Source organism: Mauremys mutica, chromosome 2 (genome assembly GCF_020497125.1).
Source record: "Mauremys mutica isolate MM-2020 ecotype Southern chromosome 2, ASM2049712v1, whole genome shotgun sequence".
NCBI lineage: Eukaryota > Metazoa > Chordata > Testudines > Geoemydidae > Mauremys > Mauremys mutica.
The window spans coordinates 80647510-80719598 of NC_059073.1; positions in this window are offsets into that span (position 1 = coordinate 80647510).

Sequence of the window (72089 nt, forward strand, 5' to 3'; positions counted from 1 at the left end):
AGTCTAAAATTCTTTTCCCTCCTCACAAGAACTGCTGGAATGATATTCTAGAAACTAAGGCTGGGTTTTTTAGAATAACTCATTTTTCACTTAACTCTGTTCCTTTCAAAATCAATGAGAGTTTTGTCATTGACTTCAGTGGCAGGAAAGTTTTTGAAAATTCCATCCCAACCCCCTTTGTTTATTCACAGAGGAAGAAATTCCATAAAGTCAGTCCAAAATTTAAGTTCCACTTAAGTGCAGTTTTGAAGGCTTCACTGGGACATTAGTGTTTCTTTGGCTTTGTGCTAGGCCTTTGTATAGGGATAACTTTTGCTCAGGCTGGGAAGACAGAAGAAATGTTAAATTTCCTATAGTAATCCTCCCTAATATTCCTCAATTCTGATCTGGAGTGACCATCTCTAGTGGTGAAAAATTAATTCACTCTCCTTGCCTCCTTAGTCCATGAGCTCTATTGAGACTGTCATAAAGAATGCCAGTTAGTGACAACTATGGTGAAAAAATGTAGGGAGAGAGGGAGAAACAACCCAAACCCCATATTTGCATCTAGCAAATTGTGTATAGTTATATTGTAGAAAGGATTCCTTACTGAACCCTACAGGAGATCACATTATCCTCTGAAATAAAGATATTTGATCACCCATTATTTATTATTATGTCTGCATATTTACAGATGTTAATTTATCTAACCTCTTTAAGATCCACCCACTTATATCAATTACTTCCAGCTGTAGTGAACAGAGCTGACTGGGAATATTTCAGCTAAACCATTTTTTGTCAGAAAACGCCGATTTGTTAGGAAGGTTTCTCAGGTCAAGAAAGGAATCTGTGGTCAACACGAGAGCAAGCAATAGCAAGCTAGAGCTAATAGCCTGTGGTTAGGGCCCTCCCCTGGGATATGGGAGACTGAAGTTCCAGTCTGTGGTAGGTGTGTGTGTGTGCATCTCTCTGGCTTTTCTGCAAGATCTCAATATCATCTAAATGCAGAACAGAAAAAGATCAGATACACTGGCATAGGGTGCTCTAAGCATTGTGAGGGCCAGAGCAGGCCCTCAGGATCAGAGAGCTATAATTGGTTCCTACGGCCTGCCCCATCCCAACCCTCTCCTTTTCCTGCACTGATCAGAGCTCTGTCCCATTGTATGTCGGGAGGAGGGGGAGTGTCTGGAATATGCCTTTCTTATGGAATGTTTCATTATAAGTTCAATGATTTTTCAGCAAAAAGAGTCTTATTTAATATGTTATAATTTTTAAATCTAAAGCATTTAACGGATTCCTGCCAAATGAAATTACTTTAGCGTCAGAGTGCAGATGACATTGGTAGATGCCTTTAAAGCTGGTCTCGAAATGGTAGTGAAATCAGTACCGTTTCCAGTTTCCAGTGCACATTGATTTTCAGGCCACTTTTATTAATGATAAATACAAATGTTTTATATTGATTACTAGGTTTGTCCATGTATGGCTCAGACTGAGTAGCATTATCTGTCTCAAAGCTGCATACCAGAAATGGCCCACCAGTGCTTTGGGAAAGCAGGGGCCTCAAGGAAACTACTGACTGTATGACTGAGTTGTATCACTTAGCTGCTGAAAACCCAGCTTTCATAAGAGAAGAAGGGTTATTACTTCAGTACATCAAACAATCAACATGAAGAAGAAAGAAAGAGAAAGAAAGGAAGGAAGAAAGAAAAATTTAAACTCATAAAAGGAAACGTTCACGAAATGACAGTTTCTAGATGCAGTTCATCCCTGTTTACACCTTTGCATCATGGAGTGCAGGTCATTTTCTTGGATTATCTCTGTATGTCTCAATCAATTACCTGCCATTGCAGTGGATGCAGCGGGGATTTGTGCTCTTGTTGGCTTTCCTGCAGCTCCAACAGATGCTTCATCATGTCCGTTTGCTCCCCCAACAGACACTTCATCATGTCTGTTTGCTCCCCCATTAGCCTCAGCATCGCATCCTGCCTCCGCTCTTCGCACTCACTTAATTCTTTCCTGGTCTCTGCCACTGAATGCCTCCATGCATTATGCTGTGCCCTATCAGTGCGGGAGGACTGCATGAGCTCGGAAAACATGTCATTGCGAGTGCGGGTTTTTTTGCCTTCTAATCTGCAGTAACCTTAGGGACAGATGATATGGGGAGCGTAGAAACATTTGCGCCTGGGGGGAGATAAAAAGGGAGAGTAAAATTTAAGATGATACATTTCTGAGAACAAAAGGGAGACTCTTTCACAGTGAATCAAGCAATTCACAGCAGACAGCATATGTGCTTTAGGTACAAGGTCGCATTTTGCCTTTTATATTGAGTGCCTGCCAATAGGGTGACACATCAAACACGGCTGGGCAACAGAATTCAGTTTCCAGGCAGCCATGGTAAGCCTTTTGGAACATGGGGTTGGCTTCTTACGCCTTCATAACAAGTGGGAATGTTTTCAAACTGCAGCGCTCTCCTTTCCCAGAGCAAGCAATGGGTTGGGTTTCACAATCAAAAGGAGGGGCTGCGGTTTTTGGGTGGATGTGCAGCACACACCTACCTCCACCCCACCATGTGGCTAGTCTCTGGGATGATCCCTTCTCCCCTCCCCCACGCCACGTGGCTATTCTCCAAGATGATCCTTTCACCCCTTCCCTCTGCTGCATGGCTATTCTCTGGGATGATCCCTTTTAGCCAAGCACAAACAGCCCAGCATGAACAGAGTCCTTTTAATGTTCCCTTACAAAAACTCTCCTATGTCAACCAGGTGACCATGAATGATATCATTCTACTGAGGCTAACACAGAAAGATATAGACCGAATGTTGCATGAATGCGACCAAAACCCAGGACCATTTGCTGCCATGCTAGTGCTACAATGATTCCAGACTACTTGCTACTGGCTTGGCGTGGTAAAGTGTCCTACTGTGGAGGACGAAATAAGGCAGCCCTCCCCAGAAACCTTCTGCAGAGGCTTTCAGAGTACCTCCAGGAGAGCTTAATGGAGATGTCCCTGGAAGATTCTGGCTCCATCCCCAGACATGTGAACAGACCTTTCCAGTACCTGTACTGGCTGTGAATGCATCCCAGTTTTTCAGGGCAAATCAAACATTAAACACTATTGCTTTTAAACCCTGTACTGTAGTTACAAATGTGCACTCACCAGAGGTGCCTTCTCCAGCTTCAGCGTTGGGGATCCCACCTTGGAAGGGTATTGGCTCCAGAGTGATAAAAAGGTTCTGGCTGCTGGAGAACGGATTCACCACTTGCCTGCTGTGCATTCTCCTCCTTCTCCTCCTCCTCTTCCTCGTCCACAAAATCCTCCTCCCTGTTGCGTGAGACTCCCCCCTTGCAGGTGTCCACGGACAGTGGTGGGATAGTGGTAGGGTCTCCACCTAGAATGCCATGCAGTTCATCATAGAAGTGGCATGTATGGGGCTCTGACCTGGAGCAACCGTTTGCCTCCTTTTGTCTTTTGGTAGGCTTGCCTGAGCTCCTTAACTTTCATGCAGCACTGCTATGTGTCCCTGTCGTAGCCTATGTCCAACAGGCCCTGTGAGATTTTGGCAAATATATTTGCATTTCTTCTTTTTGATTGGAGTTTGGCCTACACAGATGCTTCTCCCCATACAGCAATCAGATCCAGTGTCTCCCTTTCAGTCCATGCTGGAGCTTGTTTGTGATTCTGGGGGGACTGCATGGTCACCAGTGCTGCTGAGTTCACCACGCTGACCAAACAGGAAAAGAAATTCAAAAGTTCCTGGGGCTTTTCCTGTGTGCCTGGCTAATGCATCGGAGTTCAAAGTGCTGTCCAGAGCAGTAACAACGGAGCCTTCTGGGATAGCATCTGGAGGCCAATACCATCGATTTGCGTCTACACTACCCCAAATTCGACCCAGCAAAGTCAATTTTAGCACTACTCCCCTGGCCAGGGAGGAGTACAGAAGTCGATTTTAAGTGCCCTTTAGGTCGACAGAACAGGGTTGTTGTGTGGAGGCAGTCATTTTTAAATCAACCTAATGCGGTTAAATTTGACCTAACCCCGTAGTGTAGACAAGGCTTAAGGAATGAATCCAGGGCTCAGATATGCAAAGCCATGATATCAGTGTCTGCACTTTCATGCATGTTCCCCATCCCCCCTTTTGCAGACAATATGTAGAGATCCTATTATGAATATAGGAGGAAGGTCACAGTTTAAGAATGACATTCTTCTTCCCCAGGGCAGATTTTAACTCAGGTATTCTGCTCTCCCCACGTGTGCAGAAGTCCCTTGTGGTTAGTGGAATTTCTGTACACACAGAAGAGAAAAATATAGAAGTAAAGATCCTTCATGAGGACATGAAAGAAACTTTTTGCCATAAGGGGCTAAAATTCTGCCTGGCTTTTATGCTGGCTATGCAAAGAAGGAGAGGAGAAGACTCCTGACTTCTGCCCACTGCTGCACACATCTCAGTAGGCCAAGCAAAAATCTGGGCCACGTTCACTTTATACATACTAATGGTATGTACTGTAAATGGAACAGGACAATAAATAAAAGTCAATGGGACAGAGTGTCAGCTGTTGTGAGTTACCATAGTTCCATGACTAGATGATCTGGTGGTCCCTTCTGGCCTTAAACTCTAAAACTCTTAAACTCTATGACTGCAGTGTAGTGATGCTGATTTACACTAGCTGAGGATCTAGCCCATTATTTTATTCCACAGACTGGATGTTTTAATAATGAATTAATGTATAGTTGAGTCTTTTGTGCTGTTGCAATGTAGCAGAATCAAAATGTCTAAAATGCTTAGTTGTTACGTGCAACCTGGACTGAAACAAACCAAAGAACAAACTGTAATTCCATCATTTGACATTTCTGATTGTGAGAAATAGGGAGTAAAGTTCATTAAAAATCTTTTCTGTTTCTTCTTTTTTTATAAACAAGTGATTCCCACTCTTTTTTGTGATTCTTTCAGCAACCTCCAGCAGGGCAAATGGGGTATTTGATTTGGAAATATCTGAAGGATTCTACCATGATCTGGGAAATCTAAATAGTTTACAGTTTTGTACTGGGTTTTTAATGTAAATTTGACCAGTGAACAATACAAACAGAAACTCTCACATAAGAAACCCCTCTCCCTTTACTCTTGCCCACACCAAAAGCCTAGCTATTCTCCTGGGGAATCCTCTGTGAGAACTAACTAAAAGAAAAAGGGAAATGATTCCATTGATTTGGAATAAAAAAGACTTGGATGGACTTTACCCTTGATTCACAAACAACATCCATTGCACCTATGCATCACATTCCATCCAAAGAAATATACAATCCAAAGTAACAACTATTTCAGATAAAGTGAGGCCACTTGGAAAAATCCTATTGCTATCAACTCATAATTGCCAAGTAATTATGTTGCATATTAAGTATTGATCAAACCTAAAAATTATTGTCTTGGTTTGTTTTTTTAATACTATCATTCACTAACTGTATCCAGCATTTTTTGTTTGTTTATATGGTGGGTTGGTTTTTGTTTTCTTATATGTTTTAGCTTTTGCAGACTTCTGAGGCTTAGAGATGGGTGAAATCAGTTTTCTCTAATTCTAAATCCCCTCAAACATGGTAGACTTAAACTTGAATATTATTGGGTTTGTGTTTTGCTTAGGAGAGACTGAAAAATGAAGAAGGGAGAGATATTTTCAAAATCACCTAAGTGACTTAGAAGCCTAGATCTCATTTTCACAAGCATCTTAACTGTGTAGGAGCCTTAGTCCCATTTACTTTCAAAGGACTTAGGTTCGTAAGTGATTTAGGTGCTTTTGACATTTTAATCCAGGGTGAAAAAATGGATCAGAGAGTGAGCAGAGTGAAAAACAAATGCTGAGAACTGTGAGAGAGGGATAAGAAGCTGAATGGGACAGAGACAATACCAATTAAATATAGATAACATATAGTGTACTGAATATAGTGCCCTCACATAGCACAGGATTCCCTCTATCTAGCTAGAAATACTTTTGCTTTAGCTGAATCATTGCCCGGAAGGAGAAATGGACTTAAATTACAGGAAAAAATGTTTGTGATCTTAGACTGGTGGTGTGACCCCGTACAAAACAGTTTGTGGGGTCTGCCAAACTTCAGTCCACAGAAAGTTCTCCAGTCCCTACCATAAGCAACAGTATGTCCCAGAAAAAAACATGCATTCCAGAATGCCTCTTTACAAGGCTTCCCACTTCCCTTTGCTATCTTGCTTCAGGATTTGTATTCCCTGATGATAATGTATGATACATAACACATCTACTACTAGGACCAAAGAACAAATTCAGGAATGTTACAAGGTGAAATGGAAGTCATAGAAGCTGTCTGAGACAGTCACAGAGAGTCATAGAAGACTTATTAAAAGTCTTGCTTTAAAATGTAATGCACTTGTTTAAAGAGTGAAAAGACAGGAAATGGATGGCTCAGGAGACTGGTAGTAGGTTATGCAGTCTCTCAATTCTGGATCATCAGCAGTGAAAAACATCTTTTCCATCCAATAACTTGGTTTAGGGCTGTGTGAAATATCACAATTTCATTTTGCAGAGAGCCAAGTGAACATATTTCAGTTTTTGTGTGGGTGACCCCACAGTTTTGACTTTGTGAACCCCAACTGAAAAAATAAAGCTCAGTCAAAACCACTAAGATTCACTTCTTCCTTGTCAAAACTATTGTTAGGCAACATATATGTTGTATGTTTTGGATAATATATTAATATGCATTACACATCACATTAATGGGTTATAGACATTACATCATATATGAATGTTAGCACAGATCTATGCTAAATTGTATTAAGTTCACTCTTGTTCACTTATATCAAGAGATATATATCCCACAATACCTTACAAGGCTATCACAATATCCTACAAGGCTATATGTTGCACTTGGCACTACAAGTATAAACCCTGTCAGAATCAAGATATATGAGTATTCTACCGTGGTACAAGGTAGGGTCTTCATGGCCCAACTGGTTTGGAAAGCTGTGTTCAAAAACACGAGATAAGGAGTACACCCTGGTTCCAGAAAAACAAGGAAAAGAGTTGATTGGTGAATATCAATCTTGGATGATGCATAGTGTGCTTTAAACTTTATAAACAGGTATATTATAAATATAGCTAATTTTTGGGGAGGGAAGGGGGTGTTTGGGGGAAGACCACCTTCTGAGTAAGGTGAAGTGATCAGCACTGTGAGAAACTGCTTCCCAGAGGGATTAGTTCATATTAACTCTTTATTTACTGTACTGATAGTGATAAATAAATTGCTATCAAATTGATTATTTGGTCTCATAAATAGTTTTCATAATGAACCACCAGTCCCAAATGCAGTAGATCTAATCTACCTTGATTTGATACCATTCCATACTGGAAATTACTAGTTAAATTGGAGAAGATAGGGATTAATATGAGAATTGGAAGTAGGTAAGGAATTGGTTAAAGGGTAGACTACAATGACTACTGTCAGCTGGAGGGAAGTTACAAGTGGAATTCCTCAAGGATTACTGAAATTGGCACAAAAAAGTGAGAGTGTGGTAATAAAATATGCAGATGATTGAAAGCTGGGATTTTTGTCAATAAAGAGGAGGAATGGAATATCATACAAGAAGATATGGATGAGCTTGAAAACTGAAGTTATAGAAACGGGAAAAAGTTTAATCCTGAAAAATATAAGGTCATGCACTTTGGGACTAACAACAAGAGTTTTTGCTATAAACTGGGGACATATCAGTTTGAAGCAACAAAGCAGGATAAAGGTTATATTGGTCAATCACAGGAGGACTATTAGCTGCCAATGTGATGCAGCCATGAACAAGGCTAATGCAATCCTAGGATGCATCAAACGAGATATTTCCAATAGAGATGGAAGTGTTATTACCATTATACAAGGCACTGGTGAGACCTCATTTGGAATACTGTGTGCAGTTCTGGTCTCCCACTTTTAAGAAAGATGAATTCATATAGTAACAGTTGCAGAGAAGCGCTACTAGGATGATCAAAGCAAACCTAAGGAGCTTGGCTTGTTTAGTCTAACAAAACGAAGGATGCAGGGAGATATGATTGCTCTCCATAAATACATCAGAGGGATAAACACCAGGGAGGGAGAGAAGATATTTCAGTTTAGGGCCAATGTTGGCACAAGAACAAATAGATATAAACTTGTCATCAGTAGGTTTAGGCTTGAAATTAGTTAAAGGTTTCTGACCATCAGAGGAATGAAGACCTGGAAGAACCTTTTAAGGGAAGCAGTGGGGGCAAAAAACCTAACTTGTTTTAAGACTGAGCTTGATATGTTAATGGGCGGATGGGATGATGAGATTGCCTACAATGGCATATGGCCCATCTGCAATAGCTATTGGCAAATGTCTCCAACAGCAGGAGACAGGACACTAGAAGGGGAGGGCTCTGAGTTACTACAAAGAATTATTTCCCAGGTGTCTGGTGGGTTGGTCTTGCCCATATGTTCAAAGTCTAACAGATTGACATGTTTGGGGTCAGGAAGGAATTTTCCCTCAGGTCAAATGTGCAGAGACTGAGGAACAGAGGGTTGCCTTCTTATGCAGTGTGGGCCACAGGTCATTTTCTGGTTTGAACTTGAGCAAATGTAACTTGAAGTCTTTACATGAAGATTTAAGGATTTAAGTAACTCAGCCAGAAGTTATGGAGCTACTACTACAGGAATGGGTGAGTGAGGTTCTGTGACCTGTGTTGTACAGGAGGTCAGACTAGATGATCATGATGGTCCCTTCTTACCTTAAGGTCTATGAGTCTAAATATAGTCAATCAGCTGCCTAATCTATTAATCAACAGTATGCAAAGTTTGATCAGTTAGTGAATGTTAATAAGCCTTTCAATGAAAATGATCTGAGAGTCAAGTTTGTAATGAAACCCAAAATGAGGCTCTTTTTACATTGGCAAACTATGTCAGGGTTGGATGGGATTGTATTTGTGTTAGTTCAGTTTCTTGCTTTCAGAAATTTCCCCAAGGTGGTTGTTTGGCAATTGCTTATCCAAACAGATCCTGTCACTCATTTTTAACTTGTATAGAAGAACAATGGATGAGTTAGTCAGGTAATTTGAAGTGTGGTGCCATCAATACACTGATGATGATGCAGCTCTGTATTTCTTTTTTATCAGAGCTGGACAGCATAGTATCTTTGTTTTCCTAGTATGTGGCTGAGAGGGCAACTTGGATGAGAGTAAAACTGGCTGAGACATGATCCATATAAAATAAAAGTGAAGCTAGTTTCCTGGAGAAAGAATCTAGAGTTTATGGCAGGGATAATGTCTGTCCCATCATTGAGGAGAACTGCCTGCTCTTTATCAGTGACATTTGCAATATAGGGACATAACCAGACCCTTGGTTGCTCCTGGAGTTCAAAGTGACTGTGGTGGCCAGAAGTGCCGTTTTTCATCTATGATCAGTACTACTGCTGTAATGATTTTTCTCAGATGTGGATCTTGCCACAGTTATCCATGCCATTGTGACCTACAGGATAGACCATTATAATCTGCTCTATTTAAATTGATCACTGACACATCTGATTTGCCTAGCGCAGAATGTGATGATCAAGTTGATTAGCAGAATTTGTTATACTAATGATCCAGAAGTCACTGGCTTTCTGTTTAAAGCTCTGCGTGAACTGGGTCCTGCGTATCTGAGAAGCCAACTCCCTCCCCATTCAGCACCATGGCAGCTAAATTCTTGCTAACTGTTCCCAGTTGAAATGTTTGGGGACTGATACCAGATCATTTTCAGTGGAGGGTCTTCAACTCTTTCCCATTTTCTCTGGTAAAGCCTGAGTGTGTTAACCCTCAAGGAATGGACTAATGCATCCATTTACTTAGGTTTTGGCAAAGGAAGGTGTATTTATGTTAACAAGGGTCTGTCTTTTTTGAGCTGACTTATTCCATATTATGTTAATATGTGATCAAGATCCCAAAAACAGCTGTGATAAGTATTTTAAAAATTAGGGAATAAATAAAATAAAATAACAAACTCCCCACAACTCTTCTGTTCAGGGGTATATAAGACTTCCCATGATTATGTGATCTAAATCCATTACCTACTGGATAAGTGTCCCATTCACAAATAAACAAACAAAAAACACAGCACCATTATCTCTGGCCCCAGTTATAATCTTGATATTCCTTGAGGTAATGCCACAGGTGAGAGCATTGGCTTGCACTTCTGTTGGTCATGTTGTATATGTGCTCTGGATAAAGAGTGGCCTTCATTTCCTAGAACTCTCAGTCCAGCACATTGTGTGAACAGCAATGTCACAAGATGTGTATTAAAATAATGAAAATAAAATGGAGAAGCTGAATGTGAGAGGCACACTGGCTGTCTTCTGGTAACATTAAATTACAAATAAAATAGGTTTCTGGGTTTTGTCAGTTGGGGGTAGCAGTTCCAGCTGGGTCCTGATTCACAGGTACAAAGGTTAATTCCAGCTGTGTGAATAAACTAAACAATATGGGCAGATGCCAATCCACCCTTCCAAATGAAGATCAAGTTTCACTATTAACCCCTCGTGTGCTATAATCCATACATCCTCAAGGACTAAGAAGTTGTCCGCTGTCCCTATTGACTTGTGCTTTAATTTGCACTATGATTTCACTGCCTCCTCCTGTTTTCCACCCAGCAAAAACCACTCCTGCACAGCCTGGTTGTTGTTGTTGTTCATTTTCATTATGGTAGAGCCTGAGAACCTAATAAATGATCCATTATACTATGCCCTGTACAGACATATAACAAAGAAAACAGTCCCTGCCCCAAGGAGTCACAGTCCATGTGACAAGCAGTGAACAAAACTGGTGAATAATATGGGGGTGAGTTGGGAGGATGAGGGAACAAACAGAGTTTAGCACAAAAGCAGAAGTCCCAGTTAGCAACCTGCCTAAGCTAGTGTTTGTGTTTTTCCTGCATATGCTTTTACATGCCTATAGGCCTAACTCAGTTCTTGAGCTTTTCATTGTTGTGTTTGTAAGTTACTCCTTGCTTTATTACATGTTTGCAAGATGCCGTGCCTACCTAAGGCATTAGGTAATAAATATGCAATAAACATTTCAAATATAAATTAAATCCATATATAGATTCAACACAATATTCATTAACTAATAAGAAAGATTGTTACCAAATCATGATGTTTTGTATTTTTATATGGCACATATCTAGTCATATGCATGCAAATCAGTAGTTTTGCACCTGTATCTCAGGTAGTATATGTATGTATCTATTAACATACTTAAAAATCAGGACTTAATTAGTTAAGTCATTGTGTACTAAGCATCCTTATCAAATTTTACACATAAAGAGACTGGAGCACAGAATAGATAAATGGGTCGCCTAGGTTAACACAGAGAGATTAGAATAGAATAAAATGAAATCAATGGGCGTTTAGGCTCCTAAATACCTTTAAAATCTGGCCCTTAGCCTTAACCCCTGTGTAGGGAGACAAGTATAAGTTTGAAATTCGGAGGAACTTGTCTTCCAAAGCCAAATAGTTGTTTTGGAGAATTTTACCCTACATGTATACAAAAGAGGATTTTTAAAAGGTCCTAAGGTCAATGTAATGGAGTGAAACCCATCATGGTCTGGAAATGGGTTAATAGTTAAATAGTTATGTCACAGGTGCAATAGAGGTGCCTAATTAATTGCTTCACAGCCACAGGGGCGGCATTGGCTGATAACTGAATGGACACCTAAGGCCTATAAAAGAGGAAAGTTCAGTCTAAAAGAAGAAGGAGTGATTGATACCAGAGATGGGGAGAGGAAGTGGAACCCCAAGAAAGGGATTGTGCATCAGATCCAGAAGAGACATTGATTCTTTGCAACTTTAGACTCTACCTGTATATCTGTTACCCCAGGAGGGGTTTGGACTAGCTGGAGAGCTGAGTGGCATGCAAAGACAAATGGCCTGCAGGGAGTGCCAGAGATGAAAATCCCTGCAGCATCACATGCTAACACAAGGGGGGCTGTTGGCAAAGAGTACAGTACATAAATCAGACATATACAAATGTTCTGATGGAAAATCATGACTGATAGCTTCAGCTTCTAGAGATTTTAAACCTTTTCATCAAAACTTTTCAAATTAAAACTTGAAATGTAAGCAAGGTCACTGACCACGTATTACAATTCACATTATCATCATCAGAGTCTATATTACTGGTTTATTCCTGTTCATGACACCAGAAAAAAACAACACATTAATATTATCTATCTATCTTATCTATGTCCCTCACAGACTAAATGATAGTTAAGCAGACTTGAAAATGCTTTCTGAAAAAAAAATGAGCATTTCGTGCTGGTTAATTGGAAGAGTAGATGTCTGACTAATTTTAATGCAGTTATTCAATAAGAAATTAGATTATTAGGAGATGTAAATATGAATCTTCCCTAGTTGGTCTATTTTATGGGTTTTTTAGGTATTTTTCTTGCAGGCTTGTTGCTTTGTTTACAAAAGAGAAATAAAGTACTTGTTATGGGCAACTCCGTGTACTTTTTGGTCTGCACCTTAGAGGTTCTTGAAGAACTTAATCAAAAGACTTTTTACAGGGTTGAAAACAGGGGTGGGAAAGGAGAAAGCAAAGTACTGATAGTAAATTACTTTGAAAAGGGCATGAATCACTTTTATCTGTCTGTCTATATTTAATTGCTCACATTTTAACAAGAAGGGCATGCACATCTTTGTAGAACAGGGCCTGTAACTGGAATTCTAAGCAGTAGGTGAGGATTTTCCGGGGGGGGGGGGAAACGTGTCTTCTCTTTCTTGTTTAGCAGAAGAGCGATCACTATCTTTAGTTAAATCTGAATGTCAGTGATCATAACAGAACCTTCCTGGATTGTCTGTCACGCTGGCTAATTGGAAATAACAAGGTTAGTATTTGACACACGATTTAGAAAATGTGACCAGCAATACTTAGGGCAGATGTCAGACATTCTTTAGCAGACTGTTGTTGCTGCTTTATAAGAACTGGCGAGAAGGGAGCTAAATGGGAGAATAGGGAGTTCCAGTAGTATGGCAATCCAAATTCCAGTCACAAGTTTCATAACATGCCAATTTTTTCCCCCCATGACTACATTGGCTGCTTTTTTTTTTTAAAGAACTATAGATATTCTTTGCTTGTTCTTCTAAATACCCAAGGCACATCTTTGTCTACCATTCCAAGGGAAGAGCTCTTTTGCACTGTATTCATCTCCAAGCTGGGACTGCCAATTATAGCTCCACCTGGGCTCAGGAATAAAAGATGTCAGGCTGCAGCCTTTGTCCTTTTTTGACTGCTTTCTACGGCTATTACATTGATTGCTGTTTGTCTCCCTGTAAATGGGGCCCTACAATTGCAATCCACCTCCTTCCTTCCCTCCAACCAAAATCCTTACTCCCTGCTTTTTTTCCCTATTCATTATCAGAAAATGCAGAATTTCAATGAGACTGGCTAACTCAGCTCTAAACCAGATCTTTATTAGATTTCAAAGCACACTTACAGGCAACTAAAGGTAATTCAGCAATGAGATCGTTGCTGGCAGCGGCTTTATCAGCGAGTAGTTCACCACCTTTGTTGTAATTTACACCCCTGTCTTTACAAATCCATTCAATATCATTTTCTGCTCAGTTGAGAGACCCAATGTGGATTCTGCTGAATTAGAACTGAATCCCTGCCCCTTTGTGGTCTGTTCCCAACTGCCCTGAGAGCAGAGAAGGAAAGCCACGGCCAGCAATGTCAATAGAACCCTATAAAGATTAATGGGATACCTGAAAAGCAACAAGGACTTTGAGTGATTTCAAGGATTCCAAAGGCTCAAGAAATCGATTTCACTGAAAATGTCCTTGCTAATTTAGTACCTGATAGTATTTGACATCCCTCTGCTCTAGTGTGAACAGCAAATGGTAAGAGGATGAGTGGGTTTTTTTGTGCATCGTTCAATGAAGATTTCTAATGAAAATTAATACTAGCTAAATCAGATAGGACAAACACTTCTAAAATGCATACATTCTAAAAAATATTAATGTTTCTTCTATCATTACCTTCATAGCTACTGATAAAAATAAAATCAACACTAATGGAAATTAAATTATTGAGAGTGAATGTCTAAGCGTGGAATATTGCTTTACATAGTAAACCCTGTATATTGCATCAGATCTGCTACTACACTTCCTTAACGCTGAAGAACTATCTGAAGCTGCTGAAAAGGCTGATATAAAACAACTTTCGATGCCTAGACGTGATTGTGTCATTCTTTCATTTTACATTAACAAAGATACCAGCTCATGCTTGAGGCTCAAAATAGGATAAAAGCAATCCATAAAATAAAATCTCTCTTATGATGATGTCTGTGGTATTAAAATTCTGTTTATAGTGAAGATTTTTACATATCCTAATTACATCTTGGAAATAACTATTGTCACTTCTGCCACACTGAAAGGCCCTTAATGATGACATTATTGTTTGAATAGAATTTTTAAGCAGACCTAATGTAAAAAGAGATGCAATTAAGAGAATTTTAAGTTTACTTGATCTAGGCCCAGAGGTTTAATATTTCTTTCCCTAATATTTATGGAAATTTTGTGATGTGAACAAAGTCTGGAGTTGTGATATTTTAAAACCAAAATAGCAAAATGAAAACATCTGGAAGTCTTGTATTTAATAGCACCTAGAGATCTTGACTGGGTCATAGATCCACTGTGCTAGCCATCGTAGAAGCATATAGTAAAATTAACAGTCCCTAACCAAAGAGCTGCAATCTGAACCACAAGATATAACAGTAGATGAAGCAAATAAGTAGGCGAAGGGGGAAAGTAGGATGGGGTAACATAATGAGGTGCTTTAGCACAGACTAATTGTTTGCAGAATTCTTCATCACTCAGTGGCAGCCACCACCATGCTTTTCATTGCACGGAGAAAAAAATATGCCATATTGATCTTCTCTTTCCCCTCCACCCCCAGCGTTAGTACAAAAGCGTGATGTGCTTGTCCTTGTATTTCAGTGCAATTTGTTACAGAAAAAAAGTATATCTAGATAAATATATGGACATTTGTGTACACACATTGTACAGGGGTACATTTATATACACACATGTGCATAAACAGCCACATATGCACACACACACATATATTCATCAATCAACACACATTTTCTTATGTATGAAATTACATTGTTGCACAGTGAAAAGCAGATCATACTTATGAACATCAAAGAATTTTGCTCAGCTGTAGCCCTAACTAAATGTTCCCTGTTTTGAGGTTAGCTATGCATAGAACAAGTGAACACGCTGGGGCTTAAATGTTTGAATCTCACATACTGTATAACCCCCTGTGTTAATAATGCAGCTAATCAGCAACACATGTATGAGGATAGTACTGACAGAACACCAGACAAACTCCAAGCCTCTCCTCTCATCATTGGTAGCTATGATGCTCACTTGCATTGAATCTCCTGGCTTCACATCACAGCAGTCTGCACCCTATTTAGGTAAAATGTAATGAGCAAGCTCACAAATTTCTTTGAAACTTGCCAGGTTCACAGGCCTTGGCTGTGCTGATGAAAGCCAATGAAAAAAATTGTTAAAGGAAAAAGAAAACAGAAAAACAGGGCAGCCAGAATTAATAGCTGCTGTGCTGCTGAAAAGGATGTCAGCAGCTGTACTTAAAATAAAATTTAAAACTAAAACACAAAGACAAATCTCTCAAATAAATAAAACAGAAGCAAGGGGAAATCAAGTGGCTCCCACTCACTCATGTGTGCTGTTAAAATAATCTCAATATTAAAATGTTGCAATTGTCAGCAAGAGGTAGTTTAGGCAAAAACATCTGGTACCTGAGACTTCTGAGCATTATCTGTTTAATGTACTGAGGAAACATGACTGAAGAACAAGTATGAGTATGAGGATTTCTGGGCTGCATTGCTGGCTCTGCCATAAACTTCATGTGTGACCTTGGGCAAGTCACTTAACATCAGTTTCCCCATCAGCAAAAAAAAAAAAAAGAGGTGGGGAATACAGTGGGATTTATATAGAGTCTTCTGAAGTTAATGGAAGTCTTTCCATTGACTCCAGTAGATCAGACCTAATAATATCTAACAACCTGGCAGAACTGTAGGCATTAATTTTTGTGAAGTGATGTGCAATTGTCTGGATTGCTAGATATGGAGAAAGAATCATTGCTGCCAGGTCATTACACCCGTTGAAGAGCAGGTTGCATATTATTCTGCTTCTTGAATCCTCAACAAAATTATCATACAATGATCGAGATAACTAGTAAAGATAAAAAGATAGTAAAGATAACTAGTAAAGATGCGTATTACACCAAGATGTCATTTCCATAATCCCTGTTATGACTCTGACCCCACTTCAAATGCAAATAAGCAAGCCAACTGATATCTGACATTTGATCTGTTCTGATTGTTACAAGCTGCAGGGATTCCCCTGCCTGAAAATATACATATATTGTTTTAAAGCCAATCAGAATTAGATTTCTGAAGTGGGTAATGAATTATAGTTAGCCAAACTGAACTATATAGCCTGCCTGTGATCCTGTACTCCTTACTCCCATTGAGCTCAGTGAAAGTTTGGGCCAAAAATTAAACATCTCATGGAGATGCCACAATTACGGGGCCCACTGCACCTCTGTCCCTGTTCTGGTCTCTGAGCACACTCTCTCAGGCATCGAGCATCAGGGGGTGGAGTTTCACAATTTTATCACTCCAAGACTAGTCCCAGGGCTACAGCACAGTATTGACCTTGCTTACCCTACAGGTCCAAGTGAGTTCAGACACCAGCAGTTTTTCCTTTCAGGAGTCTGTGACCAGTGGCGTATATAATGCCCAGTCAGCCCTCTTAAAACCAAAGTATTGTTTATTTTAGCAGTAGGAATGAAGCATAAGAGAAAAAAAGATTTTAATAGAAAAGTCTACACATGTCCATTTTAGCTAGTCTTCTCATCCCCTGAAGGTAATCTAATCAGGCCTAACTTCTTCAGGCACCCCCAGTGAGGCGCTGTGTCTCATTTTGGTTCCCATGAACAACTTCTGGTGCTCTTATCAAGGATAGTCCCTTTTAATCCTCCCAGAGTTCTTTTCTTCTTCCATGTTCCAAGATTTCAACCCCTTTTTGTCAAAACTAGTTCTTTAGGCTCAGCAGGAGTTCAAGCCAGAGTCTTCAGAGCCACTGGATCTGGCACTATCCCTTAACAACTCTGAAGTATTTGCTCAGGGGTGGCCAGTCTTGAACCATTCTTTTCCACACTGCCTATTTTCCCAGACAGCAATCACACCAATAACCAGGCCAAGACACAGTATTCATACAACACACAGTGTTCATAAATTATTACAGAACAGTCCCAAATCCATTACAGAGGGTAATAACAAGGGTTTTTAAAGGTTTCAGAGTACAGCCGTGTTAGTCTGTATCCGCAAAAAGAACAGGAGTACTTGTGGCACCTTAGAGACTAACAAATTTATTTCAGCATAAGCTTTTGTGAGCTACAGCTCACTTCTTCGGATGCATAGAATGGAACACACAGACAGGAGATATTTATACATACAGAGAACATGAAAAGGTGGAAGTATGCATACCAACTGGAAGAATCCAATCAATTGAGATGAGCTATCATCAGCAGGAGAAAAAATACCTTTGAAATGATAATTGAGATGACCCATAGAAGGTGTGAGGAGAACTTAACATAGGGAAATAGATTCAATTAGTGTAATGACCCAACCATTCCCAGTCTCTGTTTAAACCTAAGTTAATTGTATCTAATTTGCATATTAATTCAAGTTCAGCAGTCTCTCTTTGGAGTCTGTTTTTGAAGTTTTTTTTATTGCAAAATTGCCACCTTCAAGTCTGTCACTGAGTGGTTAAAGAGGTTGAAGTGTTCTCCCACTGGTTTTTGAATGTTATGATTCCTGATGTCAGATTTGTGTCCATTTATTCTTTTCTGTAGAGACTGTCCGGTTTGGCCAATGTAAAATTATTTTTCATTGATTTACATGACCCCCTCATCAAGTCAGTGAAAAATAAAAAACATCAGAAAATAACTTTCTCAGCATCAACATTACTTATTTTTAAATTGAACAGAAGTGGCACATTTATCTTATTTCTGTGCATTGCTGACTTTATTCCCTGCTTTCTCAGCTTACAGCACTCCTCAAGGCAGAAAGCAGTTAGCTAACAGAAGGGATGAGTAGAAAGCAAACACAATGCAGATGGCCCTCTAGGGAAATGAGATAATAGACACCATGACTGGACAAGAGGGACATATGTTAAAGAGGGAAGGGAAACTGCCCTTTCTGCAGCCTCTTACCTGCCCTTGTGCAAACCAATTCCTTATGAAGGCTTTGTTTTTCAGAAGAATAATTGCTTTTCTCTTCATTCTTCTCGCTCCTGCTCACTTGAATTGTGGATCCAATTGTAGGAACTAATATTTTTAGTAGTATTTTAACTAGTATTTTTAGGCTGACTTTCATTTTCCTGTCCAGTCACATGGTTGGAGACTCTTTTCTGAGGGGGACAGAAGAACCCAACTGTCACCCTGACATGGCATCCCGGGAGGTATGCTACCTGCCAAGGGCCCATATCCGAGACATTACGGAGGGATTGTCGAGGATTATCCAGCCCTCTGACTACTACCCCATGCTACTCATCCATGTAGGCACTAATGATACTGTGTGGTATGACCTTCAGCAGATGAGAAGTGATTACAGAGTTCTGGGAGTAAGGACAAAGGAGTTGGGAACACAGGTGGTGTTCTTTTCAATCCTTCTGGTCAAGGGTAGGGGCCCAGGCAGAGAAAGATGCATCCTGGCGGTGAATCCCTGCCATGAAGATGGTGTCACCAGGAAGGCTGGATGCTGTTCTGTTCTTGGAAGGACAGCTAAGCAGAGATGGGGTCCACCTATCGAGGAAGGGGAAGAGCATATTTGGATACAGACCGGCTAACCTAGTGAGGAGGGCTTTAAACTAGGTTCGAAGGGGGAAGGTGACCAAAACTCACAGGTAAGTCAAAAACATGGAGACCTGGGAGAAGGTTTGGAATTTGGGGGGAGCATGGGCTGTTATACCAGGAATCATAGATCATAGATTATTAGGGTTGGAAGGGACCTCAAGAGATCATCTAGTCCAACCCCCTCCTCAAAGCAGGACCAATCCCCAAATGGCCCCCTCAAGGATTGAAATCAAGTTGAGACAAGACAGAACTGGGGTCAGGGGAAACCAACTCAGTATCTTAGATGTCGGTATACTAATGTGAGAAGTATGGGGAATAAGCAAGTAGAACTCTAAATGCTAGTAAATAAACACAACTATAACATAGTTGGCATCACAGAGACTTGGTGGAATAATACATGTGACTGGAATATTGGTATAGAAGAATACAGCTTGCTCAGGAAGGACAGGCAAGGGAAAATGGAGGAGGTGTGGCCTTGTATATTAAAAAGGTATATACTTGGACTGAGGTTGAGAAGGAAATAGGAAACAGACTTGTTGAAAATATCTGGGTCAGGATAAAAGGGGTAAAAAACAAGGGGTGATCTCATGGTAGGGGTCTACTACAGACCACCTAACCAGGAAGAAGAGGTGGATGAGGCTTTTTTAAAACAACTAACAAAATCATCCAAAGTACAGGACTTGGTGGTGATGGGGGACTTCAATTACTAAAACATCTGTTGGGAAAATAACACAGCAAGGCCCAGATTATCCAACAAGTTATTGGAATTGGAGACAATTTTTTATTACAGAAGCTGAAGAAAGCTATTAGGGGAGAGGCTGTTCTAGATTTGATTTTGACAAACAGGGAGGAACTGCTTGAGAATTTGAAAGTGGAAGGCAGCTTGGGTGATGATCATGAAATGATAGAGTTCATGATTCTAAGGAATTGTAGGAGGAAGAACAGCAAAATAAAGACAATGGATTTCAAGAAGGCAGACTTCAGCAAACTGAAGAAGTTGGTAGGTAAGATCCCATGGGAAGCAAGTCTAAGGGGAAAAACAATTGAAGACAGTTGGCAGTTTTTCAAAGACACATTATTAAGGGCACAAGAGCAAACTATCCCACTGAGTAGAAAAGACAGGAAATATGGCAAGAGACCACGCTGGCTTAATCAGGAGATCTACAATGATCTAAAAATAAAAAAAAGAGACCTACAAAAAGTGGAAACTAGGTCAAATTATAAAGGATAAATATAAACAAATAACACAAGTATGTAGGAAAAAAATTAGAAAGGCCAAGGCACCAAATGAGATCAAACTAGATAGAGACATAAAGGATAAAAAGAAAACATTCTATAAATAACTTAGAAGCAAGGGGAAGACCAAGGACAGGGTAGGACCATTACTCAATGAGGGGTAGGGAAATAATAACAGAAAATGTGGAAATGGCAGAGGTGCTTAATGACTTCTTTGTTACTATAGTGCTGTAGCAGCGTGGACCTCTGCTCCTGCCCTGAAGGGGTTAAAAACAGCCCTGGGAAGGGGCTGTGGCTGGAGAAAGCTGCCTTTAGGCTGGGACAAGAAGCCTGGGCTGATTGGGGAAAGTAGGCTCAGCTGTGGCCATGCTCCAATCAGGCCCAGCAGGCCCCTATAAGAGGCAGTAAGCCAGAAGCCCAAAATAGTCTATCTCTAGCTGTAGAGGGAGATGGGCCTGGCTGCAAGGAACTGGACGTAAGGTACCTGAGTGAAGCAGGGCTGGGGAAAGGCAGAGGAGCTGGGGAGCTCCAGCCTGGAAAGCCCCAGGCTGCGGCCTAGCATTGGGCTAACAGGTACTGGGGTTGCAGAGGGCAGCCCAGGGATAGGCCAAGGCAGCAGGCCCAAACCCAACCTTGCCAGTGATGAGTAGGCTGATACTGCAGTCTGCCCCAGGGTGTGAGGCTAGACAATGACTGGCAGTAGCCATATACTGAGGCAAGGTGGGGATAGAGGGTGGGGGTTCCCTGGGGAGGGGAGACCCAGAGAGAAAGGGGTTACTGCCAGGGGGCAGCACCCCATGTAAAAGGGCACCAGGTCCAGAGAGGGACACGGGGGCCAGAGGACAGGCAGATCACCAGCCTGCAGAGGGCGCTCCGTGCTGGAACGGAGCTAATTCCCAGGAGTCACCAGCAGGAGGCGCCGCAGGGGTGAGTCAGCCCGTTTACAAGTGCCCATCTATAAAAAGGGAAATAAGGACAACCTGGGGAATTACAGACCAATCAGCTTAACTTCTATACCTGGAAAGATAATGGAGCAAATAATTAAGCAATCTATTTGCAAACATCTAGAAGATAATAAGGTGATAAGTAACAGTCAGCATGGATTTGTCAAGAACAAATCGTGTCAAACCAACCTGATAGCTTTCTTTGACAGGGTAAAAAACCTTCTGGATGGGGGGAAGCGGTAGATGTGGTATATCTTAACTTTAGTAAAGTTTTTTATACTGTCTCGCATGACCGTCTCATAAACAAACAAGAGAAATACAACCTAGATGGAGCTACTATAAGGTGGGTGCAAAATTGGTTGGAAAACCGCTCCCAGAGAGTAGTTATCAGTGGTTCATAGTAATGCTGCAAGGGCAGAACGAATGGGGTCCTGCAGGGATCAGTTCTGGGTCTGGTTCTGTTCAGTATCTTCATCAATGATTTAGATAATGCCACAGAGAGTACACTTATAAAGCTTGCAGATGATACCAAGCTGGGTCAGATTGCAAGTGCTTTGGGGGATAGGATTAAAATTCAAAATGATCTGGACAAACTGGAGATATGGTCTGAAGTAAATAGGATGAAATTCAATAAGGACAAATGCAAAGTACTCCATTTAGGAAGGAACAATCAGTTACACACGTACAAAATGGGAAATGACTGCCTAGGAAGGAGTACTGCAGAAAGGGATTTGGAGATCATAGAGGACCACAAGCTAAATATGAGTCAATGGTATAACACTGATGAAAAAAAAACCCAAAGATCATTCTGGGATGTATTAGCAAGAGTATTGTAAGCGAGACACAAGAAGCAATTCTTCCACTCTACTCCACCCTTATTAGGTCCCAACTAGAGTATTCTGTCCAGTTCTGGGCACCACATTTCAGGAAAGATGTGGACAGAGAAGAGCAACAAAAATGATTAAAGGTCTAGAAAACATGATCTATGAGGGGAGATTGAAAAAAAAATGAGTTTGTTTAGTCTGCAAAAGAGAGGACTGAGAGGGGATGTGATAACCATTTTCAAGTACATAAAAGATTGTTACAGGGTGGAGGGAGAAGAATTGTTCTTCTTAACCTCTGAGGATAAGACAAGAAGCAATGAGCTTAAATTACAGCCAGGGAGGTTTACTTTGGACATCAGGAAAAAAATCCTAACTGTCAGGGTGGTTAAGCACAGGAATAAATTGCCTAGGGAGTTTGTGGAATCTCCATCGTTGCAGATTTTTAAGAGCAGGTTAGACAAACAACTGTCAGGGACGGTCAAGATAATACTTAGTCCTGCCATGAGTGCAGGGGACTGGACTAGATGACCTCTCGAGGTCCCTTCCAGTTTTATCATTCTATGATTCTATGACCTGGCTCAGGGTTCCAAAGGTTAGATAACAGAGGTGAATAGCCACTGATTTACTAGCCCATAATCTGTCAGCATTAGACACTGAAAAATATTTAGAACCATTTGGTAGTGTTCCATAAGAGGCAAAGAATTAATGAGGCTGTCCTCTTCCTTGGTACCACACCCAAATCTATATCTCATAATATATCCCTTTCATGAACTGAAACCAAAGTGGGTCATTTGGCTTGCAAGAGGAGTCATTATTTTGAGCTACTTGCTAATTAATTCTCTTCTACTGATTATCATTAATACTCATGGCTGTATGTCTAGCACAGGCCAATAATGTGCACATAAAACTGAAGGAACGCAGATAAAAAACTTAGAGTGACTTTAAAAAGATTAAAAACAAGCTCCAAATATGGAAACATGAGAGACCTGAAATTATAAAACCACACATTAAACATCAAATTTAAATCTGCTTTACTGAAGGATTAAATGCTCACTGTGGACTATAAGGAAACACATTTCTAATGGTGAATTTATAACAGTCCACAGGGAACCCTGTCAAGGCCCAGCTGACTAATGACTATCATTTTCAGTTGATTTCATTAGTATTTAAGTTATAGTATGAAGTACATTCCCTTTGGTGCACTGAAAGTTAGTGATTTACATACATTCACTGTGAAGATTTTACTTTGGCTAATATAAAAGTGATTTGTTAGCTAAGACCAGATTTTTTCTTATGCCTACTTAAGTCCACCTATTCAAAAATAAATACTAACTTTTTATATAAGATGTTCTAGCACAATATAGTTGCACATTAAAATAAAATAAAAACAATATTGTCAGTACCCAGGTTATTTTCTCTGTATAATACCGTTCTCTTTGTTAGGCAGGTCTCAGGGTAGCTTGCAATTTTGTATTTAATACAGAATGTGTACATGCAATATATCTTTTTAATATGGTGTCCTTAATGCACAATATCACAAAACACTACACACAGAGTTTTCTGGATATAGATGAGCCAATAGGGTACTGTGTGATTTATCAACTAGTTTTCTACAAGTAGTTTTGTGTGTTCAGTCAATGCAGTTTCATTTTTAAAAAGCCCAAGTAGAACATGCATTACACTAAAAATAAACTGTTGCTTGTGTGTTACCTGCTATCATCTCTTCCCTGAATCTCCACCCCATTAAAACTCTTCATTCTCACTTCCAAGGTTCTGCCCCATTCTCATGTCGCCAAACACCACTCCACTCAGATCCTATAATATGTTAATTCTGTAGCTCTTTGTAGATTTATCCATAAATGAGTGCTGTTTATTCCCTGTTGCCCTACTCCTCCATTCCAACAGAACTATGAAGAACTGAATTTTTCACAGGGGTCTTTCACAATTTCAAAATGTCTTCCATTCCAGAGTAGAACGCAAACATAAACATTTCAACGTTTCCCACAAATCAAAAGTAAAAAAAGAATCCCTTTGGTCACTCTGAATGTTTCACTTCAACACAGTTGAAAAATTTTGTTCTGATTTTGATTTTTTCTTTTATACGATATAATATAAAATTTAAAATTTGAAATGAAAATCATTTTGAAATGGAATATTGAAATGCTCTCTTCTGAAAAGGTCAAAGTGGAATGTTTCAATCTCATCCAAATGTGTTTTCAGTTTTTCCTTCAAAATGAGTTTTCAGGAAAGGTGACATGTTTCCTCCATACATTTCACTGTCAACAAACAGCATCTTCCAAAGTAGAAATGTTCAATCAGAAAATTCCTAATCTCCAGTTCCACTCTCCACCTTCAGATTCTTGCACAAAACCCTTGGTGCCCACACAACCCAACAGCCTTATTTTGTGTAAACTTCTCTTTCTCCCTCTTCCTCATTGCCCAGTGTCATCTGTCCTTGCATTATATGTCATTTCTCCTCACTGCAAGGATCTGTACTGAATCTCTTCATACTGCACCATACACATGTAGAATATTAGAGATATGATGCAAAATAAATAATACTAGTTAATAATTATCATAATACACATGCAGTGATTTGATGGCACAATGTGATTTAGAGAAAACTCTATCATTTTTAAATGGGTACTAACCCAAGGTTTGCAATGTATGCAGCTTGTATCTGTTATGATTTATTTTCCATATGCTGCTCATTTAAATGGACAGAAGTACTCTTCTTTACAGTTGGGTGAAGTTTTTTGTCTGGGAAAACATTTTTCCAGGCCAGCAAAATGAGAGCATGTGTATGTGTCTTTATATTCTTTAGCCTAGTAGTTAGAGCACTTCCATGGGATATGGGAGACCCAGGTTTAAAACCTCACTCAGGAGTAGGGATTTGAACTGGGCTTTCTACCTTTCTAGGTAAGCTCTAACCAGCAGGCTATTTGGGAATTGGATGAGCTCAGTACTTTGCATAAATACTTACATATTCATTGAGGCAAATCACTAGAGAGAATGATTCTATAGGATGGTGATTAAAGCAGTCACCTCAGAGATAAGAGCTATGAATTAAAACCTTCTCTCTTCCTGATTCAGAGGCAGGATTTGAATCAGTGATTCATCCAGCTTTTCTCCACTTTGCTGCAAAAGCAAAATCACTATTTTGAGTTTAGAAGCGGACAGCTACAGATTAGGTGCCCACTGTAATCTCGTATAAAGACTGTACTGAGTATTAGGGTCTGTGCCTTTAAAGGCTGAGCTTCCCAGACAGAGTCCTGGTGGAGCACTATGAAGCCTGTGTTGTTATGCACAGCCAATTGGAACCATACACAGAGTAAAGCAGAGCTCTTGCAAGGACTTAAGCACTGAGTGATCACTGAACTCCACACTTATGACTTGTTCTATTACTGTAAAATGAAGCTCATCCTTCAGAGAGTACAACATAGTGTGTGGAAAATCATGAACAGTGTCAAATCCTCAAGTTAAAGTAGCCACTGAACTGCACTGAAATCAGTGGTGCTACCCCAGTGTAAAATCACTGAAAGTGAGAGAAGGCCCCAAGTCACTAGGCTCACACAACAATAGGAGATTGAATGGATGTACTGGGACCATATCATTTATAGACACAGCCAAGTAGAGCTGACTGGGAAATGTTCAAGATTTCAAAAAATGTTCCTATCTTGACTTGGGATGAAACATCAGTCTCTAAAAAGTGTTCATGAACAGAAAGCCAAAAATTGGTGCAGGTCTATCAAAATCTTTATTTTCATTTTTTTTTAAATTATAGCTAACTTAGATTTCAAAACAAAAAGTCATTTCACACTGAGAAACTGGCATTTTCATTTTAAAAATATTGCAAAAATGGGATATTTTAACAATCTCAAAACTTTTTTCCCCAAAAACAGTTTGGAGTCAAGAAATTTGTGGGAACCAACCCTTTCCCACAAGAAGTTTTGAGAAAGAGGCATATTTTAATGAAAAAAATGTTTTGTTGCAAAATTTCCAACCAGCTGTTTAAAAATATGCAAAGATGCTAACAAATTACACTGAATGCCAGTCATTACACAAGAGGCAAGACTGTGGAGGATCAGGCCCTCCATGCATACAGATGTTGGTCCAATCCCACATTTACAGTTATACACAAAACTACAAGTGGACCAAATCAAAAGTCTAACCTAAAAGGAGACTTTTTGTAGCATATTAAGAATCAGCAAACCAGCTGAACTTGGCCTCATTAGAAGTTTTATATAAAGGAAGTTCTGTAGAAAGGAGGGATTCAAAGACTAGGTTCCTGAATCCATTTAGAATAGATCACCTATCTCTATTGTAAATCCAGAGCATGAAATGAAAGATCCATAAAGAGCATCTCTTATTTATTATTTATTTGTAGCACTCAGAGGCCCCAATCAAAATCAGGATCCCATCTTGCTGAGTGCTGTATATAGAGGTAGTAAAGGGTAAATCCTTGCCTCAGAGAGCTTGCCTCGTAGACGAGACAGACAACGGGAGGGAGAAATGAAGCAATACTGTCTCTATTTTACAGAGCAGAATCAAGGCCCAGAGTCCCATCCCATTGCCTCAACCAAAAGATTGCTCTTTCTCTTCCCTATCCTTGGTGTTACCAAAATGTCAAGTCCGCCTAGCTGAGAGCCAATGACAGCCAGACAGGGACAAGGAAAGGTTGCTTTATTCTGCAGAACAAAGGAGAGTTCTGTACCTTGGTACAAAAACTCTACTCCATACAAGAACCAAGAATCTTTTATACACACTCACACACAGGCTTCGGTCGTGTTAGCATTTGATTGGTGGTTAGCAGACCCTGCACTTCTGCAATCTGCTCAGCAAAAACCGGCTTCGGACCAGCTTCAACTGCCTCAAGACCGATAAGGGAAGACAGTTCAAAAGTTCAGGCTACTGTGTCCGTGAGGTGTCCAATTTCCCCTAATGGTTGCCAGCTATTATAAGGCTACTAGCTGTTAGGGGGTCGCTGCTGACTGTCACAGTCCCCCCTTCGGGCCTGATAATCCAAATTGTCAGGCCCGTTACGCAATTTGCAATCAAGCTGGAGGGAGAGATATTCTCCTACGGACAGTAGAGCCCTTAGTAACAGCACTACACAAACATTTTGCATATTGCAACATTACCCAAACGACACATAGAAAGAAAAGAAAGAAAATAATCCATCTGACAATTTTACGGAAAAGGCCAGTAAACCATGACCCAAGGTCTGGGAGGAGGTCCTCAAAATTAAGGGTATGATTAAGAGATATAGTGTGGAAAACAACAGCTGCATCCTTGATGGCCTGCAAATCCTCCTCAATTAAACCAGAGCGATTAATATAAAAACAGCATCTTTCCCCAATGCGAGCACAGGCCCCCCCTACTTCAGCATTCATGGCATCTAGCACACGCCTATTTTGCAGTGTTACTTCTGCTATGTCATCGATTTCTTATTGTAACTTTTGGAAAGCATCCAAGGAGGCATTAGCTGCCTTTTCAAGTTCTGCAGAAATGTTTACCACTGCCCTTTCCAGCTCCGCTACCCCCAGTCCAGGAATAAGTCCACGTATAAAGGAATGAAATCCCGTTTGCCTGATTACTAGGGGGTTTTCGGCACGTTTAACCTGAGCCCCTTTCAAGGGTGTGAAGAGCTTGTGAGAATTAGTCCCCAGGTTGAGGATTTGGCGTGAGTCCAGTGTGGAGTTTACTTGAACGTCTGGTAATACTCTGGCCACACCACACCGGCCATGCCAACCCGGCGGGAGGGCTTTATACGCATTATGGCCACAAATAAAATACAGACCGGGGCTCTGTAAATAAAGGGTGAGGGAGCTTCCTGCTACTCGGTGACGCCAATCTACCCTAAAATCTCAATGTTTGGAGTTGCCAAATACCTGGCACCGGCACTGCAAATGGGATGCATTCAAATGTCCCATGGCGTGGGTGTTGTTTAAGATACCCCCACAGTATGTAACAGCAAACAAGTGTGATGTAAAGGTTACTAGCGCCCCCTGGCATTCAGAGATTTTTACAAGGGATGAGTGAGGTGATAAAATGCCAGAGGAGATGTCCATATAATGTGCATGGGTCTCATTTATGGGACCCAAGGGAAGGAATGAAGGAAACCACTCCCCTTGATAACATTCACCTGTCAATTTTGCAATATAGGCCTTTTGAAACTGGCAGGGAGGTCTCTGGGTGTCTACACCAATCTTTAAGAGGTAAAAGGTTCCATTTCTAACACTAAACCTAAGGGTTTAATCGCAGGCTTCTAAGGGGATGTAACCCAGTTCCCTCCCGGTCCCGTCAACAGCCTCAAAACATAGGGCCAGCTTATACCCGAACCCAAGGATATTGAAGAGAGGGACCCCTTGGGCCTCCCAACGATGATGCCAAACCTCAGACGTTTTCCCATACTTATCGGACTGGTATTCTCCTTTCCACCACCACTCAGCTTTCCACACCACTTGTAGGGAGAGAGTTTCAGAGAGGTTTAAAGGCACAGCCCACAGTCCTATTCCTTCCTCAGAACGAGTTCGGTGACACAACCAACAGTCAGACAAGTGTCCCAACGTGGCCAGTCGCTGAAGAGGTTTAGCTGCTGGGTGCGGATTAGCTTGTACAAGGGGCAGGCTCAGAAATAATAGCCACCACAGCACCGTCTGAGAACCCATAGTCACAAAGTCTCAGGATTTTGTTCGTCAGAACAAAAGCTTTAGTCCCTCGAGAGGTTCAGCTTTCCAGGCCAGGTATCGTCTGCTTCTGGCTCTTCCGGGTCACGTTGGGAAGAGGTGGCGGTGCTCCCTCGAAGTCCGATGTCGTCTGCTTCTGGCCCCGGCCTAGGGGCTAGCTTGATTCGGGTGTGGTGGATCCAGGTATCCCGTTCCCTTACTCGAATTGCAGTGTGGGAGGTAAAAAGGACTTGAAAAGGGCCAGCCCACCGGGGGTGGAGAGGCTCAATTTTCCACTCTTTTACATAGGCCCAATCCCCTGGCTGGATCCGGTGAGCAGGTACATCAGTGGGTAAGGACTAAAATTGGGCTGCATACCTGCTGCCAGCTCACATGCTCGGGTGAGGGCTACCAATTCTGCCGCCTGGGCTGAGGTGGAGGGTCCCAGGGGTGCAGACTGTAATACCTCAAACTGGGTAAATACTGCAAATCCAGATATTCATTGGCCCTCCACGACCCGTGCCGAGCCATCTGTATACAGTTCCAGGTCAGCATTTGGAATGGGCACATCTGAAAGATCTGGTCGAGGTTTTTCCTGATATGCACTGATCAGGAGAACAAAACAGGACGTCATCCACATACAAGAGATAAGTGGACCCACCAGGTAGCTTAATATCAGCTAAGTCGCGTGTCAGGATAGAGGAGAAAATGGTTGGCGATTCAACATATCCTTGTGGTAGCCGAGTCCAGGTCAGCTGTTCTGCCCTCCCGGTCTCTGGATCCATCCATGTAAATGCAAAGATATCCCAGCTGTCTTGATCTAGGGGAATACTGAAAAAGACATTACACAAGTCTATTACCGAATAGCAAGCAGTACCTGCTGGAATGGCAGTCAGGATAGTGTGAAGGTTAGGTACCACGTTGTGTCTATCCTGAACGACTTTATTCACTGCACGCAAGTCCTGGACAAGTCGGTATACCGGTTTTCCCTCTGGATCCGTGTCAGGTTTTCTGACTGGCAGAATGGGGGTGCTGAAAGGAGACTTGGTGCGAACCAGCACTCCCAAGAGCAGGAATGGGGTGATAAGGTTCCGGAGGCCTAGCAGAGCTTCTTGAGGGATGGGGTACTGATGAATTTGAGGAATTACAATGCCTGGCTTCAAGGTTATATGCACTGGTTCTGTCCGGAGAGTGCCCAAGTCTGTTTTTAAAGTGCCCCATAGGGAGGCTTTTACCTCCTGTCTGAGTCGCTCGGGTAGGATCGGGACCGCAGGCAGGATCGAGTCCTCTGAAGCCTGGGTCAAAACAGCACACAGCTGGGGAAGTTGGTTTTGAGGTAACCAGAGGACGATCCTGTCATCTGAAAAAAAGATCTGAGCATGCAATTTACACAACAGGTCTCTGCCCAAGAGGTTAACTGGGGAATCCGGAGCTAGCAAAAAGGCATGGGAGGCAGAGACACCAGAAATTTCCACATTAGCCCCCTACGACATTCCTTTCTGAACACCGGGTAAAAGCCATTTATTTAACATGTAATCCAAAGGGCTATCCTTAGAGGGTTTCCGCTGAGACCCACCCATCCCCTTTTCTGGCACTCAAATAGAGAATTAAACAGAAAGAAGGAGGGAATAATGGTCTAATCCAAAAAATCCAAGCCAGCAATCTCTGCTTACACTGACTGCTACAGGGGACGGAACAGAAGGATCTTAATACGACCTCAGGGCTTCCTCACACGCTATGGCTTCCACCTTGAGGAATTACAAACAAGAAGCTCAGTTCCGCCCACACACCTAACACCCAAAGGTATAAGACAGAAATACAGTAACCAGGTAACCAGAATATAGCCAGAATCCGGGAAGTGTTTCCTTATCCTATTAGGGCTCACCTTATCGGAGCATGAACCCCAGGGGCCGCGGTGAAGTGAGCAAGAGGGGCTAAGCACCCTGGTGGCACCACTCCTAGTTCGCCGCAGCCGTCCGGAGTCCGATGTCCGAGCTAGGAGGGTCCCATCTGGGGTTGCCAGAAACTGTTACCGAAATGTCGGGTCCGCCTAGCTGAGAGCCAATGACAGCCAGACAGGGACAAGGAAAGGTTGCTTTATTCTGCAGAACAAAGGAGAGTTCTGTACCTTGGTACAAAAACTCTACTCCATACAAGAACCAAGAATCTTTTATACACACTCACACACAGGCTTCGGACGTGTTAGCATTTGATTGGTGGTTAGCAGACCTTGCACTTCTGCAGTCTGCTCAGCAAAAACCTGCTTAGGACCAGCTTCAACTGCCTCAAGACTGATAAGGGAAGAGAGTTCAAAAGTTCATGCTACTGTGTCCGTGAGGTGTCCAATTTCCCCTAATGGTTGCCAGCTATTATAAGGCTACTAGCTGTTAGATGGTCGCTGCTGACTGTCACATTGGTTTATCCACCCACTTCTCAATTCTTGTTTCCTTTGACCAGCAAAACTACTTTAAGTTCAGATTTTCAGGTAATGAAGCATGGATCAACTAGGGTGACCAGATGTCCCGATTTTATAGGGACAGTCCCGATATTTGAGGCTTTTTCTTATATAGGCTCCTATTACCCCCCACCCCCTGTCCTGATTTTTCACATTTGCTGTCTGGTCACCCTAGGATCAACAATGTGTAGGACAAAGGGTTTACTTGAGTTTTAGGAAAAATGCATCAAGTTGAAACAAGCCTCTTTTCCAGCTCAACAGCTGCATCTTGCTATTGTGTATAACACCCCTCTGCTTGGATGCTCTTGATAGAAAATTGCCACTTCAGCAAGAAGCCTTGAAGGTGAAGAAGTGGTTCATTACAAGAACCTAGTCCATGAGAACATTCATCATCCAACTAGTGATCTAAATCTAAAGTTGGGAACCCTCGTAACTGTCCCCTTTGTGATGTTACAGTCATAGATTCCAGTTAACCCTTCAAACGTTTTATAATCCGAAAAGGGAATTTATCTTGGTTTAGCAGCTGGGTGGAACATAAGATAAAAAGAGGGTTTTTCAAAAAACTGAAGGAGAACATGTTACTTGAAAACGTCCAGTTTGGCATAACTACAATAAGCATGAACACACCTCACTGAAATCATACAGGAAATCCTAAGCACCATGAAGAAATAATTGTTTTACCCCACTGATGTTGACTTCTGAGAATATTGCAAGAATCCAGCAACTTCTTGTTTACTTAAATATTCAAATCCTATTATAATATTTTTGTAGAAGTTCTTTATTTCTAGCTTCCAAAGTACATTTGTTCCACTCCTTACAGTGTTGTAGAAGCCAAACGAGACTGTAGTTATGCCTCTACTTCTGTCTGCTAGCAAAAACTCTTTAGCAAATGGTATTCCTTCCAAGCACCGTATTTTCCTTTGAATTATTTTAATATTTCAGAGTGGACTACAGTTTGTTCTCCACCCCAGCAAGTAGGTTTCAAAAATAAACTATATTATTTTAGAGAAAGACAGAAGTACTCGAAAATAAAAAGAGCCCATCTGTCATACACACGAAAACATTTTAAAAGTGCTTATCTCAACAAAATGCATTATTAATTAAGCACAACAAAATCTATTACTTTTAGGCTACTGTATGCTTTGACAGCCCTTCAAAATTAGTTTTAAACAAACTGAATCCAAAAGAAGTGGGTGAAAAGAAAAGCGGGATACAGTGATGCCACCATTTATATCCTTTCTCATGATTCTGCATGAATCCCAGCTTTTCCTATTAAAATTCAGAGAACTTGTTGAGACGAAGAACAAGATACACACAGTCCTTGAGGGGTAAAAGGGAGCAAAGTGGACAGCTAGAAGGACTTTATGAAAATGTAGCTGAATGCTAACTGGAAAAAAAAAGTATTTATTTGCCTTCAATGTCCCTGATTAGTTGAAATCTTTGGGCTGGATTCTCAAAAAGACTTAGCTACCTATCTGCCAAATCAGGCACTGACCTCCCAGAATCAGGCCCTACTGGGATTCATAAAACCCCACTTAGCTTCCCCCAAACTCTCTAGGCATCTAAACTCACTTCCACCTACATTTTTGCAGTAGAAGTTTTCTTGCAACTTATGTTTCTGCTTCTGAGCATGCCCACTGCAGTCCCACACTAGGCATCCAGACCGTGAAGCCCGAAAGCGATTCACAAACTAAGGAAAGATATAGATGTTCCTCCTCTTAACTCATATGCAGGGCCTGACCAAGTATGCATGCTAAGACAGGGTCTGCCAGATTAGGACCCTATAAGTCAATTTACACAAAACAGACAGGGAAGGGGAAAATGACAACCATCCTCATAATTTTTAGCCAAGCGGTTGGAGTACTCAGATGTGAAATCCCGTTCAAGTCCCCACTCCACCTCAGAGGGAGAAAGAATTTGAACATGGATTGGTTACCCCTCAAACAATGCCTTAACCTCTGGGCTATGGGATATTCTGATGGGAGCTCCCTCAATCTCTCCTCCTGAAGCTGTTCCACTGTGGATAAATAATTTAAAAAATAAATTGGAAGGGGAGAATTGGACCCTGGGTCTCCTATGTCTCAGGGGAGTGCGCCAACCTACAGGACATTGAGTCATTCTCATATGTGCATATGCTCGCTCACTCTCACTGGTCCACTATTTGTTTTTAAATTGTTTATTCACCATGAACCAGCTTCAACAGGAGAGATTGAGGGAGCCACAGACATCAGAATATAACATAGCGCTTACCTGAGAGGTGGCAGATCTCAGTTCAAATCCCATCTCCTTCTCAAGCAGAGAGGGGACTTGAACTAGGGAACTCTGTCCCCCACATTGCAGGTGAGTACCCTAACCACTTGGCTGAAAGTTACAAGGAAGGGCCTTCTCCTAATAAAATGGTATAGGTACTAACACCAGGCAGGGCTTCACTGCTGAGAATCCCAATGGAAGTCCACCTACCTCCAAAAAGAGGGGTGGAGATTACCACACACCCTTTAACTTAGCATCACCAAGTGGCCAGTTTAGGCAAAGATCCACCAAGGGTGCTGGCTTTTGTAAATCCCCTTCTGAGACTCTGTTCTCTCCCCATTCATTGTATAGGGCGTCTAGGTACCAAACTCAGTCTCTGTGAATCCCAATGATTTCCTACAAGTGCTGACAAGTTAGGCATGGTGATGCCCAAGTTTCTTTGTGAATCTAACCCTTTCTGCCTCAGTTAAATTCAATCATTCCACCATCTGTCTATATGGACTATCAAATTCAGGTTGAAACGAGTGGAAAATATTTTTTCCATTATTTTCCTATCAGAACCTTATTGACAATATATCTGCATAATGCCAAACCAGCAAATAGGTTTTTTTCCGAACATTTTTGAATTTTAAAAGTCAAAACAAAGTCAGAGTTCCTCAGATGTTCCTGCTTTTTCCATGAAGAATCATAGAAAGCATTTGTATTATTATGCAAAGAGTGCTGTTCTGAACAGTTGAAAAATACCATTTGTATAAAGCTCTGATCTAGCATTCTGCAGAATTCAGGTTAGCAAAATCTTGATGATTAATTGAACCAGCCTTATTTATGCTGTTGCCCAATCATATAAGAGATAGGAAAGTACCCAAAATCATTCAGTTCCCTAGCAGATGACTTCACAAGGTATGAAATGATTCAGTGTTTGTAATGCACTTTAAAGCCCCTATGTTGGGCTTTAAACTGTTGTTATTACTACAGGTCGCCAAGCCCTGAGAAGCGAACCAAGTCACAGTTTCTGTCTGAAGCCCTGGAACTCATGACAAGTACTACTTGTAAAGATCCACTAGCGGGCAACTTCTTGCTGGGCAGATGATGGTACAGGGGATTAGGCTACATCATTAAATAAGAAGTCATCATTGTGGATGGGGAACATGATGGGGTTGTCTTGGGGAGCTTAGTTCTGGAAGCCCCTAATGTGAGACCTTGTGTTGGGTCTACACACTCTGATGCACTGATTTATTCTTCTTGATCCATCTCCTCCTCGTCCAAACAGAAGGTGCAGAACAGTCCTTCTACAATTGTAGCAGGCTTAGTTTTAGTAGGGTAGTATTTTACTGTCAGCACAAACTATTTGTTCAATGAGCAGGGCCACCTCCCAGAGACATCCATTTTTTACTCTTAAATTAGAATATTTTCAAGGGTTTTAGTGAGTCTCCAGGGATATTGTTCAAGACAATGACATCCTGAGACCTTCGGCAGCTGCGACAGTACAATACTGTATATAAAATTTGTGCAATCCTTTCTCTTGCCAGACACCAATAACCAAGTAATTATATTGTAATTATAAAGTAATCATTCACTGGCATCTACTGAAGAAGTTTTTCATTTTTATGTTAATTCAGGATGCGACTACTATGTAATTTGTAGGCAAGAAATAACAGTGCAATTACTCCGTTATTAACATAGTAATTACCAAACATGTCCAGGATTATTTCTTTCTTCTAAAAGTAAGTTACCAGCACCTGCAAAGCACAAATTACATAGCAACTGTGCATGCAGTCACCATGTGATCTGCAATAAAATGAAGTGACAGTAGATTTTTTTTTTCAAATTTAGCATCTGATTCACAACTCTGTTACATTGGCATAAAGCTGCTGTAACAGAGCGGTGAATTAGGACTTAAATCTGGAACAACATCCATCCACTGAAATCAACGGAGTCACACCTGCATAAAACTAACATAACAGAGTGGTGACTCCAGACCAAAATCTTTGAGTTACATGATTGATATCATATAACATATTGTCAGACCCATATCTCTGAAATTATGAACTTATCTTCTGTATGCAAACTATGGGAAAAGCTCACTCTCTCCTACTCAAACCAGCAATGGTCTGCTGTTAGATTCTATCCTAAAGTCCTTGTGAGAAATGAAACTTTTACAGTGCACTGGGCTGTGTTTTTAGGTTTTTCTCCTCCCTTCTATTTCATTGTTCCAATGACACTTCCAAATGACAGGTTAAATCTGACAGGGGAAAAAAGAATAATTGGTACCATAAAAACTTAATTAAAAACATTATTGGCCACATATGAGAGGTTTGGCATTGCACTAAGCAAATGACACAATTTGTATTTGTGACTGTGTTGCAGGTTTAGAAGAGCTCTATGTGGCTTGAAAGCATGTCTCTCTCATCAACAGAAGTTGGTCCTCGCTCACCATGCAGCTTATACTTATTCTTGTGAAGCAGAATGAATAAGGTTTTGATCCATCAAACTACCTAAACATGCTTAACTCTGAGCACATAATTAGTCCTGTTGACTTCAGTAGGAAATTTTGACTTCAAATGGTCTAAATATTCAAACTTGTGTGCCTAAATCCATTCTCGGGCAATTAGTTTGGAAAGTGTCTCTGTCCGGGGCAACACTTAAAAACCTATTTAATTTTAAGGATTTGCTTAAGTCCCATCTAAGTCAATGAGGCTTAGGCCTGTGATTAAAGTTAAGCATGTACTTATGTGCTGTCCTGCATAGGGATGGATTTTGACCCTATTTTCAGAAGTGCTGAATACTCACAAATTCCTCTGAAATAAATGGGAGTTGTAGGTGCTCAGCACCTTTGAAATCAGGCCAGTTTTATTTAGGTGCCTATATATGGATTTATAGCCAAATTTGAAAATTTTGGCCTACATCTACAGAAACTTAGTCTTCGTTGTCTTTATAGGGAGGAAGGAAGCCTATCACAAGTGCTCGGGTGTAATACACTCAATACAAGTGAACAACATACCATCATGCTTCCAAAGAAAGAAAGAAAGAAACCCATTTCCTTCTAACTGACTTGGGAGCTGAAAATCCAGCAAAATAAACACGTACATCCATTATTTAACCATGCCTCTTATTTCAATTATCTCTATAGTTTTGTTTAAAATGTACCAGTCCCTCCTTTTTTTCCTTTTCTGCTTGCTGAGGTTTTCTACCAAAGGCAGAATGCAGCCACCTCAAATTTATGGAAATTCATTTAATGTTCTGTCAGCCATAAAGAGTTATAGCAATATAGTCCAGAGAAGCTAGAATACTATATAATGAGATACAAGTTTATTGATTACAAAATAGGCTAGTGTGGGAGGGTCTTGCTGACCCTTTCAGTAAAGATGGGGAGGCAAATGTGATCGATTTAACAATACCCAGTAGCAACTGGTTCTAGGTTCTCACTGCCACATCACCTATAATTCAGACTGACATTTATAATAACAGATTTCTTTAGCAGTTGTGCAGCTCGCATGCTGCTATCACCTTCCCATATGTCCAAAATGAGATATTTCAGGGTGATTAATTGTTAGTTGGCAAATGTCAATATCCCCTGAAGCATATGTTGCTGAAAATATACAGTAATTCCAGTGATGCCCATTAATTTTGTCTTACTCTTGTTTACAGAATTGCAAAAAAAGTGGTATTCGTGTTTTATAATGTATCCAGAGGGTTTCAGTGGAGCAGTACTTTACATTCTGGCTACTGGCGGTTTCTATTAAAAATGTGAATTAGATACAAAGACGAGTCAATGCTGCTCTGAATCACCAAGGTATTTAAGCATGGGAGTAGTCCTACTGACGACCAGATTCACCAATGGACTCCTGCTGCTTTGTTGACACAAAACTCAGACAGTTATGATAGGCTTGAAGCCAATAGAACTACTTTCTTGTTTAAAGTTAGGCACATGCTTGTGAATTGAGACCTAAAAATGGTGGGCTGGATTCACCAATACATTCTGGCTACTCTTTTTCTCTCCAGTAATGCAAGGCAGAACACACCTGGCATAACTGGCTGGCTTCATTATTGTGTTGTGTTGCCAAAGCAGCTGGAGCATAATGGTGAATCTAACCCTGTATCTGTAATTTAAGTGATACTGATATAGTCCAGGATATGGTTAATAACACTTTTTATTGTAATATTGTAATATTTTGTTGTAATATTGAGTGGATTTCCTCTGTGGACATCTAATAGAACAACTCATTTGGTAAAGGAGGACACTTTTATTGCAATATCAATAGACAGGTCAAAGATTGAATGAGTGTGAAGACTAAATTATTGTAGTGGTTAAGAATTGGGTAGTATCCCTTTAAATAGTTTAGTGGTGCTCATTGTGTGTTACATTTTATAAACCAGCCAAAGCTGCAATGTGTATATGTAATGAGGTTTTGGATTTTTTTGTATTTAGTAAACATGGTTCTTTGGACCCACCATGCCCGTATGGTTTCTTCATATATTATTGCTGCATAGAGGGAAAAAGACAGGACTACTCTCTCATCCTTAGAGGTTTTCCCTCCAGAACTGGGCTGAAGCTGCACAAGGAAACTTGCACAGCTGCTGCTTGTTCTCTGTTTTGTGGATAAACAGAAGCCTTCATTTTCCAGGGCAGGCTGTTACTTTGGCATCTTTCAGGTGCACTAAATTCACACAAAAACTAATTCCAAGGCGGGAAGAGGGGAAGACAAGTGGTCTATAACTCAAACATCATAATTGGTGTCCTCTTGAAATCTTGAATTACTGGTTCATCCGATGTTTTCAGGGACTTCGGTGGCAGTTTGTGATGCATGGAGTGCGGCAGGACTAAATATTTGCTGAATTAGTTCTCATTCCAGATGTTATTTTTTTTATTTTTATACCAAAAATAACTTGAATTGGTTGACATTTTTTAAACATAAAAGTGATGAAAAAATAGTTTGTCAATGACTCAGGCAGAGAATTTTTTTCATGACTTTCTTGCTAATTAAAGTCATGCTTTTTTAACAATAACATTTTTCGAGTTCCGAGACTGCAGCACTTAGTCTGACACAAGCTTTGCCTTTTGATATTTTTTAAACTAGTTTTTAAAAACTAAAAAATAAAAAAAATAAAGCCAACTCCTTTAACTTTGAAAAAACACCTGCTGGGCATCTCCACTAATGACTTCTCATCTCCTTTTTACTTGAACATCAACATTTCACATGATGAAAAGATACCTACACAGTGTGCCAGGAATTTCAGACTTGAAGAAGAGCTCTGTGCAGCTTGAAGGCTTGTCTCTTTCACCAACAGAAGTTGGTTTATTAAAACATATTACCTCAGTCACCTGGTCTCAGGAATTTCAGAGACAAAATTGCTTTGTAACCAAATTTGGGAAATCCTTCCTGCAGGATCATCTGGTATATCCCTTTTTCCTGGAAAGAATAAGGAACAACATCTGAGGCACTGTCCTTCACCCCACACTGACACTCTCCCCATACCTTAAGCGGGCTTTCTAGGAATTCAAAGACTGACATATAGGCAGAGGGCAGAACAGACACACTCCACCCTATAGCCAGCAGATATGGATGCAAAAGTAAATACAGCCTCTGTTTGCCTAGCCTTTTGTTCAGCTCCTTTCCATACTATGGAACCTTTCCTTTCACAGATGTTCCAGGCACAGCCACCAGCTCAGGATTCCCTGCACCATTGCTCCAGTGGGATTTATTCTTCCAAGAAAGTAGGGAGCCCAGTGCTGAAGACAATATGGAGGTACAGGGACTCCATGTGGATGACACTCTTACTATTAGATCTTCTGCAATTCATGCTGAGCTTGAGAGATCCATGAGTTTTGGAGGTCAAACCCTGTAATCTTTGCCAAGAGGAACATGCTGTCCCTAGTGGAACTACTGAGAAATGACTCTGTAGGGAAAACCACACAGAGGTTTCCTCCACTGCTGAAGGAACCCCCCGGAAGAACATGGAGCGTTTGGCTATAATGAACACCAAAACCCATAGCAGACGGACAGACTTAAGAACACAGAATTTAACATTGATTTTAAGATCATATACCAGTCTCAGTACTTCAAAGAAATAGGTGAATCACATCAGCTAAAATAAGAACAGTCCTTAACTTCCACTGCAGTTTTTTTGAGGTTTGAAAAAGTTTAACATTTTCATCTGTGTGTTCCTCTGTACTTCATGATTTCTGCCAGTCCAGGTTCAGACACATATCAAAGAATTGCCGAGCTCATGATTTCTCCAAACCTAGTTCAAGAGAAAGCTAGGAAAAAGTGTGGCCTCTCTGCATGTCATAAAGGGAGGATGCATTATACCATTACTCTGCATGCTTTGTCAGATCTGTGTGTATAAATATAATGGGGGGGAGGGACTTTATTTTTGCCAGATATGTACTCATGTATTTTCAGTTTACCCTATGCATTTTCAGTTTATCATGTGCCTCATTATTCCTGTTCTAGTCAGTGTGCGCTTCCTATTTATTCTGGGGCCTCACTGGTAACATTGACTAAAATGTGTCACTTTTGTGCTCCCTTGATCCCAGGGCAGTTGGACACCAGTTCACCCCCTGTTGCAATTTACAGCAGTCTAATAACTTGCAACAACCTGCTAGGGGCTTTTATGACAGACAGGTAACACTGGTACCCAGCGTGCTCCAGTCATACTCCCTTCTTTGCCCAGCACAACCCCCAAGCTGCGGTGCCAGAAAGAGTTGGCTTACAGCTCTGCACTAGCTGGGGATTTCCCAGCTGCTCATCTGGGGCAGTTGTACAGTCCCTTTCAACTGCTTGGGCAGTGCAAAGGGGTCATAATATTTACCTCCATTTCTCTTAACCTATTAGCAAATGCTGCAATCACACATTCCATGTAACTCAGCAACACTATATACCCTATCAATATGTATTGTATGGTAACATTTTGTAGTTGGAATGCCATAGCATGCCTTTCAGTGCACTGAAAGGCTTATCACAAGCTGGCTTTTTGGTTGTAGCATGCCTAAGAGGACAGGCTAGACTGGAGCATGCCTTTTACTTCACTAACAGGCATGCTGTACAACAAAAAAAAAACATTGTTATTTTCTCTGACCATATGAGTCCATTAAATAAAATAAAACTATTTCTAAAGTACACTGAATTATCTTCAAATGACTTATTAACTGAAAAGTACAACATCTAACACAGAAAACTAAACAACATATATGGCTAAGTATAAGCCATTCATTGTTTTATGGACTCACAGACACTAATCCACATAAGGTCTCTGACTGCTGGATTTCAAATTTACATTAGCTGAAAGATATAAAAAAATTACACCTAGGCAGAGAGCTTCCTTTTGTTTATGTATCTGAATTGATTGTTCTAGCAAACTTTGCACGTGAAATACCTTTCGCTCATGAAGTGTGTTTACAATGAATATATGTGAATGGCTGAAGTGGAGAGATGTACTCTTCCCTTACTGAAGAAGCCAGGTCTGTTTTCAGGGTATCTTATGACATACATTGCAATTCTTTAGGGGGGTTGGTTTCACCAGGTATTTGCTAAGGAATTGTAGGTATATTCTTGTCTAGTCTGTTACTGGATAAATTCCTATTACATCTTTTATGAATATCGCATACACATGTACCAATATATATTCTTTATTTTACTAATTTGTGTAACACCTCCATGACAGCCAGGCACTTCATCAACAGAGATTAAAACACATAACACATATTAACAAGAACAAGCCTGCAAAACCAAACATGAAAAGCAAAATAAAATCATTCAGACGAATGCTAAATAAAATCAATGGGCCTTACTTTGTTCCCAAAGGTCACCAGAATTTGCTCTGCTGGGTTGAAAAAAGTAATACATTCCATAGCACGGATCCCACAATATTGAAGTCATGAAGTACTGAGACTCAGGCCATATTTACTCTAGGATTGTTACCAAAGTTTCCCACCATTGCTACCAGCAGTTAAATAGCAAATTTAATGTAAACAAGTCATTGACGGCCTCTGGCATTTTTGCCACTGTGTCATGCCCAACTGCATTGAGGACAGGTGCCTACATCAATGCTCTCTCATTGTTCCCACTGTATCAGCTCCACTGGTGTTAGCAACAGTGGAAAATTTGGGGTAAAAATAAAAAAGAGTCTTATGCAGATGCTACCGTGGGAACCAACAGAAAGATCTTAACTACTCTGAGTGATTCCCATCCATATTAATGATGGCAAAGCAACTTAAGAGCCTTCTGTGAAAGGAACTGAAAGAATGCAAGTAGTCAGATCCATATTATTATTATTTAAATACAGAGCCAGCTTCACTAGTATATTCTACCTGCTTTACTTTACTTGAGCTATGCAAAGCGGTGAATCTGACCGACTGTTTTTCAATTATGGAGCACCAGTTCCTATAGTCACTCTGTAGGTAAGGTTGAAGCTAATTTTGCATCATAAGCCAGATTTTCAATCACCCCCTAACTTGCCCCCAAATCAGTCAATACCTTTGAGATTTCACCTGCCAAGCCTCATCTCAAGGACAACAAATGTTGATTGAGATTATAATAATACAATTGAGAATACAAAGAATTGAGATACACCACAGTCACTTTTTAATGGAGAAAGCAGTACTAACCCTCCTGCCCTTTACACAGTTTTGATAGAAAGATTTTTACATCTTATCAGGAAACAGAAACCTCAGGACTACAGTGTAATGCCATTACTGCATTAGTTTGCTCTACTAGCATCTCAGACTTCTGTGGTCTGAGCTCTGCTGTGATATTCAGATCACAGCTTTGGTAAGAACTGTGGGACACATGAAAATACCGCAAGACTTTCAATGTCTGTTGAAGCAGGACATGGGGCCGCAGCTGTCCTCTCAAGGTGGTAGGGGACGAGAAGGAAGCATGAGAAATTAGTTCAAGCTGAAAACAGGCTACCGGTTAAAAAGCTGACATTGACGTACAATCACCATAGGGGCTCTCAGGGCTGCTCCAGGCTCCTCTCTTGCAGCGCTTCACTGAAGGTAAGCCCTGACAAAAGAAAGAAAATAGCACTAATGCTTCCACCTCCTGCCTTGCTAGGAATTGCTCAGATCAAAGGAAAACCAATAAGGAGCTTTCAAAAGCCTCTTCACCAAACCTTGTGAAAAGTTCTAGAGGCTCAGATTAAACCTGAGCCAGTATCTCCTACCTATGCCAAAAATAAAATGTACTGACTGATTTCAGAAGCTCTTGGCTTCCCACCAAGTGAGGCATAAAGATTCCCTTGTTTCCAGCCTGGATGTTCTTTTATTTAACATCTTAATTCTAACAAATCTTACCTTTTATCGATCCCCCATGGTTTTTTTAACAGTTCAATTAAGATACTATGTTGGCTGTAGTCTTGAAACAGCAATGTTCACCACTACCATCCAAATGTATTGCAGCCTTTAATTACAGGATGCTACAGCAGTCATCAGTGGCACTTGGGAATTCCTAAATTTTTACTCCTTGTCATAGGTAAGATAAATGGAGCATCTCTAGTTTACAACCTCCTGTTCAAAGCCCTTTTGTGGACAGCAGAGCTGCCTTAAAATATATTAAACCTTCTGTGACAATGATTGCAAATTTCTCCTGCTGGAGACTGAAGTAGCAGTTAATGTATGCTGGCAATGTTACAGACAAAGAAAAGGGAAGTTTGAGAAAGAACGCAGTGAGGCAAGGAAAAGAAATACATTTTCATTGTTCTTGCATTCTGAGCTGCTCTGATGCAGCACGCCTCTATAGCATTCCATCATCTCTGATCACCTTGTGTCTGTGGCGAAGGATCATTGAGAAATAAAAATAAAACACAATCCTTCTAGTCACATAGAATCAGAGGAATACTGAAAAAAAATCACTTAGGTCAGCTCCTAGATGATCCCTTTCTGCTAGTGCAGGATTGAAGGTTAAGTGCATTGTAATGTTATTTACTACTGCTCATAGCAGCCAGGACTCCCATTCCAGAGCTAGAGTGACCAGATGTTCTGATTTTATAGGGACAGTCCTGATTGTTGGGTCTTTTTCTTATATAGGCTCCTATTACCCCCCGTCCCGATTTTTCACACTTGCTGTCTGGTCACCCTATCCAGAGCATTTCATCCACCATGGATGGAGCATTGGTATGCGGCTAGTGAGTAGAATATCAGTGGCATCACCACAAACTTAGAAGCCCCTGATTGCTGGGTAACAGAGTGGGGACTTTGCAGAAACCAAGGAAGCCTCAAATCTGTGGGGACTCCACTAACATTTTGTAGGCATCATGATATTTTGTGGGCAGATCCCCTACTCTTAAAAAAGGCAGCATGAAAAATCACAACTACATTACACCCTTCTTTGGAACTGCATTAGCCCATTGGTCCCAAAGGGATGATGGGTTGATCTAGTGGCTATCCTAAAGCCATGGAACTGTGTCAGTATGTACTCCCCTTCTGTACAGTGTTACACAGGAATGGCAGCATATAGGCCAAGAAAATAAATATCATAGCTTTCTACTTATGCATCTATATAAAAAGGTTGGTGAATGCTCCTAGGAAAGTTTGGAATGGACTAACCTTTCAGATCAGGGCCACTCGCATATTTTCACTTGCCATGAATTAAAGACTCAAGGGATCTACCTTCTCATTCACTGGTTCAAGTCATTAATGCCCAAGAGTCATTACCAACTGATAGGTCTTTGATAGCATGTGCAAAATATTTGGTGGTCTCAGTCCATCCCTAAAGGGCAGGTGCTCACGTCACAGAATCTAGCAGCATCTCTTAAGGTAGTGGCACCTGAGAGATATTGGAAAGGCTCATTAAAGAGGCAGGAAAGATTTATATGGAAACTTTTTTAAAAAATTAAGAAAATAAATGGTAAAGACAAAAAATATGTTTTTAGTACCCAATTCTACAGGCAAGAAATTAACTACTATTCTGCAGCACAAGCTAGCATTAATACATCTGGCCTAGAGTCTACTTCTAGAATTAAACTTCTTCTGGGCTGCCCTTTTACCTGTGGCTTAGCAGAACCCTATCATGCCCTGATTCAGCAATGCATTTATATACCTGCTTAAGCGTATCCCTATTTGGCAAAGCACTTAAGCACACACTTAACTTTAAGCACTTCCTTAAATCCCATTGATTTCAAAAGACAGTAAACACGTGCTTATGGTTAAACACGTGCTTAATTGCTTCATTAAATAAGCGTGTACTAAAGTCCATCCTTAAATGCTCTGCGAAATTGGTTTCTAAAAGAGAACTGCCTTCTCTGGTCAATTCAGCCTTCCAAATAAAAAAGAGGATGTGTATTCTGCATTCAAAGGTATCCCTATAATATGTTTGCTGTAAACCCATCACCACCCTTTGGTTAAAAAGAAAAGAAGATTGCAAAATTATGTTTGTGACCCAAAATTTAATTAAAACCTCCAGCAACATGTAGTTATGTAATTACATTTCCTAGAGGATGATGGGAATGAAGGTCAAAGTTCATGGTTCCCACCCATATAGAAAAAGAACCCCTGGCTTCTGACCACCTCTCTCTACCTGAGAGCTCCAAATTTCAAGTTGGACCCCCAGTATGAGTATCAGCTTTCTTGCTGGGCATGCTGTTGCCTAAGCTTACAAATAACAAAACAGAAAGATAAGGTACCTTTAAACAGCACATAAATGAATGAATTATACACCAAGCCTCCCTGGGTTGTGTATTTACGTACTGTAAAATTAGCTATGTAGTCAGACTCTTTTAATTATTTATTCTTCCTCAGAGAAACTAAACAATTCCTTCTCAAATCAAGCCTTCTTAATGGTACAGTGCCTTTAATCCAGTGAGTCTCTCAAACAAAGTACGACTTGCATATTTCACAATTACTGCAAGACATGCCACAAAATAAAAGAAAATATAAGCTAATTATCAAAATAAATATACCCATTCTACCTATTTGCTCTCATACATTGTACACTCATATTGACAGTGACCTCCATTTCCTATCACATGCACACAATCTGCCCCCTGTCCAGTGACGGGAACTCAGTATTTTAAGCAAACACTTAGATTCTGATCCTGTGATGAGCTCTATGAGGTCTGATTTATTGACTGGAATTTATTGCAGGAATAAAGAACTCTTTGAAGGATTGGGGCCTGAGACTATAAACAGGCGATATCAAAATAGCTAGATAAAATCTTTCCATTGCCACCGTCTTTGCTGACATCCTCAGCAGGATTAAAGAGTATAACAAACTGAACTAGGTGAAGGATTTCTCCCAGCTAGGTAATTTGTTGAAATGAGCACAAATGCATTATTGCCAACCACAATCACTCTAACCTCATGACTCAGGCCCCCAAAACCATGAGATTGTCTCAACAATAAAGAGATTTGTTTTAAAATAATTAATTTTGGGGTCTTTTTAATGGCCTTCTGGTTTGTGAGTCTTTAGTGTTCATTTTTTCAGGCTTTCTTCCTCAAATACAAGACCTAGAAACTTATTTTTTGTTTACTGAAAGATGAGGTTTTCATGTCTGACTTCTGCAGCTGGAGCTTTAAGACAACCCCTAACTATCACAAGAACTGCAACTAAATCACATAAGGTGGCAACCCTGCTTTCATGAAATGATTCTCAAATCCTCTGTTCTTGCGCAGCTATGATCTGTGTATCTAATTTCCTATAGCACTCAGCATCAAGGTCCTGTACATACAGGAAAGCAGAAGACTGAGACTTGAGTCAGCCATCTTGATACTCCAGACTGGAGCTAGTCGACATTTTTCAAATTTCAGAATTTGAAATTTAAAATTTCAAAAGAAAAAATGTTGAAAGAATTTAGACTCCTAACTTTCAGTATTTATGTTCCTAACTTGAAATTAGGTTAGATTAAATCTCAGGGAAAACTTCCTAACTGTAAGAACAGTAGGACAATGCAACGAACTGCCTAGGGAGGTTGTGGAAGCTTCTTCACTGGAGGTTTTGAAAAGGAGGCTGGATCGCCATCTGTCCTGGATGGTTTAGACACAACAAATCCTGCAGCTTGGCAGGGAGTTAGACTAGATGACCTTTGCAGTCCCTTCTAACACTATGATTCTATGAAATCTATGGGAGTTGGGCACCAAAGCACCTTTGAGCATTTGGGCCAAAGTCCCTGTTTTTTTCACCAGCTCTGCTCCTGACACAGCGTGATATATAAGATTAACTTATCATGAAAAAGAAAATGTGCATATCTAAGTGGTCACTTGCATATTACATATCTGGCTCTTAATGCCAGGCACCCCCGCCAGAGCAATTAGCACTGTGTCAGTTTTTGCATCCCATACGGAGGCATCAGCTGATTAAATGTGTTTATCAAAAGCATGATGATATTTAATAAGTACAACATGACTTCAATGCGCAAAAGCTTCTTGGGGCTGGGATCTTGCCTTACCTTGTCTACCAAAGCTAATCACAGAAATGGAGTAAACCAGGGAGGGATGGGTGGGAAACCAGGGAAGGATGATCCTCCATGTCATAGATAAGCAATTTGCTCTATTCTCTAAGGGCTATTGGGGAGTGGAGAATCAGCTGTTAAATTGGCAATACCAAACTGTCCCTGAACTCTGAGGCAGAGAGTTATCCTCTTCACCTGTGCTGAAGAGTGTTCCACCAATACTCTTCTGTGTTCAGAACCCTGTGGGAGAGGACAGGATTTCCCACGATGTTTGCAGATCACCATGTAAACTTATACTGTTATATAATATTCAGCCAACTTTGCACAAGCATTGATTTAGGTGGAAATTTTAGTCAAGTCAGTAATAGAGAATTCAGTCCTCAGTGATCTTAAATAATAAAACTGAAGTGTTAAAGTCAACAGATGACCTTAATAAAAGGAAAAAATAGTTTGATATGCCATAGTGATTCTAGTACACTTCAAGTATATGAGAAGTACTGTATAGTTTCTCCAATATATATTAGTTTTTCAAAAGGAATCTTTGCTCTGAGAGGTACTTACTTGTATTTCTGCTTACTGACTGAGCATATCATTTATGAAAGCATACCTCTCTTAAAATGATCTTGAACTAACCAGATGTCCTTATGGAAGCAGAAATATTTGTCACACATGAACAAGAATTCATCTTAAGGCTATATTTCAGGTGGAAAATATACACTTGTATCTGTTTGATTTGGAAGCTCAGCCAACCACTTGAAGTGCTACAAATTCAAGGGTGGTTTGTATTTTAAGTTAAATATCACCTTTTGAACCACTGGTTATTTCTCCAGATAGTTTGAAAATGTGACATCTCAATTGTATAAGATTTCCCAATAATCCACAGCTTTTCAGTGGCACTGCTTTGGAAAGAAAACAGAAGTACAATATATGCTTCTGGTGAAGAATCAGATAAAAGTGAGAACTCTTGATACAGTTTTGGGCTAGCTCAGTGTTTCTCAAACTAGGGCTGCTGCTTGTGTAGGGAAAGCCCCTGGCTGGCTGGGCCGGTTTGTTTACCTGCCCCATCTGCAGGTCTGGCTGACCGCGGCTCCCACTGGCTGCGGTTCGCCGCTCCAGGACAATGGGAGCTGCTGGAAGTGGCGCAGGCCGAGGGACATACTGGCCGCCGCTTCCAGCAGCTCCCATTGGCCTGGAGCGGTGAACCGGGGCCAATGGGAGCCGCGATCGGCTGAACCTGCAGACGGGGCAGGTAAACAAACCAGCCCGACCAGCCAGGGGCTTTCCCTACACAAGCAGCGGCCCCAGTTTGAGAAACACTGGGCTAGCCTATTTTAATAACTTAATTTACTGAGCATATTAATAGCATCAAAAAGATCTCTGAAGAGTTTAGAGGTGTCTGACTGTATATTAAAAGCTTCAAGCCACCGGACTATATTGTTAGGATGGCATCATTATTTTAAAACAATTTAGCATGGTTAGGCAAAGCTGATTTTTTGTTAGTGTAAACTCATCTTTCTAAAATCTTGTGTTTAAAAAAAGAAGAGTTGAATAATTATTTCATGTGCTAAAGTAAATAGACAGATATTAAATGGAGCAAATATTTGGCTAAAAAAGGAAAATGTTTTTAAAATATGGCACATGTTTGCAGATGCTGTACACATTTACTTAGCCTTGTTTACTTAATGTGTGACCAAATATTTAATACCCACATTCAATTTATTTTCTTTTTTTGAATCCAGATAAGCAGCTTTGAAATTTCCTAATTTGTTTACACTTGATACCTTGCTGAACTGACATGATATTACTTTCTCCCACTCATAGCAACATCCACACATCCAAAATATTAAGAAGTTTAAGGCCTTGTCTACACTACCATGGTAAGTCGACCTAAATTACGCTACTCCAGTTACAGGAATAACGTAACTGAAGTCAACGCAGCTTAGGTTGATTTACTGTGGTGTCTACCACGCTGTGTCTATGTGAGATGCTCTCCCACCGACTTCCTTTACTCTTCTCGGGGAGCTGGAGTACAGTAGTCGAGCGGAGAGCTCTCTATGATCGATTTAGCAGGTCTTCACTAGACCCGCTAAATTAACACCGCTGCATCAATCTACTGGTAAGTGTAGACATGGCCTAAGAATGCTAGTCGAAATTTGGAAAAACAAAAATGGTTCCTTTCTCTTTGTCTTGTTGTCATAGTATCACAAGAAAGTTTTAGATAGAAAGGTTCTTGTTTTCTGCTCCATCCATCAATTCCTATCAAAGTGTGAGTAAACTTTAAACATAGGAAAAACCTCATTTTATCATCCAATTTGATGGCTCCTAGGCTATATTAGTACATGGCTAATTTCACATACATAATGCTAGAAATGCTGCAGAAGTGTGTAACTTGAGAAGCAAACATTTATTTGCATGTAAGTATTGTCCTATTGTATTGTGCTCTGTTAGAGTTTTAGATTATTCTTGTTTATTATTATTTGTTTTGTCATAGCACCTAGTGGCCCCAATTAGGATCAGGGTCCATCATGCTAGGCAAAGGAAAACACAGTCCCCGTTGCAAAGATCTAACAACGTAATTTAAGTTGACATGCAACAAGTAAGTTGAACAAATAAGAGAAGCCAGGGGAGTAGAATTAAGGAGGATATGAATATTTTATTACATGGGTTATCTCAGTGTTTCTCAAATTGAGGTCGCCGCTTGTGTAGGGAAAGCCCCTGGCAGGCTGGGCCAGTTTGTTTACCTGCCCCATTCGCAGGTCCAGCTGATCGCGGCTCCCACTGGCCGCAGTTCACTGCTCCAGGCCAATGGGGGCTGCTGGAAGCAGCACAGGCCAAGGGACATACTGGCTGCCACTTCCAGCAGCTCCCATTGGCCTGGAGCAGCGAACAGCGGCCAGTGGGAGCTGGGATCAGCCAGACCTGCGGACAGGGCAGTAAACAAACCAGCCCGGCCTGCCTGGGGCTTTCCCTACACAAGCGGTGGCCCCAGTTTGAGAAAAACTGGGTTATCTAAATGTGCAGCACTGGTCTGTTATAATAGGACCATGGATTGGGTGGAAGATAGAAGGGAATGATAGTAGAGGAAAATACTAATTGGCATGTCAAAAGGAATTGGAAGGGTTAAAATCACACACAAGATGATGTTTCAGATTGTATGTAGTTTTCTGCAATACTCAAGCAACGACTGTCTTAGTGTGACTGAGGTTAGTAAATGAATATTTTCTAAATCACAGAGAATAGTCAATGAAAACAATATAGCTAAATGGAGTAAGAAACACTCACTTAAGAGAGGAAAAAATGTAAGTTGCCCCTGGAAGTGTGTGAGGAGGAATCCCACCAGGATGTACAACACACATGGCCTTCATCATCTCTGGCTCAATATGGACTTTGTGGGACTATTGCTCATTTTATATCAACAAATACATTAATCTATTTCCTCAAAAGGAACTCAATGAATTATCTTCATTCAGTACAAGCAGGGACAAAAATCGGAATTATGCCACCCTCACTACCATTGAGTGTTATCTTACTCCCCAAAATCAATGTAGACTACTTACAAAGTAAGGAACTATGCATTATGAGTAAGGGTAGTGGTATCTGCTCTGCAAACAAGTCCATTTATTAATTCCATCTCCACTTCAATTTGATCTAAAAATATGTTCAATCCAAACTAAACACAGTATAGTAACAGACTAAATTTTATCTATAAAGTGTCTAGCAAGTGGTGAGGTGATATCATCCCTACTTACTTCAGATTTATCTTCAGTAATTAATTGTTTCAAAGGTCTACTGGTCTCTCTCACATATGACAAGCCACAAAGTCATATGAGTATATCATATGTTATCAAATACCAATAGATATTTTCCTATCAATTAATGGATGATTAAAGTAGCTACTTTTAAAGTATTGTTACAGTGGAAGATTTTTAAAGATACAAATGTGAGCCAGGCATCCAACTGCTATTGATTTTCAGTTGGAGATGGGTGCTTATATACCCGATGGGTATGTCTAGTTTACCCGCCGTATCGGCGGGTAGCAATCAATTTCTCGGGGATCGATATATCGCATCTCATCTAGACACGATATATCGATCCCCGAACACGCTCCTGTTGACTCCGGAACTCCACCAGTGTAAACGGTGGTAGCGGAGTCGACAGGCGGAGCCGCGGACGTCGATCCCGCGCCGTGAGGACGAGAGGTAAATCGATCTAAGATACTTCGACTAAAGCTACGCTATTCATGTAGCAGAAGTTGCGTATCTTAGATCGATTTCCCCCGCCGCCCACAGTGTAGACCAGCCCTTTGTTTCTTTAAGAAGCACCACCACAATTACTTCATGGTAAATAAGCAGAACTCCTGGGACAAGGACCAGATGACAGATGATTTGTTTTTATATAATCAATAGAATCGGTAAAACATATAAATTCTTATTTCTCTTCTTAGAAATCACTGGCAATTCCTTAAATAGATCAGATGAACTACTATTTAATCTTAATATATCTCAGTATTTCCTAATGGCTTTATTGATTTTTTTAAATGGGACTACATAGTAACAAAAGGTATTCCAATTTTCTTAATTTTAGTTTCAAATGTTATCAAATACTCCCTATGCGTTATCAATGCTTTTTATACATTTATCTGATAATCTTCATAAGACGTAGGTATAAACCTTATATACATAGCTGAGATGTATGAATTCTGTCTGATTAGAAAATATTCTCCTAACACTCAGGAAATGAGAATATGGTAAACTCCTAATTATAACTTCAGAATGAAAACAAACAGGATACAAGTAATTCTTTTAATCTATTCTTTTTCTATAAAGACCTGTAAATATTTTATTATAAAATGTAGCAACCTGCATATCCAAAAAGATCCCCCCAAACTGTATGATCATCAATATTTATTTCAAATTAAAGAGAAGAATGGAAAAGGATGGTCTCGTGATTAGGCTTTAGACGAACCTTGGCTTTTGCCAATCTGGGTTCGAGTTCCTGCTCTGTCACCGATTTTCCGTGTGTCATTGGGCAAATCAGTTAGACTCCCTATGCCTCAGCTCCTTCCTCTAAAAGTGGAAATAATAGCACCATTTTACCTTACAGGGTGTTGTGAGGACAATTCTATTAAATATTGTGAGGTGCTTAGATATTATCGCAATTGGAGCCACGGTACTGAAGATAGAAAAAATACCATTTAATTCAGGTAAAACAATCAAAGCTATCAAGTTCAGATTTCCATAGAAAAAAATCTCATCTATAAAATGAACTCATCTAATCACAGATCTTTACAACAATTGCATACGATTTATACATATAAACTTGTGCTGGAAAAGCCTTACTCATGAATCAGACCCAAAACTCATTGAAGTCAATGGAAAGACTCCCAAAGACTCCCCACCAAGAGCAGCTGCTCTGAAGAAGAGGAAGTTCCATCCCTCCCCCGCTCAGCTGGGACTAGCAGCTAGAAGGTCCCAGCTGGGGCGCTTCCAGAAGCATGGGGGAGATCAAACCAACCTCCCATTGACTTCAGTGGGCATTGGCTCAGGCCCTAGACTACCAGATGAAGGTGCCATTTAAGAACTCCCAGCAATACTTCTTTTCTGAAGATAACGCTTTTTCAGAAGTAAAATATTTTTATTTAATGCCATTTGAATTAATAGACTCTGGAATTCAAGAGCTGAGCTATTATATTGTTCATTATTTTTTTTAAAAATGATGAACTGCATGATATTCTGAGTATAAAGACTCTTTACATCCAAAGAAGCTAAATACCATTTGTCATGAATCTCAGTAATAGCAGATAATTTATTTTAAAAGAATCTCTGAAGAGTGATGAAAATTGATACAAAAATGCTCTAAGAAAAATAAGCAATAAACTACAACATTGGTTGATTAAGAGAACTGACACCCAAACCCATAGGTAGGACCATACCAAATTCACGGCTGTGAAACACTTGTCATGGACTGCGAAATCAGTTCTCCCCTGTGGAATCTAGCTATTGTGGGGGGGGGAGCATTCACCAGGCTCCAGCTGCTCGTCCCGGTGGGACTGGGGCGGGATGGGACTTTCTCTTCCTCTTCCCCACCTCTCTCAGGGGAGATCATACCCACCTCTGGATACCTACCCCCAGCTGCAGGAAGCTCCGCAGCTGCGCTCTCTTTCAGCGCATTCAGTAACAGGACTGAACAGCTCTATGAAAGCAGCTGCATTGCATATCATTTCCCCCCGGTCAAATAAATACACTGCCAACAGAGTGGAGCTACCCTCAGGATCTCCTGGGGGAATCACTGCTTGCATAAAACTCCACCCGTCCTTTTAAATAAAAATGATAGGTGCATGGGACTTGTCCCCAGCAGCCTGGGACCACAGTGTTGAGGGCTTACAGGGGGTTTCTATGGAACTATTTGCAGCCATCAAAACCCAGCAGCCTCCTCCCTGACATAACACTACCCCCACAACATTGACTGTGAAGGCAATTGTCCACTCAGTAGCATTATTTCAATGCCTGTCAACCTTTTCTCCAGAAACCCTGTTTTTTAGGGGTTCCATCACTCAGCCATTTTCAATCATGTTAGCTGGGAACTCAGTACAACATTTATCTGCCTTGATCAAGGAGATCTACTCTAAAAAATTGGTGGCCAGATCCTCAGCTGCTGTAAATTGGCACGCCTCTGTTGAAAACAGTGGAAGTGGAGCAAGAGCAGCTGCTCTGAAGAAGAGGAAGTTCCATCCCTCCCCAGCTCAGCCGGGACTAGCAGCTAGGAGGTCCCAGCTGGGGCGCTTCCAGAAGCATGGGGGAGATCAAACCAACCTCCGTGAACCTCCCCCAGCTGCAGGAAGTTCCATGACTGCTGCCTTCTCAGAGCAAAAGTGAGGGTCGCAATCTTGTGACCCCTTACAACAGTTTTGCGACCCCCCCCAGCACCTGCTTTTGGGTCAGGACCCAAATAGTTACAGCATTATGAAATTTCAAATGTAAACATCTGAAATCATGAAATTGACTATTTTAAAAATCCTATGACCTTGAAACTGACCAAAATGGACCTTGAATTTGGTAGGGCCCTACCCATAGGCCTACCTACGGTCAAGCAGTGAGGTAGTAAAATCTGTAAACGGCACAAAATTATTTAGGTTTGTCAAGACCAGAGAAGACTGTGAGGAACTTCAGAAAGATCTAACAAAGTTGGGTAAACAGACAACATGATCACAGATGAATTTCAATGCTGACAAATGTAAAATAATACACATTGCAAGGAATAATCTGAACAGTGCATAAACCTTACTGGATTCTGAATTAACTGTAACATCCCAGGAAAAACATCTGGGCATCATTATGGACAGCTGAGTGACTATCCTCCGCTCAATGTGCAGCAGCAGTCAGAAAAATAGACATGAGAATAGATTGAAAATAATACTGAAAATATTATAGTATGTTTATATAAACCATTGGTTTGTCCTCACCTGGAATAATGGTTTCAGTTCACATCATCTCTGTATAAAAACATCATATAGCATACAAAGAGGTACTCCTGGGATAGGCAATGAGAATATTAGCAGTATAGGGGAAAAAATCTTCCATATGGAGAGAGATTGAAAGGAATGGGGCTTTTTTATTTTAGACAAATCTGAATATAAAGGAACATAATAAATATATAAAAATAACAAATGGTATAGAGAAGTTATAAAGGAAGACACTTCTACGCACCTTTTTTACAAAACTGTCTTACACAACAAGAAGGGAATATTAAATTAAATTGATAGGCAACAAATTTAAAACTAATAAAAGGAAATCCTTTTTATATAACACACACATAGCCTGTAGAACTCCTTGCCACAAGATATCAACGTCAAGAGGTTAGCAGTATTCAAAAGAGGATTAAGCAAAAAAACAAGTTTGCAAGGGATATAAAGGAATATATAAATCCCCCATTAGTCAATCTCTGACAGATGGGAGTTAGGAAGAAAGTTTCCCTAGGACTACTGGTCTGAATTAGTATAGTATTTCAAATAACAAACTTTATCATTTAGTTATTGAAGAATCTCACATCTTATTTTTAAAAATCCATTACAGAAATTGAGCTCCTTTTATCCACAGATATATTTAGGATAGGCTTATTATTCGAAACATTCCTTATGACATCTTTTTTTCCTCTCCACTAATATTATTATGTATTCTATGATTAAATTTCATTTTAGATATTCCCTCTGAACCAATTTTATATAGGTCTTTATAAAATGATCAGAAGGAGGAGGAATAACTCTAAGAAACATTACATATTTTATATTAATTATTTGCAACATAGTTTCATGCTCAGAAAAATCTTAACCTATCCAGAAGATTCAAACAATATTTTAGCCAAAATTTTTGAAATTTAATCTTCCAAAACCTGAAACAATTCAAAATGATGAAAGCACTGAATTTAGTAGTAGGTATAATAGAATTTTCCACATTGCCACATTTCCAGCTGGGAGATCGCAGTGTGACATTACCAACTAACATCTTCTGGGAAAGCTTTGAGGTTGAATGTAATTTCCTCCTCTTTTTAGCGTTCTTCATCCAACACCATTTCCTCTGTCTTGTTCAACTCAATTTGTACAGTTAAATTGCGTAACAAGCCCGAGAGTCATCAGTGATGATCAAACCTTTACCGCCACGGGAGAAAGAAGCAGACTTTCAGCCACTAGAAGAAGTCATGATCACGTGCCCTACATCAATGAATTACAAATGTCACCTGTAAGAGAAGTTTGCTCTAGCTGTATCTGTAGGGTAACCAGACATCCTGTTTTTAAAGGGACAGTCCCGTATTTAAGCCATCCTGCAGGTGTCCTGACTTTTTCTTTAAAATGGTCAAATTGTCCCGTATTTTCTGTCTCCCCCACATCAGTACTGGCAAGTCTTGCTGCTGGCCAGATCCCTGCTCGCCAGCCACCCGCCCACCATCAGTGTATGGGGGGGCTCCAGTGGCCAAGATGGGGATGGGTGTGCAAGGCAGGTGGCAGGGCGAAGATGCAGCGTGTGGGGCCGGCCACTCCCCCTGCTGGTCTGTCAGTGCAGCCTCTGTGGCATTTTGGCTCTTGGCCAGTAGGGCCCCGGCCCCCATCCCGTTTCCAGACAGTGCTGGCTGTGCGCTGTGAACTGCAATGGTTGGTGAGTGCAGGCAGGCACCAGGCTGCGGCTGGTTGTGTGTCACCTCTGCTGCCCACCCATCAGCCCTTTACGTGCTCCCCCTCTCACTGTCCTTTCCCTGCTTTGTCCCTTTGCCCCCCACCCCAAACCCTGCTGCTCTGCAATATCTCCCCCAGCAGGGCACGTACCACTCTCGGTGCTGTGAGGAGAACCAGCCCCTGGTCAGAGCGCTCAGCTCACCAACAGACTGACCGGCAGGATCCTTCCTTCCCCCACTGCCTCTGGCTGGGCCGGCACCCTGGGAAAGCCCAAGACCCTCCGGCCCAGGGGGCACTGGCCCCGCACAGCACTGGCACAGGGAAGAATCTCAGCCCCTCAGCTAAGCTCTGGAGTCGCGGGGGGGAGTAAGAAATTTCCAGCCTGTTCGCACCCCAAACCTGCAGGTTCCATAACAGCCCCCCAAACAGTGGCCTAATACTATCTTCACCTGCATTCCCCCCTACTCCCAGCCCTCGATCCTGACCCCAGGGAGTGCGGGGCTGCTCTGTCCCCTAGGTAACCTCCCCTGCTGAGCCACCTCTCTGGCTGGGTTGTTGAAGCCCCTGCAGTCAGGTTCCCTGGGCCCTAGTGCATAATGCATCCTTAGGGCTTAACCCCTTCATGCCTGCACTGTAGCCGGAGGCAGCTGGATTATGTTGGCGGCCAGCAGCAGCCTGGAGGTGTTAGCAGCCTTTCAACATTGTTTGGGCAGGAAGGGGCAACTGCTCCCAGCCACATGTGGGAGCAGGAGAGAAGAGATGAGTTTTGCAAAGACATGGGCCAGGTCATCTCTTCCCCCCTTCCTCCTCCCCTGCAGCTGGAAGCAGCTCCTGTCCCTTCTCTCCCGCACAGTGCCAAAAGGCAGCTGCTGGCCACATTCTGGTATGAACCCTGGCAGAATCTGGGGAGGGAGGCATGTGACCCTGCGTGCCCCTCCACACATGTTGCCTCGGGAAGACACAGCACCAGGTACCAGGAGAGGCAGGTCCCTCCCGGGGGCCCAGCCAGGCATGGAGGGTCGGATCAGTCAGTCACACACCCCTCCATGTAAGAGAGGTATTACGGGAGTGTGTGTGTGTGTGTGTCACATCTCCCTGTGTGAGTGTGTGGAGGGGGTAGGAGTGTGTGTGTCATCCCTCCCTGTGTGAACCTTAAAGCCTTAAAGATAAGAAGGTAAATAAAAAGAATCCAGCTACACAGTATTTCTTTTTAACAGGGGCTCAGTCAGCTTGATGTTAATTTGAATGTTTATACTGGACAGTTCCAATTGATTGCCGTTAAACTCGCTTGAATATAAGTAATTTTACCAGGTGTCCCATATTCAGCATAGGGAAATATGTAAAAGCAGCAAAGAATCCTGTGGCACCTTATAGACTAACAGACGTTTGGGAGCATAAGCTTTCGTGGGTGAATACCCACTTCGTCGGATGCATGTAGTGGAAATTTCCAGGGGCAGGTATATATATGCAAGCAAGAAGCAGGCTGGAGATAACGAGGTTAGTTCAATCAGGGAGGATGAGGCCCTCTTCTAGCAGTTGAGGTGTGAAAACCAAGGGGGGAGAAACTGGTTCTGTAGTTGGCAAGCCATTCACAGTCTTTGTTTAATCCTGAGCTGATGGTGTCAAATTTGCAGATGAACTGAAGTTCAGCAGTTTCTCTTTGAAGTCTGGTCCTGAAGTTTTTTTGCTGCAGGATGGCCACCTTAAGATCTGCTATTGTGTGGCCAGGGAGGTTAAAGTGTCCTCCTACAGGTTTTTGTATATTGCCATTCCTAATATCTGATTTGTGTCCATTTATCCTTTTCCGTAGAGTTTGGCCGATGTACATAGCAGAGGGGCATTGCTGGCATATGATGGCAAATATTACATTGGTGGACGTGCAGGTGAATGAACCGGTGATGGTGTGGCTGATCTGTTTAGGTCCTGTGATGGTGTCACTGGTGTAGATATGTGGGCAGAGTTGGCATCGAGGTTTGTTGCATGGATTGGTTCCTGAGTTAGAGTTACTATGGTGCGGTGTGCAGTTACTGGTGAGAATATGCTTCAGGTTGGTAGGTTGTCTGTGGGCGAGGACTGGCCTGCCACTCAAGGCCTGTAATGACATGAGTAAAAGCCTATAGGCACATGAGGTAAAGGTGAAGTTCTTTAGCTGTGGGAAAGTAGTAGGCTACATAGTCACTAGAAGTCATTATCACATGCAATAGGCCCAGTGTATTGCACTTACCTTTCTCAAGCATTATTCTTTTTTTCATTTGGGGGAGAGGGTAAAAATTACTGTGCTGTTTATTTAAGAGTTGAGTATTATTAATGATTATTATTATTGTATGTGTTAACCTGCTATATACAACACTTCTGGTCTGAAAATATGCTGTTTACTCTAAATATGCTGAATTAATGTAGCTAAATATGAACTGATATAATCCTTTGAAAACAGGCATGTGGCAGTCATGTGGTAGGGCTGGCACACAACATGGAACTATCAAAAATATGCTTTTTCCCTTCTCAGTGGGTTGCTCATATGAACCCTTTGTTGTCTGCCACATAGCCCAAGGCTGGAATACTGAGCCACTTCCAAGCTGACACCTTGCCATTCTACGAGATGAATGGCAATGTAGGCAGTGAAGAGACAATGTATGTCAAGATATTTTTGTAAATATCACAGCTACCTTGCGGGGGTATTGAAATGACTGTCCATTGTCAATGTGCCTAGTAATAAAGGTATTTGACCACAGATTACATTTAAAGACTTATGATTTGTAATCTGACACCATAATACACCTGATATCTCTTATCTAAATAACTACTTTATATACTTTCTCTAATTAGCTGCTTATTGTTAGTTTAGAAAATTTATAGGGGAGTAATCATGAGCTGAACATACCAAAAATGTCCAGAGGATACATCACTGGCATTAATGCGACAGATAGAGAGATCAAAAAGAAACAATGTCTGTGCATATTAGGAGACCAAAAAAACAACAACTTAGCCAAAACCAGCATTTGAAGAGGAATGTAGTTCTGCTAATAAGTGGACATGGTCCAAGGGAATTAATTATCTTGGCGGGATGTGTTGATGTAATCACAAAATGCGACAAGATACTTTTAATGCCTGGATTCCAAAGGTGCCAAGGGACTATGAGAAGAGATGATCTCCTCTCACAGACACAAACTCTGTGAGCACTCTGACTGTCATGCTGTTCCAAGATGATTTAGAGAAAAGAGCTGGCTTATACCATGTTGGATGTCTAAGTAAATATTTCAGCCCCTGGAAATAGAGTTTAGGGCCTGCCTACCAATGTTCTGCATGTTATTCATCTAGGCAAGTTTATTTTTACCTTATATTTTATGATTTTCTATCCAAAATATTATTTTGTTTAAACATATCTCAAAATAAACCTCAGAACTGTTAGGACAATTACTGATTAATGTCTCAGGAAGTGAAAATGAACTCTGGCGTATGTGAATGTGAAGCAGACTCTGCTGTGGGTATCAGTTCCAAAGAATAGAGGAGGCTGTGATGAAGCCATCAATCTTTAGGAAACACCAACTAATACAGAAGAATGTTCCCTCAACAACACAAGCTACGGCAAGCACAACAGACTTGACCTACGTGAACAGTTGATATTTTTGGTTTGCCAAAAATATTTCAAAAAACAAACATTTTGAGTCAACTCAAAATGAACATTTTTCAAATATTTTAACAAACCAAAGAGTCAACAAAATTTAGTTTCAGGTCAAATGAACAATTTTGTTTTTGAGTTTTTAAACATTTTTAAAATAACACTGAAGTAACTTTCAAAATGAAGTCATTCATTCAAATCAAAACATCAAAACATTTCATTTCAAATGTGCTTAACTGTTTCAAATTTTCGGGAGTCAGGGAGAAGTGGAGAATATTTTTTGACCAAAACAATTCAGCAAATATGACACAAATTCACTAAATGTTTCAGTTGACCTGAATCTGCATGTTTCATTTAAAAAAACAAGCCAGTTTTGGCTGAAAAAATTCACCTGGCTCTATATCAAACCTGTCCTTTGCCCTCTACAACAGCTTTCCGTAGAATATCATCACGTCTTTGTCTTCAAGACACTTCATCATGGGATCAGGAAATCTAAAAGATCACCTTCAGCTTTGAGATGAAGACTGTGGTCGGCAGCTCTGGTCCTTAGGCACAATGCAACTCTCTACACTAAGGGTAAAGCTCAAAAGCTCATCTGTGCAGGAGATAGAGCTCTCTGGGGGGCTGATCCAAAACTGTGGAACCAAACCTCTACAGGATCGAAGGACCATCACAAAACTCAGCCCGTTCCACCCCAATTTCAAGGTGCACTTTTTTAACTTTTCCTACTCTAATATAAACACAAAGCAAACAAACAAACAACCAAGCCAAAAACCTTCCATTAACAAAATCCTACCAAAACCAAACACAGACGTTAGTTATATTATTTAATGCACTGCTGGAAGGCACTCAGATACTAATGACGATGAGGGCATTATAAGAAACTATATAGTAAGAAGAAAATATATCTCCCTTACATATCACAACCAACCAGAAGGGCTGGCAAAGGTCATTTTGGCACAGGGAACATTGAACGTAAAGTATTAGACATGATTACACAATGCTATTTCAACACTATATTTACCTTTGAAAAAACACATTTTTGGGCCAGCTAAAGTGAATGTCTGATTCTAGGGGTGAGCTCCATTCAGATCAAAATCCAGACTTCCTGAAAGCGTAGGGAATTCGGACCTAGGGTTTTGTTTTCAGCCCATCTCTAGTTTAATGCAGGGAGCATTCTGGGTGAAAAAAATTCATTTTATAAAAGTCTACAGGAAAGATTTATCTTCAGGAGTCTTCAAATACACAGGAAGGTTCCTCCCCACATATAGTTTGAGTATTTAATTGTTTGTTCTGTCCTCCAACAACAACATAGTGATTTCATTTTCTCTGATTTCACTGCAGCTGTATCTGACAGTAGATAAATTGTTTTATGTTGTGGTCACTAAGAGGCTGATAGATAAGGGATCCCCCAAACCCATCTATCTCTAGTCTCCAACCCCGATTGTTTCTCTTTGGGAGTCACTCCTCAGAGTCTGTCTTGACAAATACACCCGGTCCCAGAGAAGTTTAGAATTAGGTCAGCAGCCTGAAGAAAGTTGCTCTTCTACCTTTTCCTGCATTTCATGCACAGATGGGATATAGAATGTATGTGCAGAATAGAGCCCCCAGCACTGAGTATTCTAAGAGTTAAGAATATACAATCACTAAAAAGTGTCACTATTTTTAGATGTTACATATTCCTATTACACAGTTTCAAAAGCATTAGCCTTATCAGCTGTTCTTTAATGGAAGCAGCACTTACACAATTATGTCCACATTCTCCTAAAAGCTGGCAATCTATACAACTTGAAAAAAACAACAACCCTGAAATGCTTACTTTCCTTTTATGTCGAACAGTGTTATTTGAGTAAAACCGCATTGTACATTAAATGGCAACAATTAGTGTATGCAGCTGGAAGCTGGACTGAAATCATTGTCATTGCATGGTCTTACATTCAAATTTCAGCTCATGTGCATAAGTTAACCATATGCCTGTAACAGTCACAGTGGGCTCCCTAAAGTGTAAGGGTCTATTAAACTAATAAACATTGGTAAAGTAAGTCTAAAATGTCAGAAAGCTATAGATAGATTCAAAATTCCACTACAAAAGTTACAATGCAATCAGACCTTTGTCTTCCTGAGCCCTTAATGTCCAAGATATTTTTTTATTTATTTAACATGTTTACTACGGTAGTGCCTAAGGGCTAACCAAGAGTAGGGCCCCGTTGTGGTAGATGCTGAACAAACACAGAATAGCAGATGGTCCCTTCCCCAAAGATCTTTCAATCTAAACAGACAAGACAGACACAGGGTGTGGGAAGGGGTAAATTATATAGGCAGAGTGAATGTTATGGTGGCAAACATATTAGTTCCATAGTTATTTTTTGAGGGGGGAGCTTAAAAGGGGATAAGCTAATTGGAAAGAAAGGGGAAAGGAGAGGGGACGTTAGTGGTTTGAGCATTGGCCTGCTAAACCCAGGGTTGTGAGTTCAATCCTTGAGGGGGCCATTTAGGGATTTAGTGGGGGATTGGTCCTGCTTTGAGCAAGGGGTTGGACTAGATGACCTCCTGAGGTCCCTTCCAGCCCTAATATTCTATGATTCTGTTCAAAGGAAGATGAGGGCAAGAGGAGCAAGTGTAGAGTGAAGGTGAGGTGAAGATGCTATGAGGCAGGGGACAGGACAGAGAAAGTCCTGTCAAAACTGTAGAAAGTTCTCCAAGTGTCCAAAGGACCAGAGGTCATTGCTTCTGCTCCTACTGACTAGAATGTCTGGCTGGCCCCTCTCTGCCCCAGCCCACATGGTGGAGGAGAGGAAGCACGACCTGGGTCCTAGTGCCTTGGGGAGGGGTGGCTCCCTCCACTACTCGGTTCAGGGATGTTATGGGGAAGGGTGGCCCTGATTAAGCCCCATTTTACCCCTCTCCTCCACAGCAGTCCCTGCTTTGGCTGCTTCTGTCGCTACCATCTGGAGTCTCTGGCTGTCTCCTCCACAAAGATAATGAGCATTTTCTCTAAAAGATGAAGGCACTCAGCACCTCACAGGTTCAAGTTCTTGGTGTGCTGAGTGACAGAACATCTGGATTTGGGAACAACTCTGATCTTTACTCCCCGCATATATGGAATATTGGCACAGGGGCTCCAGAAAGGGGAGGAAGAGATGATTATTTTCACAAAAGACATATACTAGGCATGTCAGTAAGCAAGCCATATTAAATGAATGATCACTTTTTTTCTCTTCCCCAGTATGGCTGAGCCTAGGAGATATATTTCCAAGGTATTAGACTGTAGTCACACTGTAAACTTGCACCAATGCAAGCCATAGCAAAGACACTTCTCAAATTTGCAATGAGTATTTACAACAGTATATTTCTCTCATAAAAATCACAAGAGCTTCTCTTTAACATATCATGACATCTATAAATGGGATATTAGTTGAATTAGTTCAACCTTAAAATGAATACTTGAAATATTGGTGAGAACCAAGTCTACTTCCTCTCCTGTGACCACTGTTATCTCATATGTTTATCTCCAGCTGGCCCCTCTAACCAGTAGTCCATGACTGCCATTGTTGAGCTGTGGTGCAGGTTGGAGTAAGGAGCAGAAAGAAGCAGCAGGTATGCTTGCAACAAAGGTAGGTGTTTTATTAGCAATAATGTGACACAGGACAGTCAATACTAATGTGGTGAGACTGCCTGTCTCCTAGCATAGACCACAAGCGCGTCCTATCAGCATCAATTTGTCATTCTAATCTTTCTCCCCTTTTAGATGAAGTATGTGTAGAATTGATGCAAAAAAGAACTACCTGGTAGTGGCCACCAGTCTAGAGTGCCTTCTGGTCAGTAAAATAGTTGGGATAACTCAATGCTACTAGCTGTCCACCCTTTTGTTCAGCATCTACTTAACCTGAAACTCCAATCATTCTTAAAGATAGAAGAATAACCTTCATCTGAGACATGAAATTGCCTTCTCATTTGGGAATTTCAGCAGGCACAAACCCCCTGAAGACATACCTAAAAACCTTCAAAAATTGGAAACACTCCCATTTCATCTGAGCTCAGAACGAAAACTGGTCCAGCTCAGCCCATCTATGGTTCATCTTTACCATTACCTACTTTCTAAGGTGCTGCCTTCTTGTTTACTGTAAACTTATCAAAATTCTAAAAACTGTGAGATAGCCACTGGCTAGCTTATCGAAATATTGTCAGATTGCTACTGCATCATGCTACCATAATTCACAGAATATGATAGTAAAATCAAAGCTCTCTTTTTGGTGTGAACAAGGTAACAATAATGCAGCTATTGTCTGTAACAAAAATAATGGGAAGCATTGGAAATGGCACAAAAGCCAGCCGTTGCTTTAGACTGTCTTCTAAAATGCTACCCTGCAGTAACTAAATAGTATGATCAGTTTCTTGCCTTCTGTAATATGAGTGTACTTGTGCAGACAGCACAGTCCCAATTTTAGAGAAAGAGTTGACATGAGTTTATGTCCTAATGTTCAATCTATCATTCATAGAGCAGAACTCTGTGCACTAAAACCACCTTTTGCCATTAAGAAAAGCAATACCAAATTGGCTGATTAGCATAAAAGTGTACAACCGTGTTGTCTCTTAAGAGCCATTATTATGCTCTCCAAATATACTTGTTTCAGTTGTTAAATCTATGAATTCTCCTACATTTTTTCATATCAATCTTGGCACCTACATCACACATGCTCTGAATCCCAGTAGGTAGAAAAGCCCAGAGAAAACATAAAATGTACTTTTAAAGATATATATGAATATGAAAAAGAAGCAACTGAATTAGTCTTGGCAACAACCTCCAATAAATTCAGATTGGGAAATTTACAGAATGCAATCCATTGAGACTCTGTTATGTCTTAATACAAGCCACATAAAACAAATAAATTAGTCTCCCATCCTTCAGCTGTAAAAAAAGAAAATACTCTCTCACTTTTAGCACAGCAATGATAAGGAAAACAATGAATACCCTACTGTAATCTTATTGACTTGAATAGGTCTAGCTGAATCAGGAAGGGTTGCAGGATTCGGCTCCAGCCCATCACTCTCAACATTGGGTCATAAATCACAAAAAGATATATTGTACTGTGTCTGCCTTTAGGCATAGTTCAGCCGTTGAAAGTTGTACTGTGGGTAACTCTTATCATCCACTAAAAATATACGTAAGATAATAAAACTATGCATTACCCTTTTAGATTTACAAGTCTGACATCACATGCAATGTCTGTTCTTTTTCTAAATTAAAATACAGAAAGACATTTCTTTATATTCTAAGAACCTCTTCTTTCTGTTACCCATCATTTTAGAAGTCACTTAATGAACAGAGTCATGATTTGATGGAATTCCCTCCTCCTTATAAGTTAGCTAATAAGTATCTAACATTTTAAGAAGTGCTGCACTATCTGTATTACTCCTCAGAAAGGCTGCCACTTATCCAGAAGACAAAACCCAGACTGGCAGAGGAGCCGTAATTTGGCTTAACTTCACATACTTAGCCTATCAAAGAATTTCAAATCAGAGCTGCACCATTAGTGAGCTCATTCATAGAGCAGACACTTCCCCCAACTTTTAGATATAGCCAGGGTTTGTAGCTGATCTTGGGAGTACATATATCTCTTACATTCTGGGCAGTGGTGCTTTGTATATTGTAAATTATTCACAACACCACATTGGCCATAAATAGGCAGACAAAAAAGAGGGTCAGTAAGTTTTTTAATGAAAATATTGGTGGAGCTTATTCAATTATTTTGCATTCGTAACACAGCTGAGATCAGCTTCCTTACCTATCATTCTGAAAGCATCATCCTCTCTTTGAATCCACCACTAGTTCTACCTTTGCTCCCGCATCAAGTTCAACCCTTGTGTCTTTACCTTCAAGGCCCTTCATAACTCTACCCTTCCATATTTAGCTACTCTTGTATCTTATTACATCACTCATTGTACCTCTACTCCTCAACTGATGATAGCCTTGACTACTATTTGTCCACTTCTCCCAATGCTAACTTTGTATCTTCTTCCACACCATTCTCCATGCATGGAACAGCCTCTGCAATGCTACTCTCCTTATCTCCTTCTGATCTAACCTCAAGATTCCCTTCTTCCATGATGCCTAGAAGAAAAAATATGTTGAGGAGCAGTTGTATGTACATATAAAAATTGTACATATTTGATTGTATCCTTTCCCCAACATCTCACAGGCCTTCTTAGATTGTAAACCCCTTGTGAAAGTTACTATGTCTTTCTATGTGTTTGAACTGCACTCAACCCCCGATGAGGGCCTCTGGACACTGTCACAGTACAAATCAGGAGTGATTCATTGTCAGCAGAGGCCACATCAGTCTGATCCTAGGTGGAGTTATGACTTCCTTTGCAGATAGACTACCCACAGAGAAGCTTGTCAAACACATGAGACTATCTCAGCAGCATGTAATCTGAGCCCTCTGGAGCCAGCTACTCTGCCTTAGGTGCATGAGTTGTGTGACCCCTCGTAGAACAGTAGGAGTTTGGCTCACACCTGTGTGCTATTCCTTTGGGCATTCAGCCTCCAGAGACCAGTGCACACACTCAGAACCCAAGAGGGGAGCTTACCAGTAGTACAGAAGGTAATGATGAAACCTTCCTTATGAACTGGTGAAGGGAATTCTCTTGAAGTTTCCGATAGTCAAGATCTCCCACTTAGTGGCTGTTGCTTCAGAAAAGGAGTCTGAGGATGTTGGGTGCTTTATACTTCAACTGATCTTTGCCAATGCAGTGCTTTTCATTTGGCCCCACATTAAACTCCCCATTGCACAGAGACCGTGCAGTTCTTCTTCTGGCTTTTTATTCTAAACCAGTTGTGTCTTCACTACCTCAATGTGAAGTGAGCCTCAAAATTTTGGTCGGCCAGGATTAAGGACTTTTAGGCAACAAAAATTATTGTTATTTTTATAGGTTCTGATAGGACCTTAAGGATTCAAAGACGACTATTTCCCAGTGGTTAAAATACTCTTTGGGCAGCTTCTTCTCAAGATGGAAGACATTGCCAGACCAAAAGGGCATCCAGCCATAAAGATGATGCCTCTTTAAGGCATCTGTAAGAAAACCTCAAGCACTTTTACCACCTGCTGTAGATGACTTCTGATGTCAGTCATTCCCACTTATTTCAGAAAGAAACTTTAGCAAGCCCCTAAATAACAGGTATGTTTACTTCCTTATTGATAGAAATCTGTGGAAATGTATAGTCAAGGAAAATTACTTACAAAAAGTAGTAGTCTCCTTTACCTCCCTCCTGTTTCTTGTTTACCTGCCCTCATAGTCTTCTCCTGTACATATGCAGTGTAAATGAAGCCTCTAGATTGGAGGAAAAGAGAAGAAGGGAAGAACTTATGTTACAAGGATAATAGACAGTCCTTTTACCTCCAGATTCCTGGAGCAATCTTGAACTCCTTGTTCAGTTTTTACTAAGGGAAAACTGTCAGTCTTCTGTGTGCATTTTATCTGAGTACAGATAGCTGAGTGCAGTTTGAGTAAGGATATGAATATTACCCTGTCTTTGTAGGCAGACTTATAACATCTTAGCATAAGAAGGGAAAGATGAAACAACTATGGCAAATGCCAATTAGTGGCAAATAAATTCCCTTTTTCTCCCATCTGAATTGTCTGTTCCATGCATGATTCAAAAATTAAAATGCAATTGGTGACTGTCCTTAGTACCATGAATAGAGAGGAGAGAAAGGATTATAGTGTAGTAGCCAGTCTAGACTTGGGTAATTTCGCTCACTAAAGACCATGTTGTTGTTGTTTTTAAACAAGGGAGCTATTCAGCACATATTGTTTCCTTAAAATGTTATTTACATCCAGATGAAGTATTGACAAATTGTTGTATGAAAAGCTTGCACCTGCAGAACTGCAAATCTTTATCTAGGACCGTTCAAAAAATAAAATTAAGCCCAAACAACCTTTGCCGTCATTAATCTTATAACACAAGTGATTAAAACATTCTATTTGCCCCAAGATAATGCCATGTAAATTTAGAGCATAAAGGCCATTTAAAATGAAATAGGCACTGATTCCCAGAGACCCCCTGATGGCTCCTGACATATAAATTTTATAACGTACAAATGAGGACCAGTTGCTGCAGTCTGTTTTGTTTGTGCAATTAGTCATGTTACTTAGCAATACAAAAAAAGTGCATTTTACACCAAGCTCTAGGGAATAAGATATGCAGAATTCATGAGATACAAAACACACAAAATTCATCTCCTGAGCAGAAGCACTGCAACATTGTATAGCAAAAACTATTACTTTTTTTCATTGTGTTTGTAATAAAGAACTCAAGCAACCATACCCTTCAGGGCTGGGCTCCTCATCACTTCACTTGAACTCAGCCTCAGCACTCAGCTATGGCATGTGAAGTTAATTACTCTGGGCATTGGGGCTCTGAACACTAGAATGACCCTATTTGCAGCTCCTTGTACTGTGTACCACGCTACAGTGAGTTCTTTCACTACCTACACATTGCACACTCACTGACTCTGAATGGAGTAATAATTCTAGCACACTGAAGGAAAGCTCAGCTGTCATCTCATTTTCGCAGGGACACTTGTCTTCCCAGGTAACCATTTAATGGGGGCTGACATCAGTCCACATTCAGTCATTGTCACCCTTCTAGTTCAAATGGCATCCAAATCCAAAGGTTATGACTTTCTGGAGGAGTTAGCCATCACTGTGGGTCTTTCAGTGGCATGTCATCCTGGCTCCTGCAACTCTGGGGCTTTTCGGGGCCAGTTTCAGTGGCAGGAATGTAAGATGTAAAAAACATGCAATTGTGCACAGCTCTACATTCATAGAATCAAAGGTTATCTACAGAATGTCAGGAGACCTGGTTTTTCTATATTCCACAATGTGATTGCCTTGCTGGGACTTTATTTGATATTTACATAAGAACAACATAGACCGAGATGAACAATGTTAAAAAATATAAGAGACTAAAAGACAGCCCGGATGGTCACATGTAGCCATGTGTTGTATCCCCACCCTGCATCCTCTTCAGCACGGATGTACTGAAAAGTTTCAGAGTTGCCCCACTGCAAAGCTAAAAATAAATAAATTACATTTTGCTAACACTCTAAGACTCAGCAGGGGATCTTCCAGTCAATACATTAGTAAAATTAGGTTGCATAATCAAGAATGGTGCCAGGTGGAGTGATGTATGTCTGGCCTAGGGTAGTACTAATTTGGGAGGGGAAAAAATAGGGCCAAATCCTCAGCTAGTGTAAATCAGCTGAAGATCTGGCGCCAAAAGCAAAGATACTACTTTTAAGGAAGGGAAAACAGGATGGGGCCTCTTTAAAAGGATTTTATATCTGTGACCGGGCACAAGCTGTAGCACCTTGATAACTGAGGTTGCTGCAGCACCGCAAAAAACTGCAGGCTTAATTGAAGAAGTCGATTAACCTGTTTCTGTTGATTATTGACACTTGAGTGGCAATTGCTGGGCTGATGAGGCAATTGACTCAGTAATCGGGAGGGTATATATATTTGTGAGGAAAAGGAACAAAAAGGGAGCTAAGAGATGAGCCTGGGAAAAAGAGAGAGTTGTGTGAAGGTCATCTCATCCTGCTGCACACCTGTGGTATGCTCTGTTTTGAGCTGGAACTGAAGAATAAATTCATATGTGGTGAAAAGGAAACAACCTGGGTGTGTCTGTGGGCAGGAGACCACAAGAACAGGCGAGGCAGTGGCACTCACAAGGTAGGAAAAGGGCTGCCCTGTGGCAATATCATATTCACTTTTAACATAAGGATAAACCTCCCCCGTGTTTTGCTTTTATGAAGAGTCACTCCTCTCCAGGGCTCCAACTACTGTTTTGAACAGCAGTCTTGGGCTGTTGAATAGCAACTTCTAGTAAAAGAACATTGCTGGGCAACTGTTCTTTAGAATACTTCTGCATTTTACTACAATTCAAAGCAAAACTGTTGGAGTTTCCTTTGACCCCATTGCCCTCCTCTTTACTTTGTTCTTCTCTGACTTCATTTCAAAACTTTAGCCTAACCTAGCAGCATGCGAGTGGCTGGCATCTTTTAATGTCATTGCTGCTGTTGGCCTCAGAGACAAGCCTAACGGATACACTGCAGGGGAAACAAGGGAGAGCTGGGAATTTTGGGTTATAGGCATAACTCAGTATGGGGTGAGAGAACTCCTCTCCGTTAGTAACTAATAAGTTTGCAAACATACTGATACTCATCTAGGCCATTCTTAAGCGCACATGACATACTGGGATAGTAGAAACACTGGCCCAAATTCTGTGCTGCCAAACATCATCAACCTCGGTGAGTCCAATTGGATTTGATTGAGTCTAGCTCAGCACAGGATTGGTCTCTTCCTACCAAGTGTGAAATCAACTGGGCTAGAGAGGAGGCAGAGATGAGCTATGTGAACCCAAAATGAGAACATCACCTATAGGTGTTTAATTTTTTTGTGGCTGGTCCTCCTCCTACCCACATTGATTGATAGTCCAGTGGAACATTAGGACATATTTTGAACACTCAGCAGCATGCCAGGTGTTTTATAGCTGACCATAAATGGTCTGCTGTGCAGCAATCAAATGGTAAATTTCTTCTTTTTTTTAAACTAGACAATTTTCCCCATTTACTTCAGTTAGGTTTTTCCAGGGCCCATAAGGCTGGTAAGCTTTTTAAAATAAGAAAAAAGTAAACATTCACATCAGCCAGGTTTTTCCAAACTCTCTCAGTTCTGAAAGGCAGCTGACAGCTCTCCAAAAAAACACTGTTGCAGAGAGATCCTACATTCTTTTTTTGCAAGCTCTGAGCCATTTTTTCCTCCCAAGCACACAATCTTAAGCTTTAAAACAGACAGCCATGAAGGTGACACTTCAAGAAAGCTACAGTAGGTGAGGGTTGGAATGGTTTTGCTTGAACTGACAGTTTAATGCACAGAACTTTCATTTGACCCAGACTAAAAGGGAAACGCCAAGATTTCCGGAAGTGGTCAGCTAAGTCATTAGAATGTTTACATGTGGGAGAATTTGCTCATTGTGAGATGTGTGTTCCCGTAAAATCCTACTGAGTAAACCTTCAGAGAATTAAACTGTAAAATGGGAGTGTTGGTATCTAACTTCTTGCCTGCCATAATTATGAAACTTGTCTCTAGTATCTCACTTCTTTATGAACAAACTATTAAGGCCAGTCAAATTGTTAATTGCAAAAAAATAATCGTGGCAAATGTAGCCTTTTTTCTGCTTGCAAATTGTTTATTGAGCCAGTCCTGATTTCTACAAATACATTTGTTTTTTAGATGTATTCGTGAAACACTTAAAACAAACATTTTTCAGCTTATGATTGTTCAAGAACTGTTCACTTTGATTATTTGCTATTCTTTCTTTATGGTATGTAACTGGTCACATGGCACTGTTTCTTCTCTCTGATTGGATTATTAAAACTTTTAAAACTAGAGAATAATGAATGGTGAACAACAAATAGCAAATTATAAAACAGCATCTCTAGTATGCAGCTTTGGATGAGTATAAATAATACTCATGTCTGAATAATTATGAATAACAAAACCTTAAAAATAATAATGAACTAACCAAAATCCATTTACACCAACTGAGTAATTCTGCCTCTCCATATTTCTGATGAAAACTGACCATCATTTTTAGTATTTTTCTTAACTGCCATTGTCTACTTGTGAGAACTCAAGATTTTTCTTGTTTATATGATTGGATTTGATTTAATAAGTGTTGTTTCTTTCAACTACAAACTATATCATTCATTAATTTCAATTAATATTTGTCATTTCAAAGTTATAATATTTTATGTACATACTTGTTTTGGAAGATACAAAATGTGTCCAGGAAAATCACTCTTATGAGAGCTTTCTACAGACATGCAGTGATTGCTTATAATCACCTTCTGTGCAGTTCTGTATATCTGACATAATGATGCATGTTCAATGTATATAAGAGATCAGTAATGGACAGCTGAAGGGCTCCCAAGTTGAAAAATTTACTTTGCTGATACAGAGCCATAGTAGCACCAGAACAGTGTGAGCCCAAATCAGATCTCAGATACGTGAATGCTTGAGAGAATGTACTGCATATGGAGGTGGATAATTTTTATTTCCTCCATTCCAATATTTTAATACACACAAAGGATAACTATAGTAGCATTAAACAGTAACATAATGGTAAGTCTTTACTGAAACATACAAAATCTGCCCCCTGATGCATGTACAACTCCCATGGACCTTAGTGCTTATTCTGGCTAGAGTTCATTGATTTCCATTGGGCTATGCCGATTTCTCCTAGCTGTGGATTTGGTCTAGATAGGGTTGCCAGCTCTCCAGGATTGGCCTGGAGTCTCCCAGAATTGGCATCAATCTCCCGGTGACTACTGAAAGCAATCCAGGAGAATTTAATAGGATAGTTTAAGAAAATGACATTACATCATTTGGAAAAAGAAATCTTCCGGAATAGCTTCAGTCAGAGTTGGCAACCCTAGGTCTAGAATATGTAAAAGTGTCTTAAGTTAGGCATGATGCTTGCATGTGTCATATGTTCTTTTAATATTGTGGAACACTGATAAGCACTGTTGCCTTTTTACTGTCACTGCAATAAG